Here is a 65,379-nt window from a genome sequence, read left to right as displayed (position 1 = left end):
TCAATGTGCATAAAATATTCATCAATGTAGGTAAATGGGTGGCACAGTGGTTAGCACTGCTGCCTCACAGTGCTCGGGACCCGGGTTCGAATCCCGGCTCAGGTGGCTGTCTGCACGTTCTCCCTGTGTCTGCCTGGGTTTCCTCCGGGTGCTCCGGTTTCCTCCCACAGTTCGAAAGGCATGCTGGTTCATAGAATCATAGAATCCCTACATTGCGGAAGGAGGCCATTCGGCCCATCGAGTCTGCATCAACAACTATCCCACCCAGGCCCTATCCCTGTCATTCCACCTATTTACCCCTCTAACCTCCGCATCCCAGGACACTAAGGGTCAATTTAGGATGGTTAATCAACCTAACCCGCACACCTTTGGAGTGCAGGAGGAAACCGGAGCACCAGTTAGATGAGTTAGCCATGCTAAATTCTCCCTCAGTGTACCCGAACAGGCGCTGGAGTGTGGCGACTGGGGGATTTTTACAGTCACTTCATTGCAGTGTTAATATCAGCCTACTTGTGACACTAATAAATAAAGTTTAAAAACATTAAAACTAAATTAGACCCAGACTATTACTTCAAAGTGAGCGAGAAGATAGGGCAGAACACAGAAGCGAAAATGAAGTTGCCCAGAGCAGCAGGGCGGAATGACAGGGTCTTGGAAAGGTGAAATATTGTCCACTGTGCAGCTAGATGCTGTGGTGGAGGAATTGGATGGCTGCAGGACCAGGTGGATGCTCGTAGTCATGAGTTTTCCTGTTTTAATTATAGTTGTATAATTTTCTTTTTCATAATTATGCACTTCTCAGTCGCACCTGCTCTCCTTCTTGAGCTTCCCGGCAATGTTGCCAAATCAGTGTGGCGAGGTCCGACTCACCGGGTTAAATCCCTGAAGACCCTTGACAACCTGTCAGTGAAGACGGGTACATCTTCCCCCCCCACCCCCCACCTCTCCCTTCTCTGCGTGCGTGCTTCCAATTGGATGGGAGATGGGGAGCCCCATATTGAGGATTATAATCGAACAACTTGAGGGTGGGGAGGGGGGGAGGAGGAATCTAAATTGTTACTCGCGAAAGACCTCAGTGCGTTTAACTATTTATTAATATCATAAGTAGGCTTGCTTAAGCACTGCAGTGAAGTTACTGTGAGAATCCCCTCGTCACCACACTCCGGCGCCTGATCGGGTACGCTGGGGAGAATTTAGCATGGTCAATCCACCTAACCAGCACGTCTTTCAGACTGTGGGAGGAAACCGGAGCACCCGGAGGAAACCCACGCAGACACGGGGGAAAATGTGCAAACTCCACACAGAGAGGACCCAAGCTGGGGATCGAACCCATGTCCCTGGCGCTGTGAGGCAGCAGGGCTAACCACTGTGCCACGCGCCTCCCTTTAGTCACTTCCCTGTCCAAGCAGTGAAATTAATGTTGTATATTAATGGGTGGGACAGTGGCACAGTGGTTAGCACTGCTGCCTCACAGCACCAGGGACCCGGGTTCAATTCCGGCCTCAGGTCACTATCTGTGTGGAGTTTGCACATTCTCCCCGTGTCTGCGTGGGTTTCTTCCGGGTGCTCTGGTTTCCTCCCACAGTCCAAAGATATGCGGGTTAGGTTGATTGGCCGTGCTAAATTCCCCGTTAGTGTCAGGCAGATTGTAAATATATGGGGTTACGGAGATACGACAGTGCCTGGGTGGGATTATTGTCGGTGCAGGCTCGATGGGCCAAATAGCCTCCTCCTGCACTGTAGATTCTATATTCACCTCATAGAATCCTACAGTGCAGAAGGAGGCCATTCGGCCCATTGAGTCTGCACCGACTACAATCCCACCCAGGTCCCATCCCCGTAACCCCATGCATTTACCCCATAGCTAGCCCCCCTGACACTAAGGGGCAACTTAGCGTGGCCAATCCGCCGAACCCGCACATCTTTGGACTGTTTTTTTTTCTTCCTGTTTTCCTTCCTCCTAAATTCTGACCCAGAGCGAGACCCATCCGCCGTCACCATTACCGGCAAGCTACCGCTCCGGAAACGTAATATGCTGAAAGCTAACCTGACTCAAATGATTGAATTCAGTCCAGTTCCCGGATAGTGCAACATTTCAGTTTGTTTTTTCCTCTCTCGAATCGTTCCGCGCATGTGCACGGTTTTCACGAGCAGAAATGGGATTTGGCGTGTTGTGTTTTTATTTTCTTTAACCCCCCCCCGCCGCCCTCCCCCCGCCACCCACCCCTGAAAGAAAAAATCAATAGTTATGAAATATGGAGTAGCTGTGCTCCCAGAAGGGGAAGACGGTGCTTGTGTAAGTGGCTGTGTCACCGTGCCTAAAGCTGATGTCATTGTCTCTGAGGACAGCAGGTGTGAGTTCCTGCTGTGACGATAATGCAGCATTTTCCAAGCTAAATTGCTGGCTCTCGGCTCATGGTTGCAGCCTTTGCGGCGCCACATCACGCTGGAGACTGGCCCCTGCTGTCAGCATGGAGCTCCACACTTGAGACCCATTTGAGGGAGATTTTCTTTTTTTTGTGTAACCCCTTCAGCCACTACGTTTTCATTTACGGAATGGCTCCAGTCCCGTCGTTTCCATTTCTTTGCTGCGATTACCTTTTGCTCTCATTATCCTCCTCGAGCATCCTCCTTGCTTGGATTTTGCCTTTCCGAATCTGAAACTGAGACGAAGTGCAGGAGGAGGCCATCCGGCCCATCGAGTCGACATTGACTCGCCAAAACAGCATCCCCCCCCCCAGGCCCTTCCCTCCCCACTTTTCCCCGTCACCCAGCACATTTACCATGGACCATCTAACCTGCACATCTTTGGCACTTGGGTAATTTAGCATGGTCAATCCACCTAACCCGCACATCTTTGGACACTAAGGGGCAATATAGCATGACCAATCCACCTAACCTACACATCTTTGGACACTAAGGGGCAATATAGCATGGCCAATGGCAATTTAGCATGGTCAATCCACCTAACCTACACATCTTTGGATACTAAGGGGCAATATAGCATGGCCAATGGCAATTTAGCATGGTCAATCCACCTAACCTACACATCTTTGGATACTAAGGAGCAATATAGCATGGCCAATGGCAATTTAGCATGGTCAATCCACCTAACCTACACATCTTTGGACACTAAGGGGCAATTTAGCATGGCCAATCCACCTAGCCTACACATCTTTGGACACTAAGGGGCAATTTAGCATGGCCAATCCTCCTAACCTGCACATCTTTGGACACTAAGGGGCAATATAGCATGGCCAATCCACCTAACCTGCACATCTTTGGACACTAAGGGGCAATTTAGCATGGCCAATCCACCTGACCTGCACACTTGTGGGAGGAAATCAGAGCACCCGGGTGAAATCGCGTGTTGGAAAGTGGAAGGTGTGGTACCGCACCCGAGTTGGGTCTTTTTTGTAAATCTGACCTGGTGAAAACCCGTGGCTGATTCTTCTGCCTTTTTAGTGCATGCGTGCCGAGCTAACCCTAACCTTGGCCATGGCTGGAATTGGCTGTCTCAGCCCAGTCCGGGGAGTTCGACCGGAAAATCTCTGTCTTCAGTGCCTTGATGCTGCACTAGGTGTCACCGTTATCCAGTACAACATCAAGGGAATACTCTCATAGTTCCTAACAACCTCATTTACTTGATCTAGCATTGCAGTAACCTAACATTGCGAGTGACCAATTTATGTCTCAGCACATCTAATGTGGCTTTAACCTCAGGGACGACATTTCTCTGTAAATATTGCAACCCAGAAACAAGTTCTGGTTTTCATTCCTGGGACATGGGTGTCGCTGGCTGGGCCAGCATTTATTGCCCATCCCTGGTCGCCTGAGGGCAGTTGAGAGTCAACCACATTGCTGTGGCTCTGGGGTCACATGTAGGCCAGACCGGGTAAGGACGGCAGATTTCCTTCCCTAAACGACATTAGTGAACCAGATGGGTTTTTCCGACAACGGTTTCATGGTCATCAGTAGATTCTTAATTCCAGATTTTTTTTTTAAATTGAATTCAAATTCCACCATCTGCCATGGCGGGATTCGAACCCGGGTCCCCAGAACATGAGCTGAGTTTCTGGATTAATAGTCGATAGAGATAATACCACTAGGCCATCACCTCCCCATGTGATGTGTCTCTTGTTGCATGTTGAATTCGGGATGTTGGTACATAAGCAGCTCCAAGCCATAAATATCTCCGAAGAGGTGTTAGATGGGCTCGAAACGTTAACTTGGTTTCTCTCTCTGCAGATGCCGCCAGGCCTGCTGAGTCTTTCCAGCACTTCTCTGTTTTTACGCAGCACTATTTTTCTGGTACCTCTCGTTGCCCCATTCCATTAATGAATCTGGCTGGGTTGCCCAGGCCTGGGAGACCAATATTTACAGAATCACAGAATACTACAGTGTAGAAGGAGGCCATTCGGCCCATCGAGTCTGCACCAACCACAATCCCACCCAGGCCCTATTCCCGTAACCCCACATATTTACCCTGCTAATCCTCCTGACATTAGGGGCAATTTAGCACGGCCAATCCAACCTAACCTGCACATCTTTGGACTGTGGGAGGAAACCGGAGCACCCGGAGGAAATCCACACAAGCACGGGGAGAATGTGCAGACTCCGCGCAGACAGTGACCCGAGGCCAGAATTGAACCCGGGTCCCTGGCAGCTGTGAGGCAGCAGTGCTAACCACTGTGCCACCATGCCGCCCCCCCTTCCTGTGGCTTTACAAGCTAAATGGTACGAAACATCACGGTTTTTGCACGAGCTTCCTTGTCTAATTCCTTCTGGGTTTTTCCGTTGGACAGTTGAGATGAATGAGGGAGGTGAAAATGGTGTGGACGGAGGAGAGAGGAAGATGTTGGAGGCAGTTTCTAGTTGCTTAGATCTAGGATCTGATTTGGAACGCAGTAACATGCTTGCTAAAAAAGAAGCATGGATTTATGTTTGCGTGGAACTTCTTAAATTTAAATTTTTTTCTTTCACTGCATTCTTAAAGCTGCAAAGCCAATGTGTCGCATGGACCCGAATCTATCTCCTTGCTTGCTCCAACAACCAAATACAAATTGAATCCAATCCATGGTCCCCACAAGAGAGACGTACAAAATCCAAGCTGACCAGATAAGGCATGGCACCCCACCTTGTGCTTGACCTGACACTTGATCTTGGCCAAAAGGGGTGGCACGGTGGCACAGTGGTTAGCGCTGCTGCCTCACAGCGCCAGGGACCCGGGTTCGATTCCCGGCTTGGGTCACTGTCTGTGTGGAGTCTGCACATTCTCCCCCGTGTCTGCGTGGGTTTCCTCCGGGTGCTCCGGTTTCCTCCCACAATCCGAAAGACGTGCTGGTTAGGTGGATTGGCCATGTTAAATTCTCTCTCGGTGTACCCGAACAGGCGCCGGAGTGTGGAGACTAAGGGATTTTCACGGTAACTTCATTGCAGTGTTAATGCAAACCTACTTGTGACCCTGATAAATAAACTTAAAGGGCGAGGCGATGTGATGTTATCCGGATTTTTAACAATACAGCCAGCAAAAATTACCTTTTGAAGTGTGGTCACTTATAGACCTACAGCCAGCCAATTTGCATACAAACTACAATGAGACCACAGTGGTTAGCACTGCTGCCTCACAGCACCAGGGACCCGGGTTCGATTCCCGGCTTGGTCACTGTCTGTGTGGAATGTGCACATTCTCCCCATGTCTGCGTGGGTTTCCTCCGGGTGCTCCGGTTTCCTCCCACAGTCCGAAAGATGTGTTGGTTAGGGTGCATTGGCCATGCTGAATTCTCCCTCAGTGTTACCCGAACAGGCGCCGGGGTGTGGCGACTAGGGGATTTTCACAGTAACTTGATTACAGTGCGAATGTAAACCTGCTTGTGACACTAATCAGTAAACTTTTTAAACTTTATGATTCTATTTAATAGTGTCGGTGGATAAGAAATGTTTTCCAGAGCATTAGCAAGCCTGCCCTGCTCCTCCTCAGTGCGGGAAAAGCATTTGCTTCAACTGAGCAGACAGCCACAGGTCCTCCTTTTAACATCTCATCCAAGTAACCCAGGAACCGCTCCCTGTGAGCGGCAGCAGTAATGTAAATTGTTACTGTGTCCACTGGACATTGAGCAGAATACCTCGAGCGGGGAGGCGAGGAGGAGGGGGAGGGGAGAATGACCATTGGAGCGGAGCTGACATGTATGGAACCTTGCCTAATATGTTCCATTGAAGGATCCGTTCTCACTCTGAAGCTGCATATTTCTAGGAGCTGTACCTTAAAACTAGCCTGATTTGAACGTGAATCGTTTCAGCTGTTCTGGAAGAGGCCGTATCATAAGAAAGGAGTTGATCATCGAGTCCCTACAGTGCAGAAGGAGGCCATTCAGCCCATCGAGTCTGCGTCCACCACAATCCCACCCAGGCCCTATCCCCATAACCCCATGCATTTACCCTAGAAAAACCCCCTGACATTAAGGGACTATTTAGCATGGCCAATCCACCTAACCAGCACGTCTTTCGGACTGTGGGAGGAAACCGGAGCACCCGGAGGAAATCCACGCAGACTCGAGCCGGGAATTGAACCCGGGTCCCTGAAGCTGTGAGGCAGCAGTGCCAACCCGCTATGCCACCGTAAACTGTTCAATCTCTCTTCATACGACAAACCCCCCCCTCAGCTGTGGAATCAATCGAGTGAACCTCCTCTGAACTGCCTCCAGCTAACCAGCTCGCGGATGTTGTCAGCGTTTTGTGCCATCTCAGCAGACTACGTAACAGAGCTGGTGTGATTTGTTTTTTATATATGTGTGTATAAAGCGCTCTCGAGACATTCTAACATGCAGGCTGTTTCTCTTAACGCTGATGTCGTCACCTTTTATTTACGTGGGGAAATAAAGGGAACGCTGACCGATGCATTCCCAACACGTTCACACCTCTGGTGTTGCAGCCGGGGATGCGTTGGGCTCCCTCTGAATCCTGTGCAGTGCTTTGCTGCATTCACCCTGCTGACCCACATCTCCCTTCTGTTTTCCAGCTGCCGAAAAGGCCCGAAATACGTTCTCTGAAGCCGAGAAATCGCTGAAGGAGGTGGAGAGTTTGATTGGGTAACGTATCTCAAAAACATACTTCCCAAAAATAGATCGGTATTCGAGGCAAGGTGTGCCCCGAAAAGTATCATAGAATCCCTACAGTGTGGAAGGAGGCCATTCACCCCATCGAGACTGCACCGACACCAGTCCCACCCAGGTCCTATCCCCGCTTAGCTACCCCTGCTAATCCTTCTTAACCTGTCACATCCCGGGACACTAAGGGGTCAATTTAGCATGGCCAATCAACCTAACCCACACATCTTTCGGACTGTGGGAGGAAACCGCAGCACCCGGAGGAGACCCACGCAGACACGGGGAGAACGTGCAAACTCCACACAGACAGTCACCCAAGCTGGGAATCGAACCCGGCTCCCTGGCGCTGTGAGGCTGCAGTGCTAACCACTGTGACACCGTGCCGCCCGGGATCCCTGCAGTGCAGAAAGGGGCCATTCGGCCCATCGAGTCTACACCGAACACAATCCCACCCAGGCCCGATCCCCATATATTTACCCTGGCTAGTCCCCCTGACGCTAAGGGGCAATTTAGCATAGCCAATCAACCTAACCCACACACCTTTGGACTGTGGGAGGAAACCGGAGCACCCGGAGGAAACCCACACAGACATTGGGAGAACCTGCAGACTCCGCACAGTCAGTGACCCGAGCTGAGAATTGAACCCGGTTCCCTGGCGCTGTGAGGCAGCAGTGCTAACCACTGTGCTTCCAGGTGAGAGAATCTCTCCTTGGGAAGCCACAACCTGAAAGTCCTTAAAAACTTGGTTTGTTTCTTCCACAATTGGCCGCTCTACTCATTAGCGTGCAGGACTCGCACAGGACTTGGAGGATAATATATCGCTGCACTCCTGTTTTCTTAAGGACTAATTGATGGGTTGGGGATGAGATCAGGAAAGATGACCCACAATAGAAGTTGAAGGACAGCATCAAGGTAAAGTCGCCAAAGTCCCAGAAGACCATGGACTCCTCTTCCCCCTTTTTAGAGAGAAAGAGAGAGAACTGGCTGGTGGTGATTTAACCTGAGGATCACCACCGCTCACGTGAGGGGCAAGGTTGAGAAGGCGAGGCCTTCATGAATAGCGTACAAGACCATAAGATATAGGAGCAGAATTAGGCCATTCGGCCCATTGAGTCTGCTCCGCCATTCAATCATGGCTGATAAGTTTCTCAACCCCATTCTCCCGCCTTTTCACCGTAACCTTGGATCCCCTTTCCGATCAAGAACCTACCAATCTCTGTCTTAAATACACTCAGTGACCCGGCCTCCACAGCCTTCTGTGGCAAAGAGTTCCACAAATTCACCACTCTCTGGCTGAAGAAATTCCTCCTCATCTCGGTTCTAAAGGGCCATCGGATCCCAGTCTCTCCGACTAATGGAAACATCTTCCCCACGCCCACTCTATCCAGGCCTTTCAGTATTCTGTAAGCTTCAATGAGACCCCCCCCTCATCCTTCTAAACTCCATCGAGTACAGACCCAGAGTCCTCAGACACCAGTCTTTCATTTCCGGGATCATTTTTGTGAACCTCCTCTGGACCCTCTCCAAGGCCAGCACATCCTTCCTTAGATACGGGGCCCAAAACTGCTCAGAATACTCCAAATGTGGTCTGATCAGAACCTGATAAAGCCTCAGCAGTACATCCCTGCTTCTGTATTCTAGTCCTCTCGAAATGAGTGCTAACATTGCATTTGTCTTCCTAACTACCAACTCAACCTGCAAGTGAACAATCCTGAACAAGTCACTTTATGCTTTCGATTTCTGAACTCGCTCCCCAATTCCCGATAAGGGAATTGAACCCACGCTGTTGCTGTCGCTCTGCATCACAAACCAGCTGTCCAGCCAACTGAGCTAAACTCCCCACCAACATAAAGGATGAGCATTACAAGTCTACTATATTCACTGCTCCCGATGTGGTCTCCTCTACATTGGCAAGACTAAATGCAGACTGGGTGACCGCTTTGTGCAACACCTTTCCCTCAATCCACAAGCATGACCCAGACCTTCCTGTTACTTCCAATTTTCACCTTGTCCACGTGTCTGTCCTTGGCCTGCTGCAATGTTCCAGTGAAGCCCAAAGCAAACTGGAGCTACAGCATCTCATCTTCCGACTAGGCATGTTGCAGCCCTTTGGACTCAACACTGAGTTCAACAACTTTAGACTGTGACCTTTCTCCTCTGTCTTAGAATCATAGAAGCAGAGAAACATAGAAGATAGGAGCAGGGAGGAGGCCATTCGGCCCTTCGAGCCTGCGACGCCATTCATCACAATCATGGCTGATCGTCCAACTCAATAGCCTAATTAAGAAGGCGTATAGTGTGCTGGCCGTTATCAATCGAGGGATTGAGTTTAGGAGTCCGGGGATAATGATGCAGCTATATAAGACCCTCGTCAGACCCCACTTGGAGTACTGTGCTCAGTTCTGGTCGCCTCACTATAGGAAGGATGTGGAAAAGATTGAAAGGGTGCAGAGGAGATTTACAAGGATGTTGCCTGGATTGAGTGGCATGCCTTATGAGGATAGGCTGAGGGAGCTCGGTCTTTTCTCCTTGGAGAGACGAAGGATGAGAGGAGACCCAATAGAGGTGTACAAGATGTTGAGAGGCATAGATCGGGTGGACTCTCAGAGGCTTTTTCCCAGGGTGGAAATGTCTGCTATGAGAGGACACAGGTTTAAGGTGCTGGGGGTGTAGGTACAGGGGAGATGTTAAGGGTAAGTTTTTCACAGAGGGTGGTGGGCGAGTGGAATCGGCTGCCGTCAGGGGTGGTGGAGGCGAACTTAATAGGGTCTTTTAAGAGACTCCTGGATGAGTACATGGAGAGTTATAGCTCGGTCTAGAAGGTAGGGATGTGTTCGGCACAACTTGTGGGCCGAAGGGCCTGTTTGTGCTGTAGTTTTTCTATGTTTCTATGTTTCTAATCCTGCTTTCTCCCCATTACCTTTGATCCCATTCACCCCAAGTGCTATATCCAGCCACCTCTCAATGTTTTGGCATCAACTACTTCCTGTGGTAATGAATTCCACAGGCTCACCACTCCTTGGGTGAAGAAACGTCTCCTCACCTCCATCCTAAATGGTCTATCCTGCATCCTCAGACTGTGTCCCCTGATTCTGGACTCCCCCACCATCGGGAACATTTTTCTTGCATCTACCCTGTCTAGTCCTGTTAGAATTTTATAAGTCTCTTTGAGATCCTGTCTTCATTCGTCTGAACTCCAGCGAAAACCTAACCTAGTCAATCTCTCCTCAGACATCAGTCCCGCCATCCCCGGAATCAGCCTAGTAAGAATAAAGTAGAATCCCGACAGTGCAGAAGGAGACCTTTCGGCCCATCAAGTCTGCACTAACAATAATTCCACCTCGGCCCAATCCCGACATATTTACCCCGCTAATCCCTTTAACCTATGCATCCTGGGACACTAAAGGGCAATTTAGCGTGGCCAATGCACCTAACCCACACATCTTAACCTCCTTTGTTTTTCAAATGTCCCATACAATTTTTGGCTCCAGGAAAAACCCCCGCTTCCCACATAGGACTATCTGCCTCTTACGGTCATGGAGATATACAGCATGGAAACAGGCCCTTCGGCCCAACTTGTCCATGCTGACCAGGTTTCCTAAACTGAACTAGTCCCATTTGCCTGTGTTTGGCCTATATCCCTCTAAACCTTTCCCTATCCATGTACCTGTCCAAATGTCTTTTAAATGTTGTAATTGTACCCGCCTCTACCACCTCCTCTGGCAGCTCATTCCATATCCGCACCACCCTCTGTGTGAAAAAGTTGCTCCTCTGATCTCTTTTAAATCTTTCCCCCCTCACCTTAAACCTTTATTCTTCACTTTGCTCCATGTTTGTTGCAATCAAAGTTCAAGTTTTTAAGTTCATTTATTAGTGTCACAAGTCGGCTTACATTAACACTGCGATGCAGTTACTGTGAAAATCCCCGAGTGGCCACACTCCGGCGCCTGTTCGGGTACACTGAGGGAGAATTTAGCACGTCTTTTGGACTGTGGAAGGAAACCGGAGCACCCAGCGGAAACCCACGCAGACACGGGGAGGATGTGTAGGCTCCGCACAGACAGTCACTCAAGCTGGGAATCGAACCCGGGTCCCTGACGCTGTGAGGGAGCTGTGCTAACCACTGGGCCACATCTGTCCCAGCTACAGTATAATATACAACACATCTTTCCACCCTTCTAGTTCTGATGAAGAGTCATGTGGACCCGGAAGTGTTAACTCTGTTTTCTCTCCCCACTGATGCTGCCAGACCCACTGAGTATTTTTTCCAGTGCGCTGTGTTCCTGTTTCCGATTCCAGCATCGGCAGCATTCTGCATCCTTGACGTTACAATCTATTTGTGCTGTAACTAACTGAGGGTATTTGGCATGATGTGTCATCAAAGAACTGGATGAGAGAGATACTTAATGTTAAATGGGGCGGCACGATGCCACAGTGGTTAGCACTGTTGCCTCACAGCGCCAGGGACCCGGGTTCGATTCCAGCCTTGGGTGACTGTGCGGAGTTTACAGGTGCTCTCCTGCATCTGCGTGGGTTTCCTCCCACACTCCGAAGATGGGCAGGGATAGGTTGATTGGCCATGCTAAATTGCCATCGAGCGTCAGGGGGATTAGCAGGGTAAATATCTGACGTTTTGGGGATAGGGCCTGGGTGGGGTTGTTGTTGGTGCACACTCGAATGGCCTCCTCCTGCGCTATAGTGATTCCATGAAAACCCAGCCAGATATGAACACGCAGCAATGTTCTTGTGTTCATGTTCTTATCAAAGCCAGATATGAACATTCCATGAACAACCAGCAATGTTCTTGTGACTTCTGTTTGCTTTGCGTCCAGTGGCTGTACCATGCGATTTGCGATTGCCTGTAGCATAAGTAAAGTTTGTTTATTGGTCACAAGTAAGGCTTGCGTTAACACTGCAATGAAGTTACTGTGAAGTTCCCCTAGTCACCACACTCCGGCGCCTGTTTGCGTCAATGCACCCTAACCAGCATGCCTTTTGGACTGTGGGAGGAAACCGGAGCACCCGGAGGAAACCCACTCAGACACGGGGGAGAACGTGTGCGAACTCCACACAGACAGTGACCCGAGGCTGGGGAATCGAACCCAGGTCCCTGGGCGCTGTGAGGCAGCAGTGCTAACCCACTGTGCCGCCCCATGCACACAATTGAAGGGAAATTGGACACTCCGTTATCAGGAGATGCAGCATCTGAATGTCGGGAGTATTGCATCAGCCGCTGTCACCTTGGAACGCTGTTATTGTCAGTTGGTTGAATGCAGCCTTTTCTGTTGAAAGGGAAAATCCCCAGACCGGCACTTGTCCCTTTGTTTCCAAAAAGAGAATTGAGCGAAGCAATGCGCTTTTGTTTTCTCAACCTAACAATACATCGGTTAATCAGAATGTTATTCACAAGCCTTGCACTGAATATGGCTGTACATCATTTGTTTTGAGGCTAACTGGTTCAGAGCAATGGCAATTGGGCATGGTCAAGATATTATAATCTGCCGTCTGAAGTTGTCAACACAACATCAGACTGTTTCTGCTTTGCTAATTAATAAAGCTCAGTCCTATATCCTTGAGGATCTATGCTTTATGATGTGAATGTTACAGATTGTGCTATTTATTTGTTCATAGGATCCCTACAGTGCAGAAGGAGGCCATTCAGCCCATCGTGTCAGCACCGACCACAATCCCACCCAGGCCCTATCCCCGTAACTCCTTGCATTTACCCTAGCTAGTCCCCCTGACACTAGGGGGCAATTTAGCACGGCCAATCCACCTATCCTGCACATCCTTGGACTGTGGGAGGAAACCGGAGCACCCGGAGGAAACCCACACAGACACGGGGGAGAACGTGCAGACTCCGCACAGACAGTGACCCCAGCCGGGAATTGAACCCCGATCCCTGGCGTGATGAGGCAACAGTGCTAACCATTGTTCTGTGGCATGCTGGCACAGTGGTTAGCACTGCTGCCTCTCAGCGCCAGGGACCCGGGTTCGATTCTGGCCTCGGGTCACTGTCTGCGTGGAGTTTGCACGTTCTCCCCGTGTCTTCATGGGTTTCCTCCGGGTGCTCCGGTTTCCTTCCACAGTCCAAAAGACGTGCAGGTTAGGTGGATTGGCCGTGCTAAATGTGCAGGGTTAAGGGGATAGGGCGGGGGAGAGGGCCAGGGTAAGACACTCTGTCAGAGAGTTGGTGCAGACTCGATGGGCCGAATGGCCTCCTGCAATGTATAGGGGTTCTATGATAAAGCTACATGCTTTTGCAGATCTTCATTAGCATTAGAACCGATATTGCAGCAGCAGTGTCACAAATGCATGCAGAGGGAAACTTGCTTTGTTCCCACCTTCTGTGACCAAGGCCTACATGACTGATCTGGTAGTTAGCGACAAATAAAACTAGGTTTGTTTCTTTGCATCAGAACGATTTTGAAACCTAGTTTTGGCTTGCTCAGCACGACCTCGAGGAGCAACACCTTCCCTTCCAACTGGGATTCATTCCTGGAGGTGGGCATCGTTGGCTAGGTCAACATTTATTGCCCTCGAGAAGGTGGGTGGAGAGCTGTCTTTATGAACCACTGTGGTCCATGTGGTGTAGGTACACCCACAGTGCTGTTGGGGAGGGAGTTCCAGGATTTTGACCCAGTGACAGTGAAGGAACGGCTGATATATTTCCAAGTCAGGATGGTGGCTTTGAAGGAACCTCCAGGTGGTGGTGTTCCCAGGTATCTGCTGCCCTTGTCCTTCTAGACGGTAGTGGGCTAGAATTTGCTGTCCGAGGAGCCTTATTGAGTTCCCACAATGTATGGCTGGGACAACACACACTAGTGAACCAGCTGGGTTGTTACGACAATCGGCAATGGTTTCATGGTTATCATTAGACTTTTAATCCCAGATTTTTACTGAATTTAAATTTAACCAGGGTTCAAACCCGGGTCGCGTGAGCATTGCCCTGGGTCTCATGATTGCTAGTCCAGTGACGATGCCACTACCCTGCCACCGTCCCATATTGTCATTTACTCATAGAATTCCCTACAGTGCAGAAGGAGGCCGTTCAACCCATCGAGCCTGCACCGACAACAATCCCACCCAGGCCCTATTTCCATAACCCCACATATTTACCCTGCTAATCCCCCTGACACTAAGGGTCAATTTAGCATGGCCAATCCACCTAACCCGCACATCTTTGGACTGAGGGGGGAAAGCAGAGCACCTGGAGGAAACCCACGCGGACACGGGGAGAACATGCAGACTCCACACAGACAGTGGCCTGAGGCTGGAATCAAACCCGGGTCACTGGCGCTGTGAGGCAGCAGTGCTAACAACTGTGCCACCGTGCCGCCCCATCTTTCCTCTTGTCCACCCTATCACAGACCCTTTCCTTTTATTCTTCTCCACACTATTCCCCTCCCCTCTCACTTGCTACATTTTTAACTTCTTTCAGTCCTGGTAAAAGATCAGAAACCTGAAACGTTCACTCTGTTTCTCTCCTACACAGATGTTGGCAAACCTGCTGAATATTCCCAGCGCTTTGACTCTCTCAGTTTGAAATCTGGACTCATTGTTGAGGGGCTCCTTCACCTCCTTCCTTACTTTAAACCAACTTTGCCTGAATACTGCTACTTTTTTTTCCCCCTACGCTTTGACAATGTTCTATGCCAAACACCTTCGTCCTGGGATAATTAGCACTGCTGCCTCTCAGCGCCAGGGACCGGGGTTTGATTCCCAGCTTGGGTCACTGTCTGTGTGGAGTCTGCACGTTCTCCCCGTGTCTGCGTGGGTTTCCTCCGGGTGCTCCGGTTTCCTCCCACAGTCCGAAAGACGTGCTGGTTTAGGGTGTGTTGGTCATGCTAAATTCTCCCTCCGTGTACCCAAACAGGAGTGTGGCGACGAGGGGATTTTCACAGTAACTTCATTGCAGTGTGAATGTAAGCCTACACAAATAAATGTTAATGTAAGCCTATGACACAAATAAATAAAGGCGTGCTGGTTTAGGGTGCGTTGGTCATGCTAAATTCTCCCTCCGTGTGCCCGAACAGGAGTGTGGCGACTAGGGGATTTTCACAGTAACTTCGTTACAGTGTGAATGTAAACCTACATGTGACACTAATAAATAAACTTTCTTTTCAATAATGAAACCTTCATACCTCTCAAGACTTTAACTGGGAATAACTTGGCATGTGTACTCCTGGTGTGATTTTATTTTCTTGAATTGCTTTTATGTTCTGACCTTTGTACCTTTTGTTACCGCTGTTGTTCCCCCGCTCTTGTTGCCACATTGGAGAAGGTAGTCCAGGATGTGGCATTGTTGAGTGTTGGTCAGGGAGGCGATTGTTACGGAGGGCAGCAAACCCCAGGATTGTTTCTGTGACATTTCCAATGCATTGTCAGAGCTGGAGGCGAGTGGTTGCTTAAGAAGATTTCGCTGGACTGGAGAAATTTGCCGACTGTTTCTTCGTGGTTTGAGTTTTTTTGTGTGTGGTTTTCGCACTGTTCCTTTGAAAGGAAGCAAGTGTATTTGTTAGGGAGGGTGAGCGAGATTAGAGAGCAGAGTAGTGTGGATGGAGCAAAGGGTGTGCAGCATGTAAGTCATTGCACAGTGCCGAAACCTGTCATGGTGCTGTGCCGGGTAACATTTAGAAATAGGCATAGAAATCCCTACAGTGCAGAAGGAGGCCATTTGGCCCATCACGTCTGCACTAACACTCTGACAGAGCACTTTACCCAGGCCTAACCCCTGCCCTATCATTGTAACCCCACACATTTATCCTGCTATTCCCCCTAACCTGAATATCTTGGGACACTAAAGAGCAATTTAGCACGGCCAATCCACCTAACCTGCACATCTTTGGACTGTGGGAGGAAACCGGAGCACCTGGAGGAAACCCACACAGACACGAGGGGGAAGAACGTGCAGAACCCGCTAAGACAGTGCCCCAAGCCGGGAATCGAACCCGGGTCCCTGGCACCATGAGGCAGCATTGCTGACCACAGTGCCGCCCCATGACTTGAAGCTTATGAGGGTAAAATGTGGGAGAACAGGCAGGATCGTGTTGGAATACGCAAGAGATAAGAGATAATGAAAGCATGAAGGAAGGTTTCGTTTGCAGAGTTGGGCGATATTAAGGTGGTGTAAATAGGCGGTCTTAGTGAAGGTGCGAACATGTGTTCGGAAGCTGGTTTCCGGGGTCAAACCTGACACCAAGTTTGTGAACAGACTGCTTTAGTCTCGCACTGTTGCCATGGGGAGGGATGGAGTCAGTAGCTAAGGGAACGGAGTCAGGTGCCAGGATTAAAAGCATATAGTTTCAATCTTCCTAATATTTAATCGGAGGGAGATTCTGCTCATTCAGACCTGGGTGTCAGATACCACAGCCTGACATTTTGGACAGTGAAGGAGTGTAGAAAGGTAGTGTTGAGGGTGAGCTGGGAGATGTTAATGTACATCTGATAGATAAGTATCACTGTGCTTTCGGATGTTGTTGTCAAGGGACAGCGTGTAGATGAAGCATAGGAGGGAGCCAAAGAGAGATCCTTTGGGGATACAGGAGGTAATGGTGCAGGAGTGAGCAGAGAAACCATTGCACAAAAACATAGAAGCTAGTAGCATAGGAGGCCATTCGGCCCTTCGAGCTTGCTCCGCCATTCATCTTGATCATGACTGATCATCAAACTCAATATCCTGATTCCCCCCTGTATCCCTCGATCCCTTTAGCCCCAAGAGCTATATCTAATTTCTTCTTGAAATCACAGAACATTTTGACCTCAACTACATTCTGTGGTTAGTGAATTCCACACATTCACCACCCTCTGGGTGAAGAAATTTCTCCTCACCTCAGTCCGAAAAGGTTTCTTCCTTATCTTCAAACTATGGTAGCCATGATGTGGAGATGCCGGCGTTAGACTAGGGTGGGCCCAGTAAGAAGTCTCACAACACCAGGTTAAAGTCCCAACAGGTTTATTTGGAATCACGAGCTTTCGGAGCGCTGTCCCTTCGCCTGATCAAGGAGGCCAATCGGCTCATCGAGTCTGCACCGACCACAATCCCATCCAGGCCCTATCCCCATAACCACATGCATTTACCCGAGCTAGTCCCCCTGACTCGAAGGGACAATTTAGCACGGCCAATCCACCTAACCCGCAAATCTTTGGAGTGTGGGAGGAAACCGGAGCACCCGGAGGGAACGCACGCAGACACGGGGAGAATGTGCAAACTCCACACACACAGTGACCCAAGCCGGGAATTGAACCCGGGTCCCTGGCGCTGTGAGGCAGCAGTGCTAACCACTGGGCCACCGTGCCAACCCCACAAACTCCATATAAAATCCCCACAGCAACTCTCTTAGCTGCGTCCATTTACCCTTATTTTGGAGGTTCAGCCAATAACTATTGCTTGTCTTTCATGAGGCAATTAGCATAACAGTGTAGTTACCGTAGCAAGCATTTGCTGATACGTCAATGACATGGAGTCTGCTACCCACATCTGTTCAGTGCAGGACACAAGGGTCACAACCTGAGTAGCTTCATGGTTGCTCTGACACTGAAACCGAATGAAAATTTGTCGAGGGGTATTTAAAGTTAAACTGTTTTTCTTTCCAATAATGACAACAGCATTGTCTGACGGAATCAGTGATATTTCATAGAATCCCTACAGTGCAGAAGGAGGCCATTCATCCCATCGAGTCTGCACCGACCACAATCCCACCCAGCCCATAACCCCATGTGTTTACCCTAGTTAGTCCCCCTGACTCTAAGGGGGCAATTTAGCATGGCCAATCCACCTAACCTGCACATCTTTGGACTGTGGGAGGAAATCGGAGCACCCGGAGGACACCCACGCAGACACGGGGAGAATGTGCGAACTCCACAGGCAGTGACCCAAGCTGGGAATCGAACACGGGTCCCTGGTGTTGTGAGACAGCAGCGCTAACCCACTGTGCCGCCCAATTTCGCTGCATTGTAATAAGGTGCTCATTAATTGTTTTTAACATGAAAGACAGACTTTGTTTAATCGAGTGCTTAAATTTTTATTTTTATTTTCCTTGTTTTGATCTGTGTCCGTAGTGGGATAAGAAACTTGGATCCTGATTATTTTAACATAATTCCTTGAATGGTTCATTTAAACCCAGAAAGTGACGCCATTCGCTCCCGATGTTTTACAGGAACATAGAGAAGGAGCTTACGATTGATTTTGGAACTGATGGTGAATTTGCGTACATGTTCAACCAGTGCTACGAAATGACGACAAATGAGTGAGTGCTATCTTTATCACCTCTCCTCCCCTCACCCTTTTTTTGCTTTGATGTTTGCATGTTCACAGTAATACTTCCGAGCCCAAACAGATTATTATCCTGAGGACGTTAACTTCGACCAGATGGGAAAGGTAGGCCATGATGGTGCCCTGGCAACAGGAGGCGAATGGAAAGAGCTGTTTGTGGAGGATGAGTCTCTTTTTTTCATCAACAAAACATCACCAACAGCTTCAACTTGGATTTAAGTATCACCCTTTGACTGTACCAACTCATAAACAGTAGAGGAGCAAGGAGTATTAAGAGTATTGTTAGGCAGAGGGATCTGGGTGTACAGGTACACAGGTCACTGAAAGTGGCAACGCAGGTGGAGAAGGTAGTCAAGAAGGCATACGGCATACTTGCCTTTATCGGCCGGGGCACTGAGTTTAAAAATTGGCAAGTCATGTTGCAGCTTTATAGAACCTTAGTTAGGCCCCACTTGGAATATAGTGTTCAATTCTAGTCGCCACACTACCAGAAGGATGTGGAGGCTTTGGAGAGGGTACAGAAAAGATTTACCAGGATGTTGCCTGGTATGGAGGGCATTAGCTATGAGGAGAGGTTGGAGAAACTTGGTTTGTTCTCACTGAAACGACGGAGGTTGAGGGGTGACCTGATAGAAGTCTACAAGATTATGAGAGGCATGGACAGAGTGGATAGTCAGAAGCTTTTTCCCTGGTGGAAGAGTCAATTACTAGGGGGCAATAGGTTTAAGGTGCGAGGGGCAAGGTTTGAAGGAGATATACAGGACAAATTTTTTACACAGAGGGTGGTGGGTGCATGGAACTCGCTGCCGGGGGAAGTGGTAAAAGCAGATACGATAGTGAGTTTTAAGGGGCGTCTGGACAAATACATGAATAGGATGGGAATGGAGGGTGCAGGCTTGGAGGGCCATGGGCCTGTTCCTGTGCTATAATTTTCTTTGTTCTTTGAGGAGGCCATTCGGCCCCTCGAGCCTGCTGCATCATGCAGTAAGATCATGGCTGATCTGATGGTGGCCAGAACTCCCACTTTGCTGTTTCCTCTCTTTCCCCCCCTCCCGCCTATAAGCCTTCACTCCCTCGTCAATCAGAATTCTGTCTAACTCAGCCTTGAGTGCACTCAATGACTCAGCCCCCACTCCTCTCTGTGGAAGAGAATTCCAAACATGTGACAACCCTCCAGGGAGAGGAAATGTAGAGAACCATCGAATCCTGACAGTGTAGGAGGAGGCCATGCGGCCCATCGAGTCTGCACTGACTCTCTGACAGACAGGCCCTTCCCCCACCCTATCCCCACAACCCCACACATTTACCATGGAAAAACCACCTAACCTGCACATCTATGGACACTAAGGGGCAATTTAGCATGGCCAATCCACCTAACCTGCACATCCTTTGGACTGTGGGAGGAAACCGGAGCACCCGGAGGAAACCCACGCAGACACTGGGAGGATGTGCAGACTCCACACAGACAGTGACCCGAGGCCGGAATTGAACCCAGGTCCCTGGAGCTGTGAAGCAGCAGGGTTAGCTGCCTTGCCACCCTACGTCTTGTCTCTGTGTGCGCGCCCCCCCCTCCCCATTCTAGATTTCCCTATGACTGGTGGGGGGGGGAAGGGGAGGGGTGGAATATCCTCTCAGCATCTACCCCCCCCCCCCCCCCCCACCCCCTCAGTGCGTTTCAGTAAGGTCACCTTTAGCGTGCATTCTACGGCAGCGTTTGTGTGAGTGAAGCTGGATTCTTTTATGCGTTTGATTTGGTAATTTTCTGAAGCCCTGCACATTGGTTGCAGAGGCTGTCGCTGCCCCAGCCCACAGGTGATTTAACATGTCAGGGTGAGCAGCTGAGGGGCGAGTGTGTGGCTCTGTCTCCGCTGACTGCTCTCCGGGGCGTGACGAACACCCTGACGTTCAGGCAACTGCAGCCCGCAAGAAATAAAATCTCATTTTCAGACGAGGCTGCTGGTTTCGGTGAAAGGCAGACCAGGCGGGTAAAGAAACCCTGCGGGTTTTTTTATCCTGCTCCGGGTCTCTGTACGTTGTGCAGTGGTTGCAGTGTTAAAGGAATGGGGCGCACTGATGCTGGTGATTGGAAAGCAGAATCGGGCATCGGAAACGCATATAGTTGGGAGTAGGAATATCGGTCTGGTTCGGGAAGGTTGTACGCTTGTCAAGTTTGTGCTCTCTCTGTTTCGGATGCAGGTGTTTGGGAATTGGATGTTTGTGTGTTGTCTGCGCAGCTGAATCTATTTAAATGATGTTTCTTCCGCAGTGTTGTTTCAGCCAGTACAGCCAACCAAAGCTTCACACAGCAAATTCTTCAGCACAACAGCAGATAATTACTGTCAACCCTGCACCCCCCACCCCCACTGCGTGTCTCTCTCTCTCTCACCCTCTCTTCTCTCTTACTCTACCCTCTTTCTTGCTCCTCTCTGTCTGTCTCTCCACTCTCTCTCTCCCGTCACTCCCCCTTTTGGCCCCCCCCCCGTCACTCCCCGTCTTGCCCCCCCCCCCATCATTCCCCCTCTTGCCCCCCTCCCCCCCCCCATCATTCCCCCTCTTGGCCCCCCCCCCATCACTCCCCCTTTTGCCCCCCCCCCCGTCACTCCCCCTTTTGCCCCCCCCCCCGTCACTCCCCCTCTTGCCCCCCCCCCCCCCTCCATCACTCCCCCTCTTGGCCCCCCCCCCATCATTCCCCCTCTTGGCCCCCCCCCCCCGTCATTCCCCCTCTTGCCCCCCCCCCCCACTCCCCCCCCCCGTCATTCCCCCTCTTGGCCCCCCCCCCCCGTCATTCCCCCTCTTGCCCCCCCCCCCACTCCCCCCCCCCCCGTCATTCCCCCTCTTCCCCCCCCCCCCCCTTCCCCCCCCTCCCGTCATTCCCCCTCTTGGCCCCCCCCCCCCATCACTCCCCCTCTTGCCCCCCCCCCCCCACTCCCCCTCTTGGCCCCCCCGCCCCCCGTCATTCCCCCTCTTGGGCCTTCCCCCCCGTCACTCTCCCTCTTGGCCCCTCCCCCCCCTCCCATCACTCCCCCTCCTCTCTCCCCAATCTAATAGGGCAGTTCATTTGTGGCTATTGCATGATTCGTGAAAAGCACAACATTAATCTCCCATTTTTATATCTCCAGCAGCTGGTTGAAGATTGCTTTTTATTCAAACAGGATTCTGCAGCTGCCAGTCCGTTTTATATACTGCACCTGCCAACCTCGTGTGATTTGTCAGCTTAGCTCTGTCTTAGTTGACCGTCGCTGCTCTGTAGATTGTCTTTTAACTGCTGCTTTTCCTGTACATATTTCAGCATTACACAGGAACAGATTTCTCTCGGATAACACAATGGCAGAGTAGGAAGCACCGCACCATTTGTGTTCCAAGCCCCTCCAACTGGATACACTCAGAACTCTGGCATGGGTACCATAGAAACCGTACAGTGCAGAAGGCGGCCATTCGGCCCATCGAGTCTGCACCGACAACAATGCCACCCAGGCCCTATCCCCGTAACTCCACAATTTACCCCGCTAATCCCGCTAACCTATGCATCCCGGGACATTGACGGACAATTTTACATGGCCAATGCACTTAACCTGCACGTCTTTGGACTGCGGGGGGGAAACCGGAGCACCCGGAGGAAACCCACGCAGACACGGGGAGAATGTGCAGACTCCACACAGACAGGGCGGCGCAGTAGCACAGTGGTTAGCACTGCTGCTTCACAGCTCCAAGGACCTGGGTTCGATTCCCGGCTTGGGTCTGTGTGGAGTTTGCACATTCTCGCCGTGTCTGTGTGGGTTTCCTCCGGGTGCTCCGGTCCCACAGTCCAAAGATGTGCGGGTTAGGCTGATTGGCCATGCTAAAAAATTGCTCCTTAGTGTCCTGAGATGTGTAGGTTAGAGGGATTAGTGGGTAAATATGTAGGGATATGGGGGTAGGGCCTGGGTGGGATTGTGGTCGGTGCAGACTCGATGGGCCAAATGGCCTCTTTCTGCACTGTAGGGTTTCTATGACAGTGACCCAGGCCGGGAATTGAACCCAGGTCCCAGGATCTGTGAGGCAGCAGTGCTAACCACAATGCCACCGTGCCTGTACCTATTAGCAATCCCCCCCTGCTCGAAACCCTGTCCCCCATGGGTGTTGAAACTCATCAGAGTTTCATATCTTCCATGATTTTTGAGATATGAAAGATTCTTCGACAGCGCCTTTCAAACCCACGACCACTTCCATCTAGGAGGACAAGGGCAGCAGATACATGGGGAACACCACCACCTGCAAGTTCCCCTCCAAGCCACTCCCCATCCTGACTTGGAAATATATTGGCTGTTCCTTCGCAGTCGCTGGGTCAAAATCCTGGAATTCCCTCCCTAACGGCATTGTGGGTCGACCCACAGCACGTGGACCGCAGCGATTCAAGAAGGCAGCTCACCACCACCTTCTCAAGGGCAACTAGGGATGGGCAATAAATGCTGGCCGGCCAGTGGTGCCCATGTTCCACAAATGAATAAAAAAGGAATCCTATGATTTTAATTATTCTTGAACCCAATATTACAACATTTTTTGATCTCGACCCTTGCGCGCTTAAAATTAATCCATGTATTTTTAAAAATTAAATAAATGCTTGATTTGATTTATTATTGTCACATGTATTGGGATACAGTGAAAAGTATTGTTTCTTGCGCTCTATACAGACAAAGCATACCGTTCATAGTGAAGGAAAGGAGAGAGTGCAGAGAATGTAGTGTTTCAGTCATAGCTAGGGTGTAGAGAAAGATCAACTTAATGCGAGGTCAGTTCATTCAAAAGTCTGACAGCAGCAGGAACGAAGCTGTTCTTGAGTCGGTCGGTACGTGACCTCAGACTTTTGTATCTTTTTCCTGACGGAAGAAGGTGGAAGAGAGAATGTCCGGGGATGCGTGGGGTCCTTAATTATGCTGGCTGCTTTGCCGAGGCAGCGGGAAGTGTAGACAGAGTCAATGGATGGGAGGCTGGTTTGCGTGATGGACTGGGCTACATTCACGACCCTTTTGTAGTTCCTTGCGGTCTTGGGCAGAGCAGGAGCCATACCAAGCTGTGACACAACCAGAAAGAATGCTTTCTGTGGGGTGCATCTGTAAAAGTTGGCGAGCGTCGTAGCGGACTTGCTGAATTTCAGAGTCGAGTTTGGCACTTGTACTTGCACAGGGGAAACTTTTTCGCTTTCTGAATCCTTCAGAAGTCTTTTCCGCTTTCAAAAATAAGCGATGTCTTTCTGAATCTATTTCTGATGGAAAATTCCGAGTCTGCCTGGTGGCACAGCTTGTTAGTGGGAGGAGAGGTGACGGGACTTGCAAGTCGCTTCTTCAATCTCATCCTTGCAAATGGAAAAAAAATTTACAAATTAAGCTGGAATTTGTTAGGTGCGAGGACACACTTTAAAATGTCTTTTCTTCTTTGAAGTTTGCTAAGAAACTGACCCGACCTTGCTTGAAACATGCAGAGCTATTTAGTAGTTATTTTCAGTTATTTATGTTGAGCACAGCTAATGGATTAATGCTACGATTACAAATGGAGCTGAGGTGTTTGCGTGCGAGTGCTGAGGGGAGCTGAGAAAACACCTCCAGTTCTTGACGCCACAAGTTAAATTGTGGTGGAAGTGCATTTAATTTACTTCGTTGTTAAAGGTTGCACAGCTCGCAGGGGCGATGTTTAAAGTTTATTTATTCGCGTCACGAGTAGGCTTACATTAACACAGGTGGCCTGAACATCCAAGCTCTAATATATTCATAGTAAGTAGCCTCACAACACCAGGTTAAAGTCCGACAGGTTTTTTTTGGTAGCACGAGCTTTCGGAGCGTTGCCCCTTCATCTCCACTCACCTGATGAAGGGGCAGCGCTCCAAAAGCTCGTGCTACCAAATAAACCTGTTGGACTTTAACCTGGTGTTGTGAAACTACTTACTGTGCCCACTCCAGTCCAACGCCGGCAACTCCACAAATCATAACCTATTCATAGAGGTTATTTTACAGAGGATGGCGGCACAGTGCTTAGCACCGCTGCCTCACAGCCTCAGGGACCCAGGTTCAGTTCCTGGCCTTGGGTCACTGTCAGTACGGAGTCTGCACGTTCTCCCCGTGGTCTGCGTGGGTTTCCTCCCGGTGCTCCGGTTTCCACCCACACTCTAAAGATGTGCGGGTTAGGTTAATTGGCCGTGCTAAATTGCCCGTTAGTGTCAGGGGGATTAGCAGGGTGAATGGGAATAGGGCCTGGGTGGGATTGTGGTCGGTGCAGACTCGATAGGCCGAATGGCCTCCTTCTGCGCTGTAGGAATTCTCTGATTCTATTCTATTCTATGATTCTAACACTGCAATGAAGTTACTGTGAAAATCCCCCAGTCGCCACACTCCGGTGCCTGTTCGGGTAACACTGAGGGAGAATTTAGCACGGCCAATGCACCCTAACCAGCACGTCTTTCGGACTGTGGGAGGAAACCAGAGCACCCGGAGGAAACCCACGCAGACATGGGGAGAACGTGCAGACTCCACACAGACAGTGACCCGAGCCGGAAATCGAACGTGGATCCCTGACGCTGTGAGGCAGCAGTGCTAACCACTGTGCCACCGAGGGGCATACATGTAAAAGATGGTGCGCTGCGCTGTTGGAGATACCAGGCCGGACTTTCGTGATTTGAGGAGAATTGCATAGTATCTATGCATATAAACTGAGCATTTCTTTCCTTGCTGCAGCGCAGTTACTCCAGGTGTGATTGACAGGGGGAAACCAGCCTTTTTAAAATTCATTTATGGGATGTGGGCATCGCTGGGTAGGCGAGCAATCATTGCCCATCCCTCTTTGCCCTTCAGAAGGTGGTGGTGAGCCGCCCTCTTGAATCGCTGCAGTCCATGTGGTGTAGGTACACACACAGTGCTATCAGGGAGGGTGTTCCAGGATTTTTGACCCAGCGACAGTGAAGGAACAGTTGATATATTTGTAAGTCAGGATGATGAGTGGCTTGGAGGGGAACTTGCAGGCGATGGTGTTCCCATGTATCTGCTACCCTTGTCCTTCTAGATGGGTTTGGAAGGTGCTGCCGAAAGAATCATGGTGAGTTCCTGCAGTGCATCTTGTAGATGATCCACGTGGCTGTCGGTGGTGGAGGGAGTGAATGCTTGTGAATGGGGTGCCAATCAACCGGGGCTGCTTTGTCCTGGAGGGTGTCGAGCTTGTTGAGCTTTGTTGGAGCTGCACCCATCCAGACAAGTGGAGAGTCTTGTATCACACTTGCAATTATCTTCAGTGGTCACTAAATGCCTACTTTAAAGTTCATAGAATCCCTACAGTGTGGAAGGAGGCCATTCAGCCTATCAATTCTGCACTGACTCTTCGACAGAGCATCTTAACCAGGTCTACTCTTCACCTCATCCCCGTAACCCTGTATTTATCCCGCTAATCTCCTAGCCTAGACATCTTGGGACACTAAGGGACAATTTAGCATGGCCAATCCAGGTAACCTACACATCTTGGGACACTAAGGGGCAATTTAGCATGGCCAATCCATCTAACCCGCACATCTTTGGAGTGTGGGAGAAACCGGAGCACCCGGAGGAAACCCAGGCAGACACTGGGAGAACGTGCAAACTCCACACAGACAGCCACCTGAGGCCGGAATAGAACCTGGGTCCTTGGCACTGTGAAGCTGTCACCTATGTACTGTGCCACCGTGCCGCCTCTAAGTCCTCTGTAAAATAACCTCTATGAATATGTTAGAGCTTGGATTTTCAGGCTTTAATGTGCAAGTGTCAGGGGACTAGCTAGGGTAAATGCATGGGGCTGTGGGGATAGTGGGATTCTGGTCGGTGCAGACTCGATGGGCTGAATGGCCTCTTTCTGCACTGTAGGGATTCTATGTGAGTGCAGGATGGAGGCTTGGAGTAACTAGTTTTATGTCCGTATTCCTCAACGATTTGTATAAATCTTAATTTGCTGGTGGATCTTAGCATTTTAATTTGAAACTTTTTCACTTGGCTTTAAAACAATCTTCTCCAGACTGTTGAAATTCCGATCGGACGTCGCAGCCAACAGGGAATATCGGGAAAATGGGATTGAGTTATCCTGAGGGCCAGTTTGAGATGGGGTGTGGGTTGGAGCGCATGACTTGAAGCTGTTGAGAATTTTAATGATGTTCTCCTTTCCTTACAGATACATCTACAAGCTCTGCCCATTCAATAAAGTGGCACAGAAGCCAAAGCACGGGGGTTCAGAAACAAGCCTCGGGTAAGATCATGGTCGATTGGATGTTCCTTGACTCTTTTTATTACATTCTCGCGCATTATTCGGTTTCTACCCCCCCGGCGTCAAAATTCATTTATATTGTGCAATTAACATGATGAAATGTCCCAGGGTCTTTGCAGAAGCATTATGCAATACAGAGGGCCACTCAGCCTCCTAACAAGATACTGGACCTGATGACTTGGTCAGAGAAGTAGATTTTAGGGAGTGTCTTAAAGATGAAAAGTGAGTTAGAGTTAAGCAAAAGTTAAACATTTATTTATTAGTCACAAGTAGGCTTACATTGACACTGCAATGAAGTTACTGTGAAAATCCCCGAGTTGCCACACTCCCAACGCCTGTTCGGGTACACTGAGGGCGAATTTAGCACAGCCAATCCACCTAACCAGCACGTCTTTCAGACTGTGGGAGGAAACCGGAGCACCCGGAGGAAACCCACGCAGACATGGGGAGAACGTGCAAATTCCACGCAGACAGTGACCCGAGACCAGAATTGAACCCGGGTCCCTGGCGCTGTGAGGCAGCAGTGCTAACCACCGTGCCGCCTTAGAAGAATGAGAGGCAATCTCAACATTGAAACCTCCAGAATTCTGAGGGGCTTTGACAGGGTGGGTGCTGAGAGATTGTTTCCCCGCTGGTCGGGGAATCTATAACACAGTGGCACATTCTCAGGATCTGGGGCTGATCATTTAGAATTGAGATGAGAAATTTCTTTACTCAAAGGGTTGTGAATCTTTGGAATTCTCTCCCGCCAAGGGCGTGGGAATCTATTTAAGGCTGTGGGATTGACGGATATTTGGTGTCTTGGGGAGGGAATTAAGGGATATGGAGAGCGGGAGGGAAAATGGAGTTGAAGCCCAAGAGCAACCATGGTCATGTTGAACGGTGGAGTAGACTCAATGGATCATATTCTTGCTCATTATGTTCTCGAAAGACCAAAGTGGGTGATAACGCGCCAGGCTCAGAAGCAAAGGGTGAGTCCAGAGATTGTAAATGGCCACAGCAAATAGAGGGGAAGAGTGAGCCATGACAATGCAGTGAAGGCTCCCTCACCTCGGAGTATGATGGAAGATCCCAGGAGGGTGGACCATCCTGCCGGCTATACTACGTTAAGAACATAAGAACTAGGAACAGGAGTAGGCCATCTGGCCCCTCGAGCCTGCTCCACCATTCAATAAGATCATGGCTGATCTTTTCGTGGACTCAGCTCCACTTACCCGGCCGCTCACCATAACCCTTAATTCCTTTACTGTACAAAAATGTATCTATCCTGGCCTTAAAAACATTCAATGAAGTAGCCTCAATTGCTTCACTGGGCAGGGAATTCCACAGATTCACAACCCTATACTGTGTAAAGCCGCCTGGATGAGCCTCTGCCCAAGTGATGAACTGTGCCAGATAGAGACTGAAAAATACATTAATTCCACCTAACAATGCTCCAAATTTCTGTTCTGCCTGCCATTGGGGTGCTATGTAATGATTTGATTTGATTTGATTCATTATTGTCACATGTATTGGGATACAGTGAAAAGTATTGTTTCTTGCGCGCTATACAGACAAAACATACCGTTCATAGAGAAGGAAAGGAGAGAGTGCAGAATATAGTGTTACAGTCATAGCTAGGGTGCAGAGAAAGATCAACTTAATGCGAGGTAGGTCCATTCAAAAGTCTGATGGCAGCAGGGAAGAAGCTGTTCTTGAGTCATTTGGTACGTGATCCCAGACTTTTGTATCTTTTTCCCGACGGAGGAAGGTGGGAGGGAGTATGTCCAGTTATGTTGGCTGCTTTTCTGAGGCAACGGGAAGTATAGACGGATGGGAGGCTGGTTTGTGTGATGGATTGGGCTTCGTTCACGTCCCTTTGTAGTTCCTTGAAGTCTTGGGCAGAGCAGGAGCCATACCAAGCTGTGATACAACCAGAAAGAATGCTTTCTATGGAGCCTCTGTAAAAGTTGGTGAGCGTCGTAGCGGACATGCCAAATTTCCTTAGTCTTCTGAGAAAGTAGAGGTGTTAAGAACATAAAAACATAAGAAATAGGAGCAGGAGTAGGCCATCTAGCCCCTCGAGCCTGCCCCGCCATTCAATAAGATCATGGCTGATCTGACGTGGATCAGTACCACTTACCCGCCTGATCCCCATAACCCTTAATTCCCTTACCGATCAGGAATCCATCCATCCGTGCTTTAAACATATTCAGCGAGGTAGCCTCCACCACCTCAGTGGGCAGAGAATTCCAGAGATTCACCACCCTCTGGGAGAAGAAGTTCCTCCTCAACTCTGTCTTAAACCGACCCCCCTTTATTTTGAGGCTGTGTCCTCTAGTTTTAACTTCCTTACTAAGTGGAAAGAATCTCTCCGCCTCCACCCTATCCAGCCCCCGCATTATCTTATAAGTCTCCATAAGATCCCCCCTCATCCTTCTAAACTCCAACGAGTACAAACCCAATCTCCTCAGCCTCTCCTCATAATCCAAACCCCTCATCTCCGGTATCAACCTGGTGAACCTTCTCTGCACTCCCTCCAATGCCAATATATCCTTCCTCATATAAGGGGACCAATACTGCACACAGTATTCCAGCTGCGGCCTCACCGCAAGTTGGTGGACTTTCTTGATGATAGCATGAATAGCAAACGTTAGCCAGATGCCTGTAAGGAAAGTGGTGCTTTAGATCTTGAATAACAAGAGTATATATTTGACAAGGTAGTGAAAGTGAATCCCCTATATTTTTGTCGTAACAACCAGTTTTCTTTTTGTCAACTACTGTTTCAATCCTATTTTTCTTAAAATGCCCTGACATTTAACTGTCCGGGGTATCTCAAAATTGCTTTGAAAAGGGTGTTAAATATTTAATAACCTACTTTCATTATCACTCCTTAGCTGAACAATCATTAAAGCTGAATGATTTCTTCCTGCTTCTGTTGACTTGTGTAGGATGATTTCCAAGACGCGTAAAAGAATCTATTATCTCCTGAGCCGTTTACAAAGAGAAACCTTTGGATATTTCGAGCACAGAGTCTTAGCATAAAACAGGCGAGGAAATCAATGCAAAATCTCAATTCCGAATGCCACGGGAGGGGATGCCTAGTTTGGAGCGCTTTGCATTTCCAGTGTGGACAAGCTAGTGACTGGTTGTCATCTTAAATACTATCCTCAAAGCAAAAGAGCAAGAGAGAGAAGCACCAAAAATAGTACCAAGAATCGCCAAGGACAGTGACAAAAGCATTGCCACCTATTGTGACCCGTGGCCTATAGTGGAACTAAAGAACAGCTGTTGAAATCTGTAATTATGAAAAATTGATGATAACGCCTAGCATCTGGGTAACTGCGGAGGTTTACGTGACAGGAGGAGGCCATTCAACCCGTCGTGTCGGTGCTGGCTCTCTACTGGAGCCGATCCAAAACGAATCCTTCCAACCCCCACCTCTCTTCCCGCAGCCCACATCTTGAGCTGTTGTGTTATTTATTGAGGTACGGCATTTGAACTGAGTGGCTCACTTGGCCATTTCAGAGGGGCAGTTTAAGAGTTAAATGACATTGCTGTGGGGTCTGGAGTCACGTGTCGGCCAGACCGGGTAAGAACATAAGAAATAGGAGTAGGCCATCTAGCCCCTCAAGCCTGCTCCGCCATTCAATAAGATCATGGCTGATCTGATAGTGGGTTCAGTTCCACTTACCCGCCCGCTCCCCATAACCCTTAATTCCCTTAATGGTTAAAAATCTATCTGTGACTTAAACACATTTAACGAGGTAGCCTCTACTGCTTCATTGGACAGAGAATTACAAAGATTTACCATCCTCTGGGAGAAGAAGTTCCTCCTCAACTCTGTTCTAAATTGACTCCCCCGTCTTTTGAGGCTATGCCCCCGAGTTCTTGTTTCCATTGCAAGTGGAAATAACCTCGCTGCTTCTACCCTGTTGGGCCCCTTCATTATCTCATATGTCTCTATAAGATCCCCTCAACCTTCTAAACTCCAATGAGTACAGACCCAATCTACTCAATCTCTCCTCATAAGCTAACCCCCTCATCTCTGGAATCAACCTGGTGAACCTTCACTGTACCCCCTCCAAAGCTGATATATCCTTTCTTAAATAAGGGGACCAAAATTGTACACCGTACTCTAGGTGCGGCCTCACCAGTTCCCTGTACAGTTGCAGCAAGACCTCCCTGCTTTTATACTCCATCACCTTCGCGATAAAGGCCAACATTCCATTTGCCTTCTTGATTACCTGCTGCACCTGCAAACTGAGTTTTTGCGATTCATGCACAAGGACCCCCAGGTCCCTCTACACAGTAGCATGTTGTAATTTTTCACCGTTTAAATAATAGTCCATTTTACTATTATTCCTTCCAAAGTGGATAACCTCACACTTACCAACGTTATACTCCATCTGCCAGACCCTTGCCCACTCACTTAGCCTATCCAAATCTCTCTGCGGACTCTCTGTGTCCTCCACGCAATTTGCGTGAGGGCGGTAGATTTCCTTCCCTAAAGGACATTAGTGAACCAGATGGGTTTTCACAACAATCGGTGATAGCTAACATGGTCACTATGACTGAGACAAGTTTGATATTCTAGATTAGTGACCGCACTTCAAGCTATCTCAAACTTTTGTATCTTTTCACTGATGGAAGAAGGTTGAAGAGAGAATGTCCGGGATGCGTGCGGTCCTTGATTATGCTGGCCGCTTTCCCGAGGCAGTGGGAAGTGGAGGTGGAGTCGAAGGATGGGAGACTGGTTTGCGTGGGTTTCCTTCGGGTGCTCTGGTTTCTTCCCACAGTCCAAAGACGTGCTGGTTAGGGTGCGTTGGCCGTGCTAAATTCTCCCTCAGTGTTACCCGAACAGGCGCCGGAGTGTGGCGACTAGGGGATTTTCACAGTAACTTAAGTGCAATGTAAGACTACTCGTGACGCTAATAAATAAATGAATTCACATTGAGAACCTTCACCCGAACTGGGAAGTGTTCGCCCACTCTCCTCTCAAACGCAGGTCCACCTGCTGTGTCTCTCCAGTGTGTTCTGTTGCCTTATTCCTCCAAGTGGATCTTGGGGAGGGGGTTCAAGCCAAGAGTCCCACTTCCAATTCTTCCCTCGTACAACGTAATTATTCACGTAGGCATACGCAGTTTGATTTGTAGACTGTGGACAAAGAAATTGCTTCAGTCGCAGCGTCCAGGGCTGTGCGCCCCAAACTTTATCTCCACCCCCCCCCCCCCCCCCCCACCCCCCCCCACCCGGCATGACCCCATTTTCAATGCCCCGGACTTTGTTTGCTCAATTCTGCAGCAAACATTTTGGGTCGGGTGGGGGGGTGGTGCGTGGACGGTTCGAGAGTTGTTGAAAGAGGAGAGAGGATTGGGGGAGGGATGAAGGCAGGGGGGAGGCTTGGGAAGGAAGGGTGGGGGAGGAGAGGATTATTTTAGTTTCTGACGGGGGTGGGGAGGTGGCAGAGAACAGGAGTCGAGCGTCGTGGGGGGCGGGGGGGAGTTGATGAAAAGGCAGGTTTCCTGCAAAGAAAACAAATACCTACGTTTTGCCGTCTCCTTTTTACAGCAATCAGGCTGGCCAGAAAGAAAAAGCGAGGTCAAAAAGAGAAGATGCTGGAAAATCTCAGCAGGTCTGGCAGCATCTGTCAGGAGAGAAAAGAGCTGACGTTTCGAATCCAGACGTCCCTTTGTCAAAGCCCAAAGCAGATGTCAGCTTTGACAAAGGGTCATCTGGACTCGAAACGTCAGCTCTTTTCTCTCCTGACAGATGCTGCCAGACCTGCTGAGATTTTCCAGTGTTCTCTCTTTTGGTTTCAGATTCCAGCATCCGCAGTAATTTGCTTTTATTAATAAGAAGCGAGGGTTTGAAGGGGGTCTCACAGCTGTCAAATCTCGGTCTGACTGCGCTGCGCCACAGCCTTTGCTGCTTCTGAGCTCCACGATCGGACGAGGTCCACAGTTTGGGAAGTCCTGGCATCAGAAGTGCTCAGTCAGCATTTAATCTGGTTGATTGTTGGAACCGCGCTCATTGTTCCTATTCCTGGTGAATTCTTGCTGATCATTTCATTTGATTTTTTGCAAATGTTGTCTAGTCTTTGACTGAAAGAACTTGTGCTTGGAGGGGGCGGTGGGTTATGAGTGGGCAGGGCCTGGGGGTGAGTGGGTGGGGGCTGGGCAGGGCTTGGGGGTGTGTGCAGGTGGTGGGTGAGTGGCGGGGACTGGGGAGTGTGTGCATTGGCGGGGCCTGGGGTGTGAGAGAATGGGTGGGAGGGAGTGGGCAGGGCCTGGGGGTGGGGGGGGAATTGTGTTGGGGGGTGGCTGGGGGGATTGTGTCGGAGGGCTGGGGGGGGGTGGTGTGTGCGTGCGTGCGTGCTTGGGTGTGTGTGCGTGCATGCTTGGGTGTGTGTGCGTGCGTGCTTGGGTGTGTGTGCGTGCGTGCTTGGGTGTGTGTGCGTGCGTGCTTGGGTGTGTGTGCGTGCGTGCTTGGGTGTGTGTGCGTGCGTGCTTGGGTGTGTGTGCGTGCGTGCTTGGGTGTGTGTGCGTGCGTGCTTGGGTGTGTGTGCGTGCGTGCTTGGGTGTGTGTGCGTGCGTGCTTTGGTGTGTGTGCGTGCGTGCTTTGGTGTGTGTGCGTGCGTGCTTGGGTGTGTGTGCGGCGTGCTTGGGTGTGTGTGCGTGCTTGGGTGTGTGTGCGTGCGTGCTTGGGTGTGTGTGCGTGCGTGCTTGGGTGTGTGTGCGTGCGTGCTTGGGTGTGTGTGCGTGCGTGCTTGGGTGTGTGTGCATGCGTGCTTGGGTGTGTGTGCGTGCGTGCTTGGGTGTGTGTGCGTGCGTGCTTGGGTGTGTGTGCGTGCGTGCTTGGGTGTGTGTGCGTGCGTGCTTGGGTGTGTGTGCGTGCGTGCTTGGGTGTGTGTGCGTGCGTGCTTGGGTGTGTGTGCGTGCGTGCTTGGGTGTGTGTGCGTGCGTGCTTGGGTGTGTGTGCGTGCGTGCTTGGGTGTGTGTGCGTGCGTGCTTGGGTGTGTGTGCGTGCGTGCTTGGGTGTGTGTGCGTGCGTGCTTGGGTGTGTGTGCGTGCGTGCTTGGGTGTGTGTGCGTGCGTGCTTGGGTGTGTGTGCGTGCGTGCTTGGGTGTGTGTGCGTGCGTGCTTGGGTGTGTGTGCGTGCGTGCTTGGGTGTGTGCGTGCGTGCGTGCTTGGGTGTGTGCGTGCGTGCGTGCTTGGGTGTGTGCGTGCGTGCGTGCTTGGGTGTGTGCGTGCGTGCGTGCTTGGGTGTGTGCGTGCGTGCGTGCTTGGGTGTGTGCGTGCGTGCGTGCTTGGGTGTGTGTGCGTGCGTGCTTGGGTGTGTGTGCGTGCGTGCTTGGGTGTGTGTGCGTGCGTGCTTGGGTGTGTGTGCGTGCGTGCTTGGGTGTGTGTGCGTGCGTGCTTGGGTGTGTGTGCGTGCGTGCTTGGGTGTGTGTGCGTGCGTGCTTGGGTGTGTGTGCGTGCGTGCTTGGGTGTGTGTGCGCGTGCTTGGGTGTGTGCGTGCGTGCTTGGGTGTGTGCGTGCGTGCTTGGGTGTGTGCGTGCGTGCTTGGGTGTGTGTGTGCGTGCTTGGGTGTGTGTGTGCGTGCTTGGGTGTGTGTGTGCGTGCTTGGGTGTGTGTGTGCGTGCTTGGGTGTGTGTGTGCGTGCTTGGGTGTGTGTGTGCGTGCTTGGGTGTGTGTGTGCGGGCTTGGGTGTGTGTGTGCGGGCTTGGGTGTGTGTGTGCGTGCTTGGGTGTGTGTGTGCGTGCTTGGGTGTGTGTGTGCGTGCTTGGGTGTGTGTGTGCGTGCTTGGGTGTGTGTGTGCGTGCTTGGGTGTGTGTGTGCGTGCGGGCTTGGGTGTGTGTGTGCGTGCGGGCTTGGGTGTGTGTGTGCGTGCGGGCTTGGGTGTGTGTGTGCGTGCGGGCTTGGGTGTGTGTGTGCGCGTGCTTGGGGGTGTGTGTGCGCGTGCTTGGGGGTGTGTGTGCGCGTGCTTGGGGGTGTGTGTGCGCGTGCTTGGGGGTGTGTGTGCGCGTGCTTGGGGGTGTGTGTGCGCGTGCTTGGGGGTGTGTGTGCGCGTGCTTGGGGGTGTGTGTGCGCGTGCTTGGGGGTGTGTGTGCGCGTGCTTGGGGGTGTGTGTGCGCGTGCTTGGGGGTGTGTGTGCGCGTGCTTGGGGGTGTGTGTGCGCGTGCTTGGGGGTGTGTGTGCGCGTGCTTGGGGGTGTGTGTGCGCGTGCTTGGGGGTGTGTGTGCGCGTGCTTGGGGGTGTGTGTGCGCGTGCTTGGGGGTGTGTGTGCGCGTGCTTGGGGGTGTGTGTGCGCGTGCTTGGGGGTGTGTGCGCGTGCTTGGGGGTGTGTGCGCGCGTGCTTGGGGGTGTGTGTGCGCGTGCTTGGGGGTGTGTGTGCGCGTGCTTGGGGGTGTGTGTGCGCGTGCTTGGGGGTGTGTGTGCGCGTGCTTGGGAGTGTGTATGTGCGGGCTTGGGGGGGTGTGTGTGTGCATGCGTGCTTGGGGGTGTGTGTGGGCTTGGGGGTGTGTGTGTGTGCGTGCTTGGGGGTGTGTGTGGGCTTGGGGGGGTTGTGTGTGCGTGCGGGCTTGGGGGGGTGTGTGTGTGCGTGCGTGTGGGCTTGGGGGTGGGTGTGTGCGTGGGTGTGGGCTTGGGGGTGTGTGTGGGTGAGTGGCGGGGGATTGTGCTGGGGAATGACTGGGGGGATTGTGTCGGAGGGCTGGGGGTGGGGGGGGGGCGGGGGTGTGTGTGTGTGGGCGGGGGGGAGCTGGGACAAAATTAACCAAATTAACGTGGGACCAGAGGAACAGAAATAGGTTATTCTACCCATTCCACCTTTCCGTTTCAACTGATCTTGACGTCAGCTGGAGGTGAGAGGGAGCTGGTTCGCTCGGTTGGCCAAGTGGCTGGCACGTGGATCGATACATTAACGCTAATTTCTTTCCTCATTTTGTTTGTGTGCAGCATATGGGGCTCGTGGGCTGGACCAGAACACAGCAGGTTTAGTGCGATGAAGTATGAACATGGAACAGGCTGTTGGCAGGGACCAAGCAGGTCTACTTTGGTGAGTACCTTTAGGCTTGTAACTGTGCAGTATGGGTGGATAGTGCGTCATGTACATCAGGGGCAAGAAGTCGCGATTTTGTTTCTCGTCGGTTGGGTGACGTTGTGGCTCAGTTGGGTCTCTGGGGTGGAAGGCTTCGAGTGCGAGACCTTGCCTGGACCTGAACGCGTCGTAGAATACCTACAGTGCAGAAGGAGGCCATTCGGCCCATCGAGCCTGCACCGACAACAATCCCACCCAGGCCCTATCCCCGTATCCCTACATAGAATCATAGAATCATAGAAACCCTACAGTGCAGAAGGAGGCCATTCGGCCCATCGAGTCTGCACCGACCACAATCCCACCCAGGCCCTACCCGCTAATCCATACTAGTCCTCTGACATTAAGGAACAATTTAGCATGGTCAATCCAACTAACCCGCATATCTTTGGAGTGCAGGAGGAAACCGGAGGAAATCCATGGGGAGAACATGCTGACTCCAAAAGCCGGTCACTCGAGGCTGGAATTGAACCCAGTCCCTGGCGCTGTGAGGCATCAGTGTTAACCACTGTGCCACCGTGCTGCCAATGTAATCCAGGTTACTACCTCAATGTAGTACTAAAAGATATCTCCTTTGATTAAGGTTGTTTCTTGCGGGCTATACAGACAAAGCATACTGTTTGTAGAGTACATAGGGGAGAAAGAAAAGGAGAGAGTTGCAGAATATAGTGTTGCAGTTACAGCCAGGGAGTAGAAAAAGATCAAGTTAATATATGGTAGGTCCATTCAAAAGTCTGACGGCAGCAGGGAAGAAGCTGTTCTTGAGTCGCTTGGTACATGTCCTCAGACTTTAGTATCTTTTCCCCGATGGAAGAAGGTGGAAGAGAGAATGTCCGGAGTGCGTGGGGTCGTTGATTACGCTGGCTGCTTTTCCGAGGCAGCGGGAAGTGTAGACAGAGTCAATGGATGGGAGGCTGGTTTGCGTGATGCACTGGGATACGTTCACAACACTTTGTAGATTCTTGTGGTCTTGGTCGGAGCAGTGGCCATACCCCAAGCTGTGATACATCTGGGGTGGGGAGGGGGAGGGGGGATGGGGGGGTTTGGGGGGGGGAGGAGAGGTGGAGGTGGTGAACAGATGGACACAATGTGATTCATGCCAATGTGTAAGCTTGAAGCTGGCTGCAGGAGTGTGGCTTTAATATTGTTTTAATTGGCAACAGGTTAAGCTGTCCTGTGGCAAAGAGACGGCCGTGCTGTCCACCTCGGAGCCCAGCCGCTGTGAATACCTGATGGAGTTTTCCACTCCGGCTTTCTGTCAGGAGGAGAGCTATGGGGAGGGCACAGACCATGATGAGCTGTGAGGGTCGGCCCAGCGGACTGTACAGGTGAGCCAAGCTTCCCCCAGACCGCCGGAGTTAACCCTGTATCCTTCCTTCACCCATTTTCCTTCCGGGCGATTGTTTCTTTTCCTCGTGCTTACTCCTTCTCGTGCTGCTGTTGTTGAGTACCTTCATGTGTCTGCAGAGCAGTTCAGGAAGGTGATGTTCTTGCTGACAGATCACCAGTATCACCTCAAAATGGCTGGCTAGAAATCATGAAATACCTACAGTGTAGGAGGAGGCCATTCGGCCCATCATGTCCACACTGATTGGTCAACAGAACATTTTACCCAAGCCCCTCCCCCGTCTGCCCAGTAACCTCACATATTTACCCCACTAATCCACCTAACTTGCACATCTATGGACACTAAGGGGCAATTTAGCATGGCCAATCCCCCTAACCTTCACGTCTTTGGACAGTAAGGGGCAATTTAGCATGGCCAATCCCCCTAACCTTCACGTCTTTGGACAGTAAGGGGCAATTTAGCATGGCCAATCCACCTAACCTACACATCTTTGGAGTGTGGGAGGAAACCGGAGCACCCGGAGGAAACCCACGCAGACACGGGGGAGAACGTGTACCCGCCTCTACTACTACCTCTGGCAGCTTGTTCCAGACACTCACCATCCTCTGTGTAAAAGAAATTGCCCCTCTGGACACTATTGTATCTCTCCCCTCTCACCGGTACTTGATGGTTTGAGTTATAAGGAGAGGCTGGATAGACTAGGACTTTTTTCCTTGGAGCATAGGAAACTTAGAAATCTATAAAATAATGAGGGGCATAGAACAGTTAGATGGTCAACATTTTTTCCCAGAGATAGGGGAGTTTAAAACTAGAGGGCATAGGTTTAAGGTGAGAGGGGAGAGACACAATCGGGTCCAGAGGGGCATTTTTTTCACCCACAGGGCGATGAGTGTCTGGAACGAGCTGCCAGAAGCAGTAGTAGAGGCGGGCACAATTTTGTCTTTTAAAAAACATTTAGACAGTTACATGGGTAAGATTGGTATAGAGGGATATGGGCCAAACGCGGGCAATTGGGAGCTTAGTGGTTTAAAAGAAAGGGCAGCATGGACAAGTTGGGCCGAAGGGCCTGTTTCCATGCTGTAAACCTCTATGACTCTAAAAATCTACAGATGACCATGAAACCATTGTCGATTATCGGAAAAACCCATCTGGTTCACTAATGTTCCTTTAGGGAAGGAAATCTGCCGTCCTTACCTGGTCTGGCCTACATGTGACTCCAGAGCCACAGCAATGTGGTTGACTCTCAACTGCCCTCCAAGGGCAACTAGGGATGGGCAATAAATGCTGGCCCAGCCAGCGACGCCCATGTCCCACAAATGAATAAAAAACAGGATTCCTGTCTGATCCCAGTGACAGAGAGAGAACGGCACTGCATGATGGAATAATTTACTTGGCTATTGTTCTAAAGAAAAAAAGAATTTCTTTGCTGTTTCATGCATTGACTTCTGATTTTGGATATTTTTTTTCCCCCGTCCAGGTTGTCGGAACCTCTCTGTGAAGAACTGAATGCGATGAGTTTTATTCTGGGGCCTGCAGCACTGCTCACCCAGCAGGCACCACCTCCCTCACGGACCACCTTTCTTATTTTTAAATTGATGCCCTCCCCTGAGGGCAGTTTTCCAAAATGATATCTTCCTCTCTTCCCCACCCTGCTTCCAACTCCCTGAGAATATCTGGTCAGACCTCCCAATATCAGCCACTTGATACTAAACTGCAACTCGACACATTTCTCTTTTTAATGCTACAGTCTTTCTCTCTTTCTCTCTCATTTGCTCACATGCTCTTCCCCCAATTAACGCACGCGCCCCCATGCTCTTCCCCCCCCCCCCCACCTCACACGCGCCCCCATGCTCTTCCCCCCCTCGCATGTGTGCCCCCATGCTCTTCCCCCCTCGCGCGCACCTCCATGCTCTCTCCCCCCCCCCTTGCACGCACCTCCATGCTCTTCCCCCCCCTCGCGCGCACCCCCATGCTCTTCCCCCCCCTTTGCGCGCACCTCCATGCTCTTCCCCCCTCGCATGTGTGCCCCCATGCTCTTCCCCCCCTCACGTGCGCACCCCCATGCTCTCCCCCCCCCACCCTTGCGCACGCCTCCCGTGCTCTTCCTCTGTCTCGCTTGTACGCCCCATGCGCTCCCCCTCTCGCGCGTGCGCCCTGTGCTCTTCCCCCCCTCCCCCACGTGCACGCCCCGTGCTCTTCCCTCCCCTCTCGCACGCACGCCCCGTGCTCCCCCCCCCCCCATGAGTGCTCTTTCCCCACCTCGTGCACGCGCGCCCTGTACACATCCCCCCCCCCCCCCCCCACCGCACGCACGCGCCCTGTTATCTTCCCCACCTCGTGCGATGTTACGCAAACCCTGATGTGACCAACTCATATCTTTGCCGAAGTGGTTGAATTTTGTTTCTCGAAAGCTCTTTCCCTATTCGCCCGCCTTTCCATTCCCGAAACGTTTTGACTTCCCTCCCCCCACAAAACCCCTCTCCTATCCTGAGCGCGCTCAACCTCCTCAGTCCTCCCTCGATGGGAGCCCCGACGCAGTTGGGTAAACAGGTGTTAGTGTGGCTGGCTGGATCAGGGTGGAGTGAAACAGATCTCTGGGTGCGGGTCTCCTTCCCTCCTCGCTGCCCCCCAGGGGCAAATGTTTCTTCTTCTTCTTTTGCCCCTTTGCTGTTGTGTGATAACAGTCAGAAACCTTTTGAGGATATGATGTAATAATAAACGGGTGGTCCTGCTGACTCTGATTTTACGGTGGAATGGGATTTGGTCTTGGGAATTTGTTGCTGAAATCTGCTTCTCACGTGGTCTTCGGAGTTCCCCCCTCCCCCTCCAAACTGGGCTATCGCACCCCCCCCCCCGCCCCCCACCCACCCTCCCCGGGAGCCTTGTATTCACGAATTAGCTGTCGTACTCCTCTCCTTCTCTGCGACCAAACAATTGTGTCTTAAAAATTTTTGAATAGGATCATTGTACTTTTTTTAAAACTCCGATACGAACTTGTCTTTCCAGAGGTCACCGAGCATTGCCAGTGGTTGATCCAGGGGTCACCGAGCATTGCCAGTGGTTGATCCAGGGGTTACCGAGCATTGCCAGTGGTTGATCCACGGGTCACCGAGCATTGCCAGTGGTTGAGCGCCTGTCTTCCCTGTCAGCTCTTTACAATCACTCTGCCGCCGTGATCCGGTTAAAATTGCCGAGTGTTAGACAAAATACCTTTGTGGTGACGAATGAAAAATAAACTGGTGGATGAAGCTGGAAAGAATAATGTGTGTGTTGCTTTTGCTTCTCCAGCATCCTCCCCTGCGCCCCCCCTCCCCCCTGCCCCCCACTCCCTCCCCCGCTCCCTCCTTCCCCCCCCGCTCCCTCCTTCCCCCCCTCGCTCCCTCCTTCCCCCCAACTCCCCCCTCCTCCTCCCCCCCCCCCCCCCCCCCCAAAGATCCTGAGACAGCACCTTCCAAACCCACGACCACTTCCTTCTAGAAGGACAAGGGCAGCAGATACCTGGGGAGCACCACCACTCTGCAAGATCCCCTCCAAGCCACTCACCATCCTGACTTGGAAGTATATCGGCCGTTCCTTTGCAGTTGTTTTCTCCCTAACGGCATTGTGGGTCAATGTGGACTGCAGTGATTCAAGATGGCAGCTCACCACCACCTTCTCAAAGGCAACGAGGGATGGGTAATAAATGCTGGCCTAGCCAGCAATGTCCATGTCCCACGAATGAATAAAAAACACCAGCCAGTCAGCACTTCCAACCGATATGTTCAAACAGGTTGTTGTTTGTTAGATTGGAGATGTGCTAGGCCACGCCAGAATTGAAGGAAGTTTCGTCAACCGTTTATTGCACTCAGGACCCGCAGGTGCATCTCACTGAGGCTGCTCCTCTTCTGGCCCGCCACTTCCTCTTGTTCAGGTCACGGCAACAGTCACCGACAGTGTCTTGGTAAAGTACAGGAGGCGGCATTACTGTGTTTGGAGAGCCTAGGCCCGCAACGGTTCAAGAAGGCAGCTCTCCCACAATACCAAGGGTGATGAGGAGTGGGCAACAAATGCCGACTTAGCCAATGATGCCCACATCCTGTGGAAGAATATTTTAAAAGGGAAGACTAACGGGAGGAGGATGATCACCACGGCTGGAGAAGAAATGTAAGAGCCCACTGTGAGGCCCACCCAACATCCACCCTGCCAGGAGACATAGGCCAATGGAAGTTCCCCACTTCACAATCATAGAATCCCAACAGTGCAGAAGGATGTCATTTGGCCCATCGAGCCTGCACTGGCAACAATCAACCAGGCTCTATCCCCTTAACCCCATGTATTTATCCTGCTAATCCCCCAAAACTATGGGGCAATTTAGCATGGCCAATCCCCTACATCTTAGGACATTAAGGGACAATTTCGCAGAGCCAATCCATCTAACCTACACATCTTTGGACGCTAAGGGGCAATTTAGCATGGCCAGTCCACCTAACCCGCACATCTTGGGACACTGAGACACAATTTAGCATAGCCAATCAACCTAAATTGTAACATCTTTGGATTGTGGGAGGACCCAGAGGAAACCCACGGCAGACATTGGGAGAACGTGCAAACTCCACAGACAGTGACCCGAGGCTGGAATCGAACCTGACTCACTGATGCTGTGAGGCAGCAGTGCTAACCACTGCGCCATGCTTGAATTGCTGATCTTACCCCAGAGTTGCTCAATGGAAAATTCCCTCGAGTTCAGAGAGGAATAATGAGTGATCTTATCGAAACAAGTGGCTTGTAAGGGTAGGTGTTGCTCTGGTTCCTCGCTGGAATCTCGATCTAAGGGTCACAGGCTTTAGAATAAGGAGTATCACTGACAGGCAAGCGTGGGTAGCTTGAATTGCAGGCAGGTTAATATAGGAGAGAGAATTCTGGTCCCCCGCCCCCGAACCGTCTCACCTTTTCAAATGAAGAAGCATTTTCCGATATTCCTCAGACCGGCTTCGCTCAATGTTAAAGTTTATGTCCCCTTCGACCGGTCTTCCCTGACCAGAGGAAATCAAGAACAAAGGACAGTCCAGCACAGGAACAGGCCCATCGACCCTCCAAGCCTGCGCCGATCATGTTCCCTGCCTAAACTAAAACCGTATCCACTTACAGAGTCCGTATCCTTCCATTCCCATCCTATTCATGTATTCGTCTAGTTGCCCCTTAAATGCCGCTATCGTACCCACTCCCACCACCTCCCCGGGCAGCGTGTTCCAGACATTCACCACCCTCTGTGTAAAAAAACTTGCCTCGCACATCTCTAAACTTTTCCCCACACACCTGAAACCTATGTCCCCTCGTACTTGACTTTTCCACCCTAGGAAAGAGCGTCTGACTGTCCACTCTGTCCATGCCACTCATAATCTTGTAAACCTCTATCAGCTCACCCCTCAACTTCTGTCGTTGTAGTCAGAACAAATTGAGTTTATCCAACAGGGCCGGCACAGTGGTTAGCACTGCTGCCTCACAGCGCCAGTGACCCGGGTCCGATTCCCAGCTTGGGTCACTGTCTGTGTGGAGTCTGCACATTCTCCCCGTGTCTGCGTGGGTTTCCTCCAGGTGCTCCGGTTTCCTACCACATTCTGAAAGACGTGCTGGTTAGGGTGCATTGACCCGAACAGGCGCCGGAGTGTGGCGACTAGGGGAATTTCACAGTAGTTCATTGCAGTGTTAATGTAAGTCTTACTTGTGACTAGTAAATAAACTTTAACCTCTCTTCATAGCTAATACCCTCCAGACCAGGTAATAATCTTGGAAACCTCTTCTGTACCCTCTCCAAAGCATCCACATCCGTCTGGTAGTGTGGCGACCAGAATTGTACTCAATATTCTAAATGAGGCCTAACTAAGGTTCTGTACAGCTGCAGCGTGACCTGCCAATTTTTAAAGTCAATGCCCCGACTGATGAAGGCAAGCATGCCGTATGCCTTCTTGACTACCTTATCCATCTGTGTTGCCACTTTCAGTGATCGGTGGTCATGTACCTGCCTGTCAATACTCCTAAGGATTCTGCCATTTACTGTATAATTCCTACATGCATTGGACCTTCCATCATTCTCTCTCTTCCTACCCCGTCAAATCCTTTAATCATAAACAGTTCCAAGTATATCACCCCTTCATTTACAAGCTGAGCTGTGGTGTTGCATCCCCTTTTGCAATTTCTAGAGTGAGACAAGTGCACCGTAATCCAAAGGCCCAGGTTAATGTTCTGGGGATGTGAGTTCAAATCCCACCACGGCAGCTGTTGAAAATTAAATTAATAAAATCTGGAATTGAAAGCTAGTCTCAATAATCGTGACCACGATTGTCTTTAAGTTTAAGTTTATTTGTTCATGAGGTTGAGGCTGTGGTTAAGAAGACGTATGGTGTACTGGCCTTCATCAATCGAGGAATTGAATTTAGGAGTCGTGAGATAATGTTGCAGCTATATAGGACCCTGGTCAGACCACACTTGGAGTACTGTGCTCAGTTCTGGTCGCCTCATTACAGGAAGGATGTGGAAGCCATAGAAAGGGTGCAGAGGAGATTTACAAGGATGTTGCCTGGGTTGGGGGGCATAGGTTGAGTGAGCTCGGCCTTTTCTCCTTGGAGAGACGAAGGATGAGGGGTGACCTGATAGAGGTGTATAAGATGTTGAGAGGTATTGATGGAGTGGATAGTCAGAGGCTTTTTCCCAGGGCTGAAATGGTTGCAACAAGAGGACACAGGTTTAAGGTGCTGGGGAGTAGGTACAGAGGAGATGTCAGGGGTAAGTTTTTCACTGAGGGTGGCGGGTGAGTGGAATCGGCTGCCAGCAATGGTGGTGGAGGTGGATTCGATAGGGTCTTTTAAGAGACTTTTAGATAAGTACATGGAACTTAGTAAGATAGAGGGTTATAGGTAAGCCTAGTAATCGCTAAGGTAGGGACATGTTCGGCATAACTTTGTGGGCTGAAGGGCCTGTATTGTGCTGTAGTTTTTCTATGTTTCTTACATTCACACTGCAATGAAGTTACTGTGAATATCCCCCAGTTGCCACATTCTGGCGCCTGTTTGGGTACACTGAGGGAGAATTTAGCATGGCCAATGCATCTAACCAGCACGTCTTTCAGACTGTGGGAGAAAACTGGAGCACCCGGGGTGAACCCACACAGACACGGAGAATGTGCAAACTCCACAGACAGTGACCCGAACTGGGAATTGAACTCGGGCCCCTGGCGCTGTGAGGCAGCAGCGCTAACCACTGAGCCACTGAAAAATGTATCTGATTTACTCAAGTCCTTCAGAAAAAGAAATCTGGAAATCTACTGTCCTTACCCGGTCTGGTCTACATGTGACTCCAGACCCACAGCAATGTCTCTCTGAAATAGCCAAGTGAGCCACTCTGTTCAAGAGCAATTATTTGCTGGCTAGGCCAGTGACAGACACGTCCCATAAAATAATAATTGTAAACGTTACCCTAAAAACTGAGGAGATAAGTTGGTGTCTGTGTGGGTTTCCTCTGGGTGGTCCAGTTTCCTCCCATGGTCCAAAGATGTGTAGGTTAGGTGGATTGGCCATGCTAAATTGCCCCTTAGTGTCTAAAGATGTACAGCTTAGAGGGATTAGTGGGGTAAATATGTAGGATTACGAGAATACAGCTGGGGGAGGGGGGGAGGTAGGGGTGGCCCTGCATAAGATACTCTGTCAGAGAGTCGGTGCAGATTCAATGGGCCGAATGGTCTCCTTCTGCACTGTGGGGATTCTGTGATTTAACCCCCAGCCCCACCATCCCCTTGAATCATTTGCAAGGGCGTTTACCCAACAGGTTTTCGTCAGCTCGATAATTTTCTCTGCTGAGGTTTCTCAAGTGGAGAGTTGCAAATTAGCAACAGTTACGGAGCGTGGGGGGGGGTGCAGTTTAACACCACCATCTCGCTCGCTGGAAAGCTACTGATTATTGTCACTGCCTCAATGGTAGTCATCCCTTGGGATTAACCCGAGTAAAGAGAAAATAATTGAGTTACCATGGGTACAAGAGGTTCTGCAACTACAGGATGTGCCATCCGCACAACTCCTGTGAAGGATCCAAAGTTAACGTAATAGAGGGGTTATCGCTAGACGTTTGTTTGTCTGAGCTTTGCAATAAACTTGCTGTCAAAAACAGTCAGTGGTGAGCCATGAGTTAAATTAACTTTTAGATCTTTTTTTCCTCTCTCTATCCTGAAGTGCTGAGGCGGTGGATACTGTTTCCACTCTGGTACCCCAACCAAGAGGTCATTTTGTGTCCGTGTCTCTTCCCTCCCCCCCCCCCCCAGAAGACATTGGCTGGAACTGTACCATTTCGCCCACCATGGAATTGGAACGGACGAGGGTCCGCCATTCCAAAGATGTGCGGGTTAGGTTGATTGGCCATGCTTAAATTGCCCCTTAGTGTCCTGAGATGTGTAGGTTAGGGATTAGTGGGTAAAATATGTAGGGATATGGGGGTAGGGCCTGGGTGGGATTGTGGTCGGTGCAGACTCGATGGGCTGGATGGCCTCTTTCTGTACTGTAGGGTTTCTATGAATGGAAATCTCCATCGACCTCGGGTGGGAATTTCTGGTCTCGCTCGAGCGAGACAATACAATCCCGCCCATTGTATTTGTGCCACGGGTGGCACAGTGGTTAGCATTGCTGCCTCACAGCACCAGGAACCCAGGAGTTCAATTCCCGGCCTTGGGACACTGTCTGTGCAGAGTCTGCATGTTCTCCCCGTGTCTGTGTGGGTTTCCTCCGGGTGCTCCGATTTCCTCCTACAATCCAATGATGTGTGGGTCAGGTTGTTTGGCGATGCTAAATTGACCCTAGTGTCAAGGGGGTTAGCAGGGTAACTATGTGGGGTTGCAAGGATAGGGCCTGGGTGGGATTGTGGCCAGTTCAGATGCATGGGCCAAATGGCCTCCTGCACTGTAGGGATTCTATGATTCTTCTGAATCTTTTCCTCACTTGGTACGCACTGAGCACTTTGGGTGTACTTGTACTGTGTATGCATTGCAGCGGTTTAAGATGGCAGCTCACCACCACATGCTGTGGCGCGGCATGATCGCACTGTAGTTAGCACTGCTGCCTCACAGCACCATGGCCCCTGGTTCGATTCCCGGCTGGAGTCACTGTCTTTGTGGAGTCTGCACGTTCTCCCCATGTTTGCGTGGGTTTCCTTCAGATGCTCCAGTTTCCTCCCACAGTCCGAAAGATGTGCTGGTTAGGGTGCATTGACCGTGCTAAATTCTCCTTTAGTGTACCTGAACAGGTCTCGGAGTGCGACGATAGGAGGATTTTCACAGTAACTTCATTGCGGTGTTAATGTAAGCCTACTTGTGACACCTTGGGAAGGTGACGGTCCAGTGGTATTATCGCTAGACCATTAATCCAGAAACTCAGCTAATGTTCTGGGGACCCGGGTTCGAATCCCTCCACGGCAAATGGTGGAATTTGAATTCAATTTTAAAAAATCTGGAATTAAGAATCTACTGATGACCATGAAACCATTGTCGATTGTTGGTTCCCTTTAGGGAAGGAAATCTGCTGCCCTTGTCCTGTCTGGCCTACATGTGACTTCAGGCCAGCAATGTAGTTGACTCTCAACTGCCCTCAAGCAACTAGGGATGGGCAATAAATGCTGGTCTAGCCAGCGACACCCATGTCCCATGAATGAATAAAAAGTAAACTTAAGCAGTACATTAATACATGTGACAATATAAATCAAATCAAAAATTCCATCTATTGCTGCAACTCTTACCTGTGCTATCAAACACAACAGGCCTGTTTATAACTCGCAGAAAGCCCACACGCTTGGGGTTAAACGTGAGTCTGAACGAGTCCAATACTCTACTTTCCAGCCTCCTGCTTCACAGTCTCCAATAAACCAGCCTGTCCAAAGCTCTGCTGACCTTGTCAAGTTCCCTTGCTCAATTTGGCCCCAGATCCTAATTTGAGGAAGTCTCGCCCTCCGTGTTTAAGCGCATTCTCGCATTCCCTTTCTCTGAATTTTCCATTCTCCAATCTGTTGAACCGTCCGCCCCACCATTGGCTATGTCTGTAACACTACATTCTGCACCCTCTCCTTTCCTTCTCCCCTATGTACTCTATGAACGGTATGCTTTGTCACTGTATCCCAATACATGTGACAATAATAAATCAAATCAAATCAAAGTAATTGTAGATTTGGAGGTAGGAAGTTAGAATTTACTGTTTGTGAAATTGTAAAATGCTAGGGTGGGGGAGCATTGCATGGTCCCGTTAAAAGGTGGTGCTTTTTCTGTGCTTAGAGATTTGAAATGCAAGTACACAGAGTGCCCAGACTGAAACATTTGTATCAAAAGGCCAAACAGCAGTTTTTACCAAGACTTTTGAATTTAGCCAATCAATTTGAACTAGGCGCTTAGATACCACAAACTTATTAAATTTTGATCTGATGGTTTTGACAACCTCGAACCAATTCTATTGTGAGAAATATTGATATGACATCACGGGTATAAAAGAAGGGGGCAGTGGGAAAAAGAGGGAAGAGTAACTGCCACCTAGAATCATAGAAACCCTACAGTGCAGAAAGAGGCCATCTGGCCCATCGAGTCTGCACCGACCACAACCCCACCCAGGCCCTATCCCCATATCCTTACACATTTACCCACTAATCCCTCTTAGCTACGCATTTCAGGACACTAAGGGGCAATTTTAGCACGGCCAATCAACCTAACCCTTTGGACATCTTTGGACTGTGGAAGGAAACCGGAGCACCCGGAGGAAACCCACGCAGACACGGGGAGAATGTGCAAACTCCACACAGACAGTGACCCCAAGCCCCGGGAATCGAACCCAGGTCCCTGGAGCTGTGAAGCAGCAGTGCTACCAACTGTGCTACCGTGCCGCCTGCTGGTGCTAACTGCTCTCAACTTTCTCTCTCGAGAATCTCTGGCTCTCATTGCTTCATCTATGTCTTAGAGAAGGCACCATCTCGATAGCAAAGGTACCAAAGAAGAAAGAAGTTCCAGACAGAAGAATCAACAGAGAAGGCCCACAATATTCCGGAAGACACAAAACCTGGTTGTAATTTAGAGAGTGACTAAATTCTATTTTTGTTAATGAATGGGAATTGTATTTATTTGAACAGCATTCCGTTAGAATCTTGTTTTATTTGGGAATAGTTAATAGAAGGGATTTATTCGGTTAGTTAATTTGTTCACTGTCAGATGAATAAATTGTTACGTGTTGATTTTGGAGAGAGTGTCAGGGGTTTATTTGTATTTAACCACTAGGAGGCCCGGTAGAGCACTTCTCACACACTTCTCACACTTTTTACAGATTATAAAGTGAGGTATTCCTCTTTGGCTGTTTCGGTGTTAGTTCTCAGAGGGCGGGGGATCCATCTCTGCTTTATAACAGGTGTCATATAAATGCAAATTGCATGGAAATTTAGCAACCAGCATGCTGTTATACTGCCCCTATCCAAGGCTGTATTCCAGAAGCACAGATCCAAATGGATTATCCTGTTGTGATCGGTCCATTATTTTGGCTTCCAATTGAGCTTTATTTTCCATTACAGCTTCCTCTGCGTGACAATTCTTTTTATTCATTCGTGGGACATGGGCGCCGCCAGGTGGGCCAGCATTTATTGCCCATCCCTAGTTGCCCTTGAACTGAGTGAATGGCTAGGCCATTTTCAAGGTCAGTTGAGAGTCAACCACATTGCTGTGGCTCTGGAGTCACATGTAGGCCAGACCGGGGCAGATTTATTTCCCAAAGGGGACATTAGTAAACCAGATGGGTTTTTCTGATAATGGTTTCACAGTCATCAGTAAATTCCACCATCTGCCGTGGCGGGACTCGAACCCAGAATATTACCTGGGTTGCTGGATTAATAGTCTGGCGATAATATCACTAGGGCATCGCCTTCCCATTCTGATTATTAGTGATGTGAGGTAGGCTTCATCGTTATACTGAACGGTGGGCTGGCTGAGGGAGGGATCTCCAGAAGGCAACACAAAGGCCAGTTCAACCTAAACCTGTTCCCGCCACACCCATCCCAAACATGGCCATATTATTCTGTGCTTGTTCGTGCCTTTGTGGAAATCGTTGATTTGATTTGATTTATTATTGTCACATGTATTGGGATACAGCGAAAAGTATTGCTTCTTGCGTGCTACAGAGACAAAGCATACCATTCACAGAGTACATAGGGGAGAAGGAAAGGAGAGGGTGCAGAATGTAGTGTTACAGTCATTGCTCGGATGTAGAGAAAGATCTTAATGCGAGGTAGGTCTATTCAAAAGTCTGATGGCAGCAGGGAAGAAGCTATTCTTGAGTCGGCTGGTACGTGACCTCAGACTTTTGTATCTTTTTCCCGACGGAAGAAGGTGGAAGAGAGAATGTCCGAGGTGCGTGGAGGTCCTTAATTATGCTGAATGCTTTTCCGAGGCAGCGGGAAGTGTAGACAGAGTCAACGGATGGATGTACTCTATGGATAGAAGGTTTCATCTGTACAGCGCACAATATCTTTCACTGTATCCCATTACATATGACAATAATAAATCAAATCAGATATTAAGTTGATCTTTCTCTGCACTCTAGCTATGACTGTAACACTATATTCTGCACCCTCTCCTTTCCTTCTCTCTTATGTACTTGACGAATGATATGTTTTGTCTGTATAGCGTGCAAGAAACAATACCTTTCACTGTATCCCAATACATGTGACACGAATAAATCAAATCAAATCCTTACTTTATAAAGCAAATCAAGGAAGACTGACAAAAGGCTGCTAACACGGAGGGAGAACCTTAAACACAGTGGTACAGCGGTTAGCACTGCTGCCTCACAGTGCCAGGGACCTGGGTTCAATCCCCGGCTTGGGTCACTGTCTGTGTGGAATGTGTATGTTCTCCCCGTGTCTGCATGGGTTTCCTCCGGGTGCTCTGGTTTCCTCCCACAGTCCAAAGGTGTGCAGGTTAGGTGGATTGGCCATGCCACATTGATTCTTGGTGTCAGGGGGACTAGCTAGGGTAAATGTATAGGGTTACGGGGACTAGGGCCTGGGTGGGATTGTGGTCGGTGCAGTCTCAATGGCTGAATGGCCTCCTTCTGTACTGTAGGATTCTATGACTCTATGACATGGGTGTCGCTGGCTGGATCCAGCATTTATTGCCCATCCCTAGTTACCCTTGGGGACAGTTGAGAGTCAACCAGATTGCTCTGGCTCTGGAGTCACATGTAGGCCAGACCGGGTAAGGACGGAAGATTTCCTTCCCTAAAGAACATTAGTGAACCAGATGGGTTTTCCCGACAATCGACAATGGTCATCAGTAGATTCTTAATTCCAGATTTTGTTTTTATTGAATTCAAATTCCACCGGCTGCCGTGGCGGGATTCGAACCCAGGTTCCCAGAACATTAGCTGCGTTTCTGGATGAACAGCCTAGCAATAATACCACTAGGCCATCGCCACCACAGTCGTGAGGCGAGTAGTGTTGGGGAGGTCATAGAGTCATAGAGGTTTACAGCATGGAAACAGGCCCTTCGGCCCAACTTGTCCGTGCCGCTCCTTTTTTAACCCCTAAGCTAATCCCAATTGCCCGCGTTTGGCCCATATCCCTCTATACCCATCGTATCCATGTAACTGTCTAAACGCTTTTTCGAAGACAAAATTGTACCCGCCTCTACTACTACCTCTGGCAGCTCATTCCAGACACCGCCCTCTGTGTGAAAGAATTGCCCCTCTAAAGTTAATTTATTAGTCGCAAGTAAGGCTTACATTAACACTGCAATAAAGTTGCTGTGAAATTCCCCTAGTCGCCACACTCTGGCGCCTGTTCGGGTCAATGCACCCTAACCGGCACGTCTTTCTGACTGTGGGAGGAAATCGGGGGAAACCCACGCAGACATGGGGAGAATGTGCAGACTCCGCACAGACAGTGACCCAAGCTGGGAATCGAACCCGGGTCCCTGGCGTTGTGAGGCAGCAGTGCTAACCACTGTGCCACTCTGCTCTGGACCCTTGTATATCTCTCCCCTCTCACCTTAAACCTATGCCCTCTACCTTTAGACTCCCCTACCTTTGGGAAAAGATGGTAGTCATGATGTGGAGTTGCTGGCGTTGGACTGGGGTGGGCACAGTAAGAAGTCTCACAACACCAGGTTATAGTCCGACAGGTTTATTTGGTAGCACGAGCTTTCGGAGCGTTGCCCCTTCATCAGGTGAGCGTTGCCCTTTCATCACCCGATGAAGGGGCAACGCTCCGAAAGCTCGTGCTACCAAGTAAATCTGTTGGACTTTAACCTGGTGTTGTAAGACTTCTTACTTTGGGAAAAGATATTGACTATCTAGCTGATCTAGGACCCTCATTATTTTATAGACCTTTATAAGATCACCCCTAAGCTTCCTACGCGCCAGGGAAAATAGCCCCAGTCTATCCAGCCTCTCCTTATGACTCAAACCATCAAGTCCCGGTAGCAACCTAGTAAATATTCCCTGCACTCTTTCTAGTTTAATAATATCCTTTCGATAATGGGGTGAAGAACGACAATGCCACAGCATAGAACTCTGCAATAAGATTCTGAAGTTTATTGTCTGCCATGAAAAGTACAAATAATCAAACAATCCAATGAAAAATGTATACAGCTTTCACATTTGTATTCCCAGTAATAAATACTCTAAACTAGCAAGTTTGTTCCAACATGAAGTCAGCCATAATTTACCATTGAAATAAATATTAAGTTAAATGATCGTAGGAACTTATACCCATCCCCCAACTAAATACATCAAAGAGTAAAAGGATCAGTGCCTCCTCACTAATGCTTTGTACACACGAGCCACCCCCACCCCCCACCCCCGTCCTTCCCCCACCCAGCCAGGGTTCGCTGTTCCTTTGTGTATCCCCGAACCCTGCACTCCCCCTTCCCTCCCCACAGCACTCCCCCCCCCCCCTCCCCCGCCGGCAAATTTCCCCCGCCACCCCCAATCATCCAGTCAATCGGACTCCCCCCCGCCAATATCCCCCTCCCCGCCGCTGCCCCGAGACCTTTCATCTCTCACTTTTAACACAAAAACAAAAAACACAAATATTCCCTTTTGGTCGTCACTGCTCACTCATTTTCACCATTAGAGGACTGGCACAGAGGGGAAACAAAAAATTAAGAGGGGAAATAAAGTCAGAGAGGTAGCAAGCCATAACATGTTAAATTCCATCGACACTACTATTAGAATAAGACTGAAAGTGTTGAACAGGACAAAAGGAATAGCAAATTTATAACAACTATCACACAAAGTAACTTCCTAATATTCAATATTTTTTGTTTCGTATGAATCACAACATACACTTTCTTTAAAAAAAGTGTGACTGACTAGGGAGAGAGTCTTTCTCAAACTTTAAGTTTGTTCTTCTTAGAATAAATTAAGCTAAACCACTTATTGGTAAAATTAAAGTCTTTTTTTTTTCGTTTAAAACTTGCAAATATAAAGGAACATAAATATACACAGAACAACTTTTACAGTGCAATAATATATATTCAACCTCTGAATAAGTTAAGCTACAAGAAGCTATCTTTGTCAAAGTATTACCTAGGTCATGGTGCTTTTTTTAAAATGGTTTTTTTTTATTATTTGTTCTTGCAATGTAAGCTATCACAGATTCATACAATACACTTAACACGGTTTCTCGAAACAATAAAAAAATCTTTTTTTTTCTCCCTTTTCGTTTTAAGTCTTTAAAAACTATCCTAACAAAATGCGACCCATGTTTTACAGAGAGAGTTCCAGACACAAAGAAACATCTGACGTTAAGAAGAAGCGAAAAAAGGGAACAGATGCAAACTAAAACTTGCAAGTTTGGCAATAGTTAAGTCTTGGATGGGAGAAGGGGGGGGGGGGAGAAGGGAGAGAGAGAGAGGGGCGGGGTGGGGGTGGTGGAGGGGGGGGGGTTAGATAAAATTAAAACGAGAAAGCCCCCTTCTTCCCGCCCGCCACCCAACAACAACAGCCCCCCCCCCCACCCCACCACCACCACCCCCTCCCTCCCTCCTCCTCCTCCTCCCCCCTCTCCCCCTCGCCTCCACCTCTCACCCCCCCCCCCCCCTCCCCCCACCCCCCGCTCACACACACACATACACACACACACAAAGTCAACATGGGTCAAAGCAAAAAGCCAAATCGATAAACCAAAACTCATTTCGTTATAAAGGCAACAGAGCCATTTAGTGCGTTACTCAGCTTTTGAAAAGGTCAGGTAGGGCTTGCGCCAGTGGCTTTCCGCAAACATTGCCTCAGGAACACACAAAGAGTCAACTAGCACCTACCGTACCGAACGAAGGAAGAACGAATTATGTCAAAGATGTGGTAAATACAAATAAATATAATGAGACCCTCAGGCAAATGATCAAACCATTTTGACTAAAGAGAATAATGCCAACTTTGTTGTTTGAAGGAAAGGAAATTCGACCTCATCACATTTTTCCTTTCATTTTCTCCCCCTTATGGGCAAGTCGAAGGATTGGACCTGCTTCCGTGCCCCCCACCCGCCCTCCCTCCCCATTCCCCGTCCCAGAGATCCCAATCACCCCCCTTTTCTTTTCACCAGTCAGTTGCTGAAGGTGGCTCGGTCCTCGTAGACCGTGGTCAGAATTCTACCGGCCCACCCGCCACGGGAATCGGAGCGGGCGAGGGACGGATGGCGGAAAGGTCCGTTCCACCTCGGGCGGGATTTTACGGTTTCGACGGGTGAGCGAGGCCGTAAAGTCCTGCCCCCCACACACACACCCCCCCACCCCCCGCCGCCCCCCCCCACCGCCATCTCTACGTGTGGAAGGCCAATTGCGGTGTCGGCTTGGGGAGGCCTTGTTATGGTGGTTGACTCGGGAGAGAGGGGTCCTTGCAGCCGAGCCGGCCTGTCCGGTGGGCCCTCCTTAACTTCAAGGCAACCTTTCGAGACTGGTGATAGACAGGTGCTCTATACCAATTGGAAGGCATTGGAGTAAAGCAGCACTAGTCAAAGAAACAACAAGACTGTCCAAAATGGAAGAGGGCTGACTTCAACTTTGGAGTCCAGTATTTTCTCACAGGAATGCTAGTGGACTATAAATTTCCAGTCAGGAAATGTAGATCCGTGACAGGATTTTCCAATTTCTGGCGAGCATGCTTCCATTTTACTGTCTCGGGAGTTGGACGAAGCGTCCAAGTCGGTTAAGGAGGCGGGCGTTTCGGTCTCTCGCAAGCAACTCTCGTCACGACGGGTAACTTTGCAGTGCAGTGCGAGAGAGGGCGGGATTTATTTTTAACGGGGACAAAATGAAGGGGGGGGGGAGGCGTGGGGCTTGGAGCTTGACCCCGTTTGGCCACCTTTTTGGACGCAAAGTGGGTCCCGACGCGGCCAGGGTCACTTGATTTTCTTTCCCCCACCCCCCCACACCGGCTTTCTTTTTGCGTTTTGGCAAACTTCTCTTTAGGAATGTCAACCTGTCATAGGAAGGTCTCAACTGAAACCTTGTCAGCTGTTATGATGTCACTGTGTGGAACCTGTACTGTTGAGAGAGTTCTCCCCATCAAACTACATGCTCTTGAGTACAAACTTAGTATCAACAATTCTTGCTCGAAAACAATGTGTTTTATGCTCCCTTTTTTTTTTATCTTAAAAAGTTATCGACCTGGAGCATATGTGACAAAACTGTCCTCCCCCTCTCACTAAAAGAACATAACCTGTCAAAATATTCTCTTTTTTTTTCAATCAAGGTTCTGTAAAAATTTTCAATGAGGTCTTTTTTTTTATAAAAATAGATTTTTTAAACCCATTCACATCAAAGAGATCATCTCTTTGGCAAGATTTATTATAATATGAAAAGTCATCAAATGTTTTGCCAATATTGTTTGTTAGAACCCTCCCCAATCCCAGCCTGGAAACAAGGACTTTTTACAATAATCTATCTATCGCAATAAACAGGAAGAGCTTGGAAGGGGGGAGACAAATGGTTAGAAGTCTGCATCATATTCTTTCAACAGGTCTTCAGGATTCTTGTTTTTTTTAGATACATCGAAAAAAGGGGATCACTTATGAATCCTTTTGTTTCCAAAAAAAAACCCCCCCCCCGAAACATTAATACCTTCCGTTTCTCTTTTGCCAGTCCTTCCACATCCAAAAGGATTATTATTAGAGACACTTAACATTGTCGCGAATATCGTAGACTGTTACTATTACTGTCTTTGGCAGCCGTATGCAAAGCATACTCGTACAAGAATAGGCAATGGTCAATGGTTAAACGCTACTTGTGATGGAGCAACATTTTCAATCCTGATAAATTATCCGGAACACACTTGTTTTTAGAACAATGCAACTCACTCTGGATTCTGAATAGTACTTTTTTTGATATATATATATAGAAAGATGGGGAAACGCATGGTTGAGAGATGTTTTAGATATTAAATGCAAGAGCAGACATTAACTGTAAAGTGAGAGGGGGTGGGAGGGGTTCAACCTGTTCACTTCTCAAGATAACTCCTGGTTACATTCAGATGAATGGGGGCATAACAAGTCAGCTGCTGACCTCAATGAGAATCAATGCTTTCTTTGAACTTAAAGGGCATTGCACTGAACCGTATTGGCCCAGGAGCAGATTGAAGGAAACTTGAGTCTGAATTTTATATTTTGCCTCTAGCGATTTGTAGAGAGTTCCCCTTCACGGGGTGTCATGAAAAGGAACAGCGATCTACGCAAAGTCTTCTTGGTCAATGGCATCAATAGTTCAACTCAAGTGAAAGGAAGCCAAAGAAAGACCTCTGGAAGTCTCCCTCTGCTGATATTGAGCGATTGTGGAGCCGTTCTGTGGAGAGAGTATCTGCCTCTCGGTCTTCGGTGACCGTGGTGATAAGCTAGCAAGGCTGGAAGGTGTGGTTGGGCCTGCAACTCACCCTCCCGTCCCCATCTCATGAACAACCATAAGGACTGGCAACAACTTCCTCGCTGGTCTGTCACTTGGTGCTTTGGTTAACCGTCTCAGCTCAATGGAGGCAGTAAGGCGAACCACGTTTTCCGTCTGGCTAACTTACTCAAGCACAGTCCCTTTGATAAACCCGCACAGTGATAAGACGACAAGTGAGGGAGGTAGACTTCTGAGCATCCATGTTGCTCAAGGAATGCATTTCACATCATAGAGCATAGTACGTCTCGGAGGATTAGAGCCTTGTAGAAATGGGGTGTTTCATCTGGGTGCCTACTAATATGGAGACATAGGGCGGAAGTTTCCTGTCCCACACGCCACGGGAATCGTAGCGGGCAGGGCCGATCATGCAAAGGTCCATTGGCCTTTGAGGGTGGCACAGCAGCGGTTAGCACTGCCGACTCACAGCGCCAGGGACCCGGGTTCGATTCCCAGCTCGGGTCACCGTCCGTGCATAGTCTGCGCATTTTTCCCGTTTCTGCGTGGGTTTGCCCCGGGTGCTCCGGTTTCCTCCCACAGCCTGAAAGACGTGCGGGTTGGGCGCAGATAAAAACAGAAAATGCTGGAAAATCTCAGCAGGTCTGATAGCATCTGTGGAGAGAGAGAATAGAGCCAACGTTTCGAGTCTAGATGACCCTTCATCAGAGGTATTAGGAGTATTGGCTGTGCTAAATTCTCCCTCAGTGTTACCCGAACAGGTGCCGGAGTGTGGCGGCTAGGGGATTTTCACAATAACTTCATTGCAGTGTTAATGTGAGCCTTATTTGTGACACCAATAAATAAAGTTTATAAACTTTATAACCTCGGGTGGGATTTTGTGTTCTCGGGGCAAGCGCGGAAGGAAAATTCTGCCCCTAAGCTGTCCCTGAGTTGGTGGTTATGGCGTGCCTATCATACAGAGGGTTTGCTGATGAAGCCATGAGGTGTTTTGGGTGAGACTGTGGTATATTAGTGTGGCATAGAGAGAGTTATTTATTTTCCCTGCTAGTGGGAGCTACTAACGCTCTGTGAGCGATTAGAGGTGAGGATGTGTTATAGTGAGGAGTTGTTGTAATTAATGATAGAATCTACAGTGCAGAAGGAGGCTATTTGAATTGAACCCGGGTCCCTGGCGCTGTGAGGCAGCAGTGCTAACCACTGTGCCATCATGCCGTTCCAAAATAATGATGCGTAGTGTCTGCCTCTCTCCCAAAAAACGGCAAAACCAAGATCCTTAACACATGAGCTGCAAATCTTGTCACTGAGAATCCAACATGGATTCATCGTCAAGTGTAAACCCTTTAAACTGGAATGAAACATGGGCACCAGACTCTGAAATGTGACAGGCACATGACACTGGTCCAACCCAGACCTGATCGAGGTGTACACGATCATCAGGGGCATGGACAGAGTGGGTAAGGAGCAGCTGTTCCCCTCAGTTGAAGGGCCCAGTCACGAGGGGGACACAAGTTCATGGCGAGGGGCAGGAAGTTTAGGAGGGATGTGAGGATAATCATCTTTACCCAGAGGGTGGTGACGTTCTGGAAGGGTGGTCTGCACTGCCCGAGAAGGTGGTAGAGGCAGGTTGCCTCCCATCCTTTAAAAAGTACCTGGATGAGCACTTGGCACGTTGTAACATTCAAGGCTATGGGCCAAGTGCTGGTAAATGGGATTAGGTGGGAGTTCAGGTGTTGGTGCAGACTCGATGGGCCAAAGGGCCTCTTCTGCACTGTATGATTCTATGATCATTAATTCCTCACAACCTCTCACCGCCCCCCCCCCCCCCCCACCCCCCCTCTCAGCCCAGGGCGTCTAAGTTCAGTGTTTATGCAAACGCCCAGAGTGGGACTTGTCCAAATCCCCTTCAGTTGTCGATACAGTTGTGGTTAGAGAGGTTCCTGTCTCAACAAACTCTTGGTAGATTACAGTGCAAGTGAGTTCCACAGTGGGGGAAAGCATAGGATGTACTCAGTGTTAGAGTTAAAATGCAAATCCTGACCCCCCCCGCCCCGTGGTAAAGTGGTACCTCTACCGAGAAACCGGAATTTTCTATACATGTGCAAGGTACATCTCCACACAAGACGTACAAAAAGCAAAGATACCCATTTTAGGAAATAGACTTTCCTGCAAACCTCCTATCCAATATAGAGATATCCCCAAATTAAGAACTAAATCATCGATTGTCACATATTTCTGCACTCATTATTGTGCCCCTGCCCGCCCACAAGTAGGAAAATTGATATCTCAAAGTACCTCCATCATGAGGGAGGATGTCCATGCTTAGAGGGAGTACAGCGAAGGTTTACCAAACTGATTCCTGGGATGGCAGGTCTGCCACATGAAGGGAGACTAACTCAATTAGGATTATACTGACTGGAGTTTAGAAGAGTGAGAGGGGACCTCATAGAAACTTATAAAATTCTAACAGGATTAGACAGGGTGGATTCAGAAAGAATGTTCCCGATGGTGGGGGGAGTCCAGAACTAGGGGTCATAGTTTGAGGATAAGGGGTAAACCTTTTAGGACTGAGGTGAGGAGAAATTTCTTCACCCAGAGGGTGGTGAATGTGTGGAATTCACTCCCACAGAAAGTAGTTGAGGCCAAAACGTTGTGTGATTTTCTAATTTTTTCGCAGGATGTGGGTGTCGCAGGCCAGGCCTGCATTTATTGCACATCCCTAATTGCCACTATTATTGTACTTGGTTTTGGGTTAGGGTTAAGCTTTAAGGTTAGGCTTTAGGGTTTGGGTTACGATTAGGATCAGTGACCAGAGGGCATGTTCTATTGGTTGCCAGTGATTTACCCACCCTCATTCTGCCTGGTTCTTCAGTGGGAGCCGTTGGAAAGACAGTAAGACAATAACCATTGTAGGTGATAGTTTCAGCATGTGAGTATGTATATGTGTGTGTGTATGTATGGGTGTATGTTTGCATGCATGTGTGTGTGTGTGTCTGTATGTGTATGTACATGTGTCTGTATGTGTGTGCCTGTGTGTGTGCACATGTGCGTGTGTGCGTGTCTGTGTGTGTCTGTATGTGTTGTGTATCTGTGTGTGTGTATGTGTGTACGTGTGTGTGTATGTGTGTGTGGGTGTGTCTGTATGAGTGTGTGTGTCTATATGTGTGTGTGTGTATGTAGTGTATGTGTGTGTGTATCTATGTGTGTGTGTGTGTGTCTGTATGTGTGTGCATATCTGTGTGTATGTATGTGTGTGTGTGTCTATGTGTGTGTGTGTCTATGTGTGTGTGTGTCTATGTGTGTGTCCGTGTGTGTGAGTGTGTGTGTGTGCGAGTGTCTGTGTGTGCATGTGTGTGTCTGTGTGTGTATGAGTGTCTGTGTGAGTGTGTGTGTGTGTGTGAGTGAGTGTGTGTGTGTGTGAGTCAGTGTGTGTGAGTGTGTGTGTGAGTGAGTGTGAGTGTGTGTGTGAGTGTGTGTGTGTGAGTGTGAGTGTGTATGAGTGTCTGTGTGAGTGTGTGTGTGTGAGTGTGAGTGTGAGTGTGTATGAGTGTCTGTGTGAGTGTGTGTGTGTGTGTGTGAGTGAGTGTGTGTGTGTGTGAGTCAGTGTGTGTGAGTGTGTGTGTGAGTGTGTGTGTGAGTGTGAGTGTGTGTGAGTGTGAGTGTGTGTGTGTGTGTGTGTGTGGTGTATAGAGTGCATATATAAAGTGACATTGGTTATATTTACTGTGTTAATCGGGCGATACTGGATGGGGTGAATGGGAGCGCATTGGCGTTCTTTGCGTCAATTAGCAATGACATTGTCCGTTTTTTGGCACAAGGTGGGACTGAGTGCGAAAGGGTTACAGTTAAAGGTAGCACTGAAAAATACCCAGCGAGGAGCTGTAGTTTCTGACTTACACTCCTTCAGGAGTCTGCCCGATTAGTTTACCAGCAACCTTGGGACCATGAGTGGACTGACTACCTTGTCCACAGCTCCTGACTGAGTGAAGTATTTGGACTGTATAAGGGCTCATTCAGATAGTAGGGGCTTAGATGCAAAGTTTAACTTTAAACAGGCACCTCAACCTTTGGGAGGGTGGAGGAAGTGTCCATGAAAAGGTTTGCAGTCAGGAACTCCTCCCCATCACTGACGATGACTTTTATTTGTCATTTTCCACAGCTATGAAAATGTGCATCAGAATGTTCAACATGACATATTTGGGTAGGTGTGTTGGTTGAACCAGTTGACAAAGGGTCAAAAGAACGTGGATTTATTTCCTAATGGAGATTACACAGCCTGTATTCCTGAGGGGGATATGTAGAGTGTCATGTCTTAAGATGAGAGTATGAGGAAGAAGGAGGCGACAGGGAAAGTACTTGTCATGGTCCCGTAATGTGCCCTGTTCAAGAGTAAGGCAGGGACTGTGCATCATTCTAAAGGCCTCCCATGTAGAACGAAGGTCCAAACCCTCGTCCTTCCTTCATCTTCTATATTGCCATTGGATCTATCATTCTTTTTGGTGACTAATCTTCGACAAAGACAGGAGAGCGATAGGAATGCAGGTGGACACTCACTGGGAAAGTGGATTCCTTCCAACTCTGAAGTGTCACGTCAGTGAGAGGGAGAGTTAGAGGGGGTCTCATAGAAACTTATAAAATTCTAACAGGGTTAGACAGGGTAGATTCAGTAAGAATGTTCCCAATGGTGGGGAGAGTCCAAAACTAGGGGGTCATAGTTTGAGGATAAGGGATAAACCTTTTAGGACTGAGATGAGGAGAAATTTCTTCACCCAGAGGGTGGTGAATGTGTGGAATTCACTCCCACAGAATGTAGTTGAGGCCAAAACGTTGTGTGATTTCAAGAAGAAATTAGATATAGCTCTTGGAGCTAAAGGGATATGGGGGGAAGAGGGGATCAGGATATTGAATTCAATGATCAGCCATGATCATAATGAATGGTGGAGCAGGTTCGAAGGGCTGAGTGGCCTCCTCCAGAAGTTTCTATATTTCATCTTGAACCAGGATGGGATGGTGGACCTCACTGAGTTGGGTGGCCTGGTCGCCCTGAGGGGCAGGCATTGGCGTTTCTGGTGGGGCTGGCCGGATTGGTCAAGAGGTGGGAATTCTCCTGTAAGAGGGACTCAGCAGTTCTCTCCAGCAGACCACACTGGGCAAACCCTCCTCAACCCCCCCCACCTAACCCCACCCGCGGACACACAAAGAGACAGAGAAACATAGAAGATAGGAGCAGGAGGAGGCCATTCGGCCCTTCGATCGGCCCTGCATGGCTGATCGCCCAACTCAGTAGCCTAATCCTGCTTTCTCCCCATAACCTTTGATCCCATTCGCCCCAAGTTCTATATCCAGCCGCCTCTTGAATACATACAAGGACCCAACGGGGAGGGCGAGGGGGGGAACTTAAGAACTGCAAAGGTTTTATCCATCAAGACATTCCCTCCTTATATTCTCTAAGCCTTGCCGTAGTGTTTAAATGTGGAAGAGGTACATGCTACATTTTAGCGTTGATAAATATAGGGCTATCATTTATTTTCTGTACACCATCTGTCCACCCGAAATCTCGGCAGCCTGAACCGTTTGAGAGGATCCATTAACTATGTCCATGAAGGAGCTTCGATCGTGTCCAACAAATTGATAACGTGGCCTTCAGGGTGAGTGCTCTCTTGGGGGCGGTTGTTTTGTAGCTGGATGGTGTCTGGGGGGGCCATCTACAGAACTGGCTTAAAGTAGGTAACCGGGGGGAACAGGTTACAACCAGAGGACTGGAAGAAAAGCAGACAGTAAAAGAAATCCACCTCCACAACTTGCAGCCTCCTGAGTTTCGAAATGTTTCCATTAAAGATGCTCAGGTACTGACACTTACGAGTAAAAAGCAGCCCTAGAGAAGACACCGGCCTAGCAACCGCATAGCGGTCCTCCGTTTACATGTTTCGCTGAATATTGTTTCAATGTTTCCAAGAATTTCCACATTTCTTTTCTCTGTAAGGAAGCTAAAACAAGGATCAAAGAATCACCGTGGATCACTGCCACTTCCGACGAGTGAGATTGCTTTATTGAAAGGGAACTCTGTCCTATTTGGGAAAGGAGTTATTTGAACTCGCATTGGCAATCCGGCAGCCTGCCGGAGGGAGGTCCGCCTCACCCGCCTCCCTCCCGGGACTGGGTCTCACTCCGGGCCGAGCTGATGAGGGGGGCGGGGGGCGGGGGGGGGAGGGGGGGTGGCAGGGAGAAGGGCGGGGCAGGCAGAGTCAAGCGTTGAGACAACGACACGCCAGTTCTGCCAATATGGTCGCGCGGGGGGGGGGGGGGGCAGCCCGGCGTCTGAATATTCTAACGCCGGGCGCGCCCGCCGCGCGCAAGGCCTTTACGAAAGTGGGAGATGGCCTCTCCCAACACAGAACACGCAGCGGAAGTCAGGCGAGTAAGCGTTAGCGATGATGCTGGACAACTAATCTACCGTAATGCACTTCAACGTCCGACAGAGAGGGGTTAGTGTTCTGTGAGACACTATTGCACTTGTCTTTTTTTTGTTTGCTTGATCTCAGTTTATCAAAACCGTGGAAGGAACAGGAAAAAGAGAAGGAAAAAAAGGTCAGTTAATCATGAGCTGCCATTCATAAATATTCCCCCTTAGAAGATTCTTTGTGTTTTATATATTGACCACACAACACTCCTGAACACAGGCCTTTGTAAAACGTTCCATTTTGCCCATCACAAGAGATAATCACCTTCAAGGAAGGTAGTTATAAGTATTATTATTAATATTAGGCTGAGTTAAAACCCCCTGCGTAGTAATGTTTTTATACGTATTATATTCATATAGTAAGAGCTATGAAAAAGTATTCAAAGTTGTTTTATGAAATTGCTTCCTCGTTATTGTAAGATGTCTTGTATCAATATTATGCTAACACTGGCTCCTCCAAAAGTCTATTTTGTTTTTTTTCTCTGTAAGCCCAGGTATATTAGTGAATCCTTCTTTTTTAATATCACGTGTTTTGTTCTGTTGCTCTGTGCGTGTGTGTGCGTTTGTGTGTATGTGTTTGGTGGCGTACCGATTATTTTGCTTGACATTTTTTTGGGGATTTTTTTTTGACTTATGTTGCGGAGGGTGCTTCTGGATCTGTGCGTGCGCGCACGCGTTGTGTGTGTATGTGTGTGCGTGTGTACGTGTTTATTTATCTTTCTCTCTCTCTCCGACGCGCCGACGTGGGCCTCCCTTCACGACTTGTGTGTCTTGCTCGTCTTGAAGGAGACCTGCAGGACCCGGTCGCCCAGGCGATAGCCGTTCAGGCTGGCGATGGCCATGGCCGCCTCGTCGTAGTTGGTCATGGTGACGAAGCCGAAACCTTTGCACTTGTTGGTGTTGAAGTCGCGGATGACCTTGACGTTGGTGACCGCCCCGAAGGGACCGAACAGCTGCCAGAGGACGCTCTCGTCCGCCTCGGGGGACAGGTTGTAGACGAAGATGCACCAGCCGGTGCCCGTGGGGCCCGAGAGGTTCACGCCAGCCAAGCTCGTCATCCCCTCGATGGTGATCGGAGAGAACCTGGTAGACAGAGAGAGAGGGCTGCTTGGGTGTGAATCAGATTTTCAAAAACTTCACACATACATAATCAAACAAAATAGCAAAGTTCCCATAGACACATTATTCATTAGGTTTATCTAGTTATAGACCTCACATGCCATAGAAACTAGAAGCAGGAGGAGGCCATTCAGCCCTTCCAGCCTGCCCCGCTATACATTCTGATCACGGCTGATCATTGAATTCAATATCCGATCCCGCCCCCCCCCGCCACATATCATAGAATCCCCACAATGCAGAAAGAGGCCATTCGGCCCTCCGGGCTGCACTGACAACAATCCCACCCAGACCCCATCCCCGTAATCCCGCGCATTTACCCTGCTAGTCCCCCTGATACTAAAGGGCAATTTACCATGGCCAATCCACCTGACCTGCACTTCTTTGGGACACGAAGGAGCAATTTAGCATGGCCAATCCACCTAACCTACACACCTTTGGGACACTAAGGGGCAATTTAGCATGGCCAATCCATGTAACTTGCACATCTTTGGGACACTAAGGGGCAATTTAGCATGGCCAATCCACCTGACCTGGAGGTAGGCGGGATTCTCGCATGGTGGTCTGCCTCCCTGGGGCCGGGATCCAGGATGTCGCTAGTCGCGTCCCGGAAATCCTGAGGTGGGAGGGAGAGGAGCCTGAGGTAGCGGTACATATTGGTACCGCTGATGTGGGTAGGAAGGGAGAAGGGGTCATGAAAAGGGAGTACAGGGAATTAGGGAGACAGCTGAGAAAGAGGAAAGCAAAGGTAGTAATCTCAGGATTACTGCCTGTGCCACGGGAAGGTGAGGGCAGGAATGGAGTGAGGTGGAAGATGAATGTGTGGCTGAGGGACTGGTGCAGGGGGCAGGGATTCAGGTTCCTGGACCATTGGGACCTCTTTAGGGGCAGGGGTGATCTGTATACAAAAAACGGGTGGAACTTGAATCACACGGGGACCAATATCCTGGCCGGTAGGTTGGCTAAGGTTACTGGGGAGAATTTAAACTAGATAGGTTGGGGGGAGGGGAGCTAGAAGAGTTGACTAGGATCAAGGAACTAATTGATGGGGTGGAGGATGCAGGGGTAAGGGGAATTACAAAATTAATGGTAGAGGAGAGGGTGCAAGTGAATGAAGGCGGTAATTTAGATAAGGGAGTAGAGGGAGAGGGTGTTCGCGACTCATCAAAGCGGGTCCAGATAAAAGCTGGAATAAGGACACTTTGCCTGAATGCACGAAGCATTCGGAACAAGGTAAATGAGTTGATGGTGCAAATCAGCACGAGTGGGTACGATCTAGTGGCCATTACAGAAACGTGGCTGAAAGGTGACCAGGACTGGGAGATGAATATCCAGGGGTATCAGGCGTTTAGGAAGAATAGACAGGAAGGAAAAGGTGGTGGGGTCGCGCTATTAATAAGAGATAATATCAGGGTAGTACTGAGGGATGACATAGGCTCTGAGGAACAAAACGTGGAATCATTATGGGTAGAGATGAGGAATAGTAGAGGGAGAAAGACACTAGTAGGTGTGGTATATAGGCCCCCAAATAATAATGTTGAGGTAGGGAGGGCTATAAACAAGCAGATAAGGGATGCGTGTAAAAACGGAACGGCAATAATCATGGGGGACTTCAACATGCACATTGACTGGCAGACTCAAGTCGGTAAGGGTGGAATGGAGGAAGAGTTCTTAGAATGCTGTCGAGATAGTTTCCTTGAACAGCATGTTACGGAACCGACGAGGGAACGAGCTATTTTGGATCTGGTATTGTGTAACGAGGTAGGTAGAATTAAGGATCTTATTGTGAAGGACCCTCTTGGGTCTAGTGACCACAATATGGTCGAATTTCTGATTCAGATGGAAGAGGAGAAAGTTTGGTCCCAAACCAGTGTCCTC

At 49.5% G+C, this 65,379-nt stretch overlaps 2 protein-coding genes across 9 annotated transcripts in view; one reads left to right on the top strand and one right to left on the bottom strand.

Moving 5' to 3' along the window:
- Nucleotides 1-4,699: 4,699 nt before the first annotated feature.
- LOC144487242 (glucosidase 2 subunit beta-like) lies at nucleotides 4,700-38,880 on the top strand. Its single transcript, XM_078205324.1, has 7 exons — nucleotides 4,700-4,907; nucleotides 7,019-7,088; nucleotides 18,266-18,355; nucleotides 26,539-26,613; nucleotides 35,571-35,670; nucleotides 36,873-37,037; nucleotides 38,535-38,880. The coding sequence occupies exons 1-6, from the start codon at nucleotides 4,700-4,702 to the stop codon at nucleotides 37,011-37,013; spliced, it is 684 nt and encodes a 227-aa protein (XP_078061450.1). The 3' UTR covers nucleotides 37,014-37,037; nucleotides 38,535-38,880.
- A 23,500-nt stretch (nucleotides 38,881-62,380) lies between these two features.
- The window catches only part of LOC144487240 (ELAV-like protein 2), a 78,812-nt gene continuing 75,813 nt past the window's right edge, over nucleotides 62,381-65,379 (bottom strand). For 6 of the 8 annotated variants that reach the window (XM_078205320.1, XM_078205319.1, XM_078205322.1 and 3 more), the window contains one exon: nucleotides 62,381-63,468. In XM_078205320.1, coding sequence (XP_078061446.1) covers nucleotides 63,141-63,468 — 328 coding nt within the window. In that variant the 3' untranslated portion in view covers nucleotides 62,381-63,140. Of the gene's footprint in view, nucleotides 63,490-65,379 lie in introns of all 8 variants that reach the window. The other 2 variants (XM_078205318.1, XM_078205323.1) reach the window with 1 other exon arrangement.

This window comes from Mustelus asterias, unplaced genomic scaffold, assembly GCF_964213995.1.
Source record: "Mustelus asterias unplaced genomic scaffold, sMusAst1.hap1.1 HAP1_SCAFFOLD_663, whole genome shotgun sequence".
Classification (NCBI taxonomy): Eukaryota; Metazoa; Chordata; class Chondrichthyes; order Carcharhiniformes; family Triakidae; genus Mustelus; species Mustelus asterias.
This window is presented reverse-complemented; position numbering and strand designations above follow the sequence as displayed.

Bases quoted from the DNA above. Each gene is read 5' to 3' on its own strand.
- LOC144487242 (XM_078205324.1), top strand. From the start codon at position 4,700: ATGCCGCCCCCCCTTCCTGTGGCTTTACAAGCTAAATGGTACGAAACA. The intron at 7,089-18,265 runs GTAACGTATCTC...GATGTTTTACAG, and splicing joins GAGGTGGAGAGTTTGATTGG to GAACATAGAGAAGGAGCTTA. The intron at 18,356-26,538 runs GTGAGTGCTATC...CTTTCCTTACAG, and splicing joins TACGAAATGACGACAAATGA to ATACATCTACAAGCTCTGCC.